Source organism: Salvelinus fontinalis, chromosome 23 (assembly GCF_029448725.1).
Source record: "Salvelinus fontinalis isolate EN_2023a chromosome 23, ASM2944872v1, whole genome shotgun sequence".
NCBI lineage: Eukaryota > Metazoa > Chordata > Actinopteri > Salmoniformes > Salmonidae > Salvelinus > Salvelinus fontinalis.
Genome location: NC_074687.1, coordinates 36,005,022 through 36,068,422, shown reverse-complemented (window position 1 = coordinate 36,068,422; position 63,401 = coordinate 36,005,022). Strand labels below are relative to the sequence as shown.

General features: G+C 42.4%; 1 protein-coding gene across 2 annotated transcripts; it reads right to left on the bottom strand.

Annotated features, from left to right (window-relative positions):
• Nucleotides 1–3,665: 3,665 nt before the first annotated feature.
• LOC129821205 (aryl hydrocarbon receptor-like) lies at nucleotides 3,666–57,324 on the bottom strand. 2 transcript variants are annotated; one of them, XM_055878580.1, is made up of 11 exons: nucleotides 56,760–57,324; nucleotides 50,280–50,467; nucleotides 18,573–18,673; nucleotides 17,799–17,888; nucleotides 14,060–14,180; nucleotides 13,730–13,869; nucleotides 10,524–10,726; nucleotides 10,168–10,277; nucleotides 8,313–8,454; nucleotides 6,308–8,222; nucleotides 3,666–6,086 (listed from the first exon to the last, which is right to left on the bottom strand). In XM_055878580.1, exons 1-11 carry the CDS (start codon nucleotides 56,816–56,818, stop codon nucleotides 5,976–5,978), a joined length of 3,180 nt encoding a protein of 1,059 aa, XP_055734555.1. In that variant the 5' UTR covers nucleotides 56,819–57,324; the 3' UTR covers nucleotides 3,666–5,975. The 2 variants fall into 2 exon arrangements, with proteins under 2 accessions (XP_055734555.1, XP_055734556.1); XM_055878581.1 differs by lacking the exon at nucleotides 56,760–57,324 and adding an exon at nucleotides 56,023–56,732.
• Between the last annotated feature and the right edge of the window lie 6,077 nt (nucleotides 57,325–63,401).

Sequence of the window (63,401 nt, the reverse complement as noted above, 5' to 3'; positions counted from 1 at the left end):
GGTAGACACTGGCTTTGTACAGATATATTTATAGATGACCTATGATGTATCTATAGAGTATGTAGAGATCTGGTAAATCTGGTGAGTATAAAGGTTCTAATAATTACATTTATGTGGACTATCTTTTAGCTTCCCAAGCTTCCCAAGGGAAATTAACTTCCAGCCTTCTGGTTGCACCGCTAGCCACAGTCCCAAGATACTTTACTCACTTGGAAGTGATTGTAATGCACTTACCTAGGCTGGGATCATTGCACTGTAATACATTCATAAGCAATGTACAACACCCTCATGAGCACTGCATTATAAACATTCATGAAGATCTTTTGAAAGTTATATAATGATTGCAAATGTGTTACCTTATAAAAGTGTTATAAAATCTCTGTCTGAGTGAGCGAACACCCAAATGAAGCGGAACAAGTGGGATTTCCAATGTATATAATGATTATGCCATTTAGCAGACACTTTTATACAAAGCGACTTACAGTCATGCGTGCATACATTTTACATATGGGTGGCCCCGGGAATCAAACCCACACTTTACAAGTGTCATGCTCTACCAACTAAGCTACAAACTTGAATTGTCAAAACCCACTGGAATTCGAGTAGAAAACTATTTCAAATAGTTGGTTCTCCTTTTAAATTGTGAGACTTGTCTCCATTGCACAATTGGTATTTTATTAGAAAAAATAACTTTATCTGTTAGATTTTACAATATTAATTCTGTTCTCCATTTAAGTGATAATGCACGAGAAAACAGTGAATCTAGGGTTATTGCCCAAGCCGGCTGGTTGTTCGTTTTATCAGTTCGGTTGCTAGAGACGCGATCCAGTCGTTCAGTATTTTTGTTCCTTATCTATGGACGCGAGCGACCCAGTCATTCGTTCTAAATGTTCCATTGCCATACTGGCTGGCAACGTTCTTATCCCTTGCTTACTAACTAGCCAACCACGACTCATTTACAGTCACGTCAGAAAGTGCAGCCAGAATAACAGCAAAGTAGCTGCATTTGCGTTTGTTTAATTGTTTTCTGCTGACATTTATTTGGATACATCCATAACAATGAGCAATTGATGCGCGATTTCGCTTGGCATAGAAAATGTGCTCACTTGTCAGGACACTGTTCAGAGGAGCTAGCCAACAACACAGTTTACACAATCACATCAAACTGAAGCTGGAAAGACGGAAAACTAGCTGCACTTCGTTTCGTTTGACCTTCTTTCAATTGACATTTCTTTGACATTATATCCCTAAAAATTATGACAGCTCATTCATGATTTCAACTGGTTGAGAATCGCTGCCTGTCCTTCTCCACCCGACTCCAGACAGTCAGATGGAACAGAGTAACGTTAAATAGGCATTTTAATCTCATTGATTTAGCTGGTGGCAATTTGTGGAATAGACACCGGCTGGAATGCGGTTTTAGCCAATCAGCATTCAGGATTAGACCAACCCGTTGAATAAATGCACACAATTTCAAATTTATGACTCTTTCTATAAGAAAGACAACACTTCACTAGATAAAGTCTAGCCTCCTGCAGTTCTTATTCCCAAATATTGTACAAAGCACGTGTTCTGTAACCATAGATTATCCCATATTCATAAACGGAGACATGCAACATGCTGAATCAGCAGGAGAGCATTTTGTTCAAGACATTAAGCCATTGAAAACCTTTAGAAATTCAGATGTGAAATCACGTCTTACATTTCCCCAAACCCAATGATATCCGCAGGGAATGCAGCTGCAGTAGAAAAATGATCACTTTCAAAACCACAACTCTTAAAAACGTTTTGAAATCTTTTTCTTTCTTTCTTGTACACTCTCCAAAACTAGCAAAATCCACTATAAAGAAAATAGAAAAAAAAGAGAGAATTCCTGATGAGGGGTTGTAAAACATAAAATAGCTTGCGTGCGAATATAATATTATTCACAGCTGATTGTAAGATTGGATTTCTCTGTTTTCCTTTGCCTTAATCCTGTCATTTAAGTAGAGCACTGGAGTTTTCTTTAGGGGTAGCTCGAGTTCCCTTCAAACAATCCATTTGCTCTGCTGGAGCAAATCAATCTTATATAATCAAATGTGGGACATTTATTTCTGTAGTTCTTGGGATACTTTGGTAAAAAATACTATAGCACATGTAACCCCGTGTATCCATGCACTGTGTATGTGTGATTGTTAACATACAGGAACCCTGTACTGTCTGTTCCTTTGAGTGCACATCTCTCAATGTACACAAGTAAATGAGAAGACAAATGAGAAGAAAACGCACAGTGAAACTTCTAATGTCCTAAAGTGACTCAGTGAATCAGGGGAGTCTGTTTGTGAACAATGCCCACTCTCTCTCTCTCTCTCTCTCTATGATTAATGACTCAGTAATAGCCAGAGTCTGCGCCAGGGCTTTTATGTGAGTTGTGCCTGCGGGCTGGGCTGGGCAGCATGGCCCTTGTAGGGTATGATTGACATTGCTGTGTGCCAACCTGTGGCTGCAGGGGCATGGAAACCTCATCAAACCCAGCCGTCTCTGTCTCTCTGATCTCTGCCTGCCACAGCGCAACAGCCCTGATCCCATCATTATAAAACCATACCAAGACTAATTCACTGATTGAGGATAGAAGTGGTTTCGGGGCAAGTTCAACTGATGCAGATCCAGAAAGAGGGATATTGGATGGGCAGGGTGGGCTTGAGAGGTGATAATGATGTCATAATGCAGGCCCAATGAGAATGGTGCAAAGAGGTATCATTTATTGGCAGATACAGTACTTGTCTGTGAGTGATTGAAGTTTGGCATTCATCAATAGGGCCAGGTTCTTTCATGTCTGTTTATGGTTGTAACAGATATTATCTAATTTAATTTGTTTTAATGTCAATGGTAACATTTGCTTAGATTTTTTTATTTATTCAGGAACACCTTCAGTTACAGTTGATTTAACATCAGTGTATTTAAAGCATTGGTGGTCTGTCTGTTTGTCAGAGCATTTAAGGAATCTGTTGGGCGCCACAGTTTGGGTCCTAACTTTCCTCTAGCTCAGTCTAGATTTGTTTTAGCTCTAAGCACAGGTCATCACTACGGCCACAATGTCCTAAACCCCGCCTATTTCTAAAATCTATCTTCTTAAAATTGTATTTTAAACTTAACCCTAACCTTAACTCTAACCATAGCCACACTGCTAACCTTATGCCTAACTCAAACCTTAAATTAAGACAAAAAAAAGCACATTTTTCTTTTCCTCAATTTGATACGATATAGGCAATTTTTGTGTCTGTACTATAGCGGCAGATAGCCTAGTGGGCCAGTAACTGGAAGGTCATTGGTTCAAATCCCAGAGACAGCTCGGTGGAAAAATCTGCCGTTCTGCCCTTGAGTAAGTAAGGCAGTTAACCCCCAACAACTGCTCCCTGGGCATTGATGACGTCGATAAAGGCAGCCCCCCGCACCTCTCTGATTCAGAGGGGTTAGGTAAGATTTTGGTTGAATGCATTCAATTGAGCGACTGACTAGGTATCCCCATTCCCTAGTGGAAATCCTAAACATGAGTCATGAGTCTTCTCATTGCTCTGTTTACATAGGCCAGTGAGATGATTGTTATTCAGTCAAAAGTGAAGAGATGCACCCTCCAGTGGCTAACAGGAGTATTTCACTTTAACAATGACCAAGTAACACAGTAGTAAGTTATTAGGAATATTTTTTATATTAAAATGAATTGTACAATTAAGAAACAAACAAGTAAGTTGGTAATTATCAATACATTGCATACACTATACGTGGCTAAATACAAGTGAACTACACAAAATGATATATTTCTGTGGAAATAAAGGCTTACATAGAGAATACATGTCTACCAGATGGTGTAAGGCCCCTAGACATAATAACAAAACATACAAATAAACGAACATACAACCAACAAATGCAAAAATGTAAATATTCATACTATATTGATGCTGAACTCTGCAACTGCCAGATGTTGAAGACTGTTGAAGAGTGCGCTTAAAGAATAGCTACATGGCTCAGGGCTAATATACAGTATACTGTATAGTATATCCTTCCCTTTCTTTTATATAAGCTTTGATACAAGAAACTTTATCAACATTTCAAGGCAGGCACTTTGAAGGCTTGTATATCAGCTGGTTAAAGCAACAAGAACAATTACTGAATACAATTTAAAAGCCAAAGCTAAATGGGAATATACCCAATACATAGAATAGCTCCCTTTACTATATGTACTTTCCTCTGCCTTACTGAGCTGAGAGAGCTGAAATAGTGAGAGCAGTTTAGCAGGAGAGGCCCTCTAGTTGGCCGGGTTTAGTTTCCTCCATATTCCTCTCATCTGTCTTGCACTTTCATATGAGCAGAATGAGGAAGTAGGTCAAGGGATATGAAAGGTGGGTGGCCATATTGATTTAGTCTCAGAGCCCTCTGAGGGAGACAAGAGATGAGTGATGACGCGAGACTTCAGTGTCAGGGGACATTTCAATTGGGAGGATCTGCCTTGTTTCTGTCAATCATCGACTGACATGGAGTTCCATTTGTTGAATATGCTGAGTCATCATGGCAGTTCGACTTCTAGTCCCATGTCTGCAGTAACTGTGGTTACTATACTAGTCCTTATAGGACTTCTACGTCTCCTGCGTCTCCTATAGATGCAGCATTAAGGCCCGCATTCCTCCACAGTTTGTATTATGACCATAAGAAGTTAGCGTATGGCTTAGTGAAGTTTAGATAATACCAAAATAAAACAAAAGCAAAGAAAAACAAAAAAAGGGTTTACTACTATTGATATAACATTAACAACATACTGCATCAGAGTATTGTCAAACTGTAATGACATTTGGATACCAATAGCATTACAAGGGGTATCATCTGAAAGCACATGCCTTGCATGGTTAGTCATACTGCCTACTCTGCAACCAATGCAGACATTTCGATGAAATACATAATCTTTTCCTCAGAATGTCTATAAGTACATTTACATTTTTGTAATTTAGCAGGCGCTCTTATCCAGAGCGACTTACAGTATTGAGTCCATACATTTTCATACATTATACACACTGGTCCCCCTTGGGAATCAAACCCACAACCCTGGCGTTGCAAGTGCCATGCTCTACCAACTGAGCTACACGGGACATTTGTACACTGCTTCATTCCCTCTCCAGAACAAGAAAACACACACGAACGCCTTTGCACACGCACACACGCTGTAAACATAGTCATATTCATCACAGTCATAAACACAAGTGCACTCACATTGTTTTACACAATATCTTTATATAAGAATATAGATTCAATTTCTGTATTTACACTCCATACAAAAACGTTTGTTAGGACTTTATTTTGTGTACAATATTAGTATTTTGTTTTGTTTTCCCATGAGTGAAAACTTGAATGGTGTCCTATCACCATCCGACTATAATGTAAGTGCACAAGAAACAAACGTTAAAAAAGAAATGAATACGGCTTGCTTCATTAGAATATCACTTTGGGAATTGGTCATGACCTTAAAAAGCCAAGTAATGCAAGCCAAATGCACTAGTGAGGATTCATACTTCATTCATATCATTGAAGGCAATTAAACAAACAAGTTGTGACAGAAACTGTTGTTACACAGTAATATAAACAAAGACAAGGCATCAGCAAACAAAACAGAAGACAATGCAAAAATACAAAGAAAACCAGTTCAATTTGAAGTTGCTGCTTTTTGTTCCATTGCTGACAGAAGTGACAAGGTGTAATTCAAGGAGTCCTTGTATTTACTGCAAACACTGATATGGGGAGATGGATGGTGTGTTTGACCACACATGATGAGGGGATGGCTTGTCTTCACAACACCCTCACTGAGACATCTCTTAAGGCAGAGGGTTGTCTATGAACGCGTACAGATGGAAGGATGAATAGACTCATGGAAGGATGAATAGATTCGTGGATGGCTTCCTCCTCTCTCTGTCCTCCATTTTTACCTCGTAAGGCAATGTGGCGCATGTTTAGAAGTTGCAATAGTTGGTTTGGTTGTGCTCTGTAAAGCACATGGATCCATTTACAAGGGGTGGTAAAGAGAATATTCCATTGGTGTCTATAACAGGGAGGCTTAGAATCTGTTGGGGAAAAAGTATGACAAAAGATAGAATCAGATGCCTGGCTTGTTTCATAAAGTTTCATATCATAAAGTAAAAATTATTAATATCAAGAAATTACTTCATAACTATTTAGGGCCTTGAGTTTTCCTATCTGCGTGAAAACCAGTTCATTTGGTAAGGAACAAATCACCGCTCCATCCATAACAGTAGCAGCAGAGGACGAGAGGGGGCTTAGTTACCTGTGTCTGTACGACTCCGCTGCATCCAGCCAGGTACTGCTGCATGGCCAGTAGGCCCTCAGGGGTGGTTATGTTGGCCACCAGAGGGCGAGACGGGGGGCTGGTGCGGGCGTTGTCCTGGATGACGGCTGACGTGCCCACCACCGGCTCACTGGGGCCCCACTGGAAGTAGCAAGAGCCCTGTGGAGGACTCTGGTCTTGGGGGTCCACCATCCTACTCTGGCATACAGACAACGTGGGGGCCAGCCTGGTGCCATCCACGTGGCTGTTTCCATTAGGGAGGGGGGGTGAGATGTTCTCAAACATGCAGCTACTGGATGGAGCAGGCTGGCCATTGGCCAATCCCCCCTGCTGGGTTTGGTGGTACAGTCTGTTGGGGTTCTGTGGCCAAAGGCCTGTGAGAGGGACTCTTTGGGTCTCTGTGGCTTGACTGTGACAGTCAGGGATGAATTTGTGTCCATTCTGCATTATTCCATTCTGTATTGTGCTGGCTGGGGGTGGCAACTGCTGCTGGTTCTGGGGCCACTGCCGAACTCTCTGGATTTTGAGTGACTGAAATGGTGCACTGTTTCCCTGAAGGCAAGCAGTCGGAAGGGGATTAGATAGATTGAGATTGCTAGATTCAATCTGGGGTGAAACAAAGGCATTACTGGGAATCATGGATGCCCAGCCATCCACCAGACTAGGTGCTACATGGTTGGACTGCGGAACCGAGATCTGCTGTGGTCCGTTTGGTGCCATTGTAGCTGGTAAGCCATTATGAGTGAAAAACTGTGGAGGTGACTGGTTAGAGTGGACTCGGCCAGTAATACCCTGAGGGCTTCCCATGTGGTTGTTTGGTGCCTGAGCACAGGATCCAGCCATGTTGGTGCCAAACGTAACAGCCCCGTTCTGGCCTGAGCTGTGTGGGATAGTGAGCTCGGGGAGCTCCAGAGAGGGGGTGAAGATGTGGTTGAGCTGTAGCTGCTGCAGGGTGGGGATGTTCCGGTCCATCTGAGGGATCTGGGGGCCAAAGTGGGAGAGCCTCTGGGTGCTGTTGAACACCTGGTGTGGTCCTGCCTGGTTCTGTCCTGCCAAATCATCTGGTCCATTGTCTGTTACCTGACCAATTTGACCGTTCACTTGGGAGCCATTATGGATAAAGCTGCGGCTGTCAAGCAACCCGGGCTTGCACTGTCCGACACCTGTAGGGCTGACCATTCCTGTGAATGGTCCATCCTGGTTGTTGTTGTTGTTAAACACCTCTGTGAACAGGTTTAGGTTAGGGTTGTTGTTGACCATATTGGAGCAGTTGGGCTGGTTACCGCTCTCCTGGCTGCTCTCCTTGAACAAGGCTTCCTCCACGTAAGAGAAGATGTCATTGGTCATGATGTCATCCAGCTCCGGGGAGGTATCCCCGCTCCCAGTCCCGTTGGATTCCTGGCTCAGCCTGAGGAGGGCACTCTCCCACTCCATCAGTTCGGCCGCGTCCACGTCCAGCCCCTGCAGCGCCTCACACAGGTCCCCATCTCGTGCCATCTTCTCCAGGGCGTCTATCATGTCCACCACCGCCCCCTTCTGCATCACCACACTGGGACCGTCACCATCATCATCCCCGTCGGGCCCCTGGGGCTCCATGCTACTCTGCCAGGAGTTACAGGCCACGTTGGTGAGCGCTCGGCTGTCCATGAATGCCTGGTCTATGGGTAGCTGAGGCTCCTGGGGCTGGGTGTAGACGGACTCGTCTTGCTTCAGTAAGGAGCCCAGCAGAGACTGGGGGTCCAGAGACTCCACCTTGCGGATTTTTGGGGAGTTGGTTTGGAACTCAGTTGCATCCAGAGTGGGGCCGGTCTCGTACAGCAGGGCCTCCCCGGTGGTGAAGCTGAAGGGCAGCTGCATCTTCCTCTGGCGTAAATGCTCCTCTCCCTCAGAATTACTGTATCATATGTATGAATGAATGAATATGCAATCATATATTTTGAGAAACAATAAAAAATGATGATACAGACAGATACTGATAACTCACAGCAAAGCTCTCTGGCGTGCGATGATGAAGTCAGGCCTTCCTCCTTTGTAGACAAGCCTGGCATTGGCCTGAACCCAGACCCAGCATCCGGTCTTCTGAAGTAGTCTGAATGTGGTCAGACCACTCTCTCCTGTCTTAATCACTGAGAGAAGAAGAGTCATAGCATTAGATAAATCTGCAAAAAAATATTGATCAAACGAATAAAGAGTTATTATACAGTTGAAGTCGGAAGTTTACATACAATTAGGTTGGAGTCATTAAAACTCATTTTTCAACCACTCCAAAATGTTGTTGTTAACAAACTATAGTTTTGGCAAATCTACTTTGTGCATGACACAAGTAATTTTTCCAACAATTGTTTACAGACAGATTATTTAAATTATAATTCACTGTATCACAATTCCAGTGGGTCAGAAGTTTACATACACTAAGTTGACTGTGCCTTTAAACAGCTTGGAAAATTCCAGACAATGATGTCATGGCATTAGAAGCTTCTGATTGACTAATTGACATCATTAGAGTCAATTGGTTGTGTACCTGTGGGTGTATTTCAAGGCCTACCTTCAAACCCATTGCCTCTTTGCTTGACATCATGGGCAAATCAAAATAAATCAGCCAAGACCTCAGAAAAATAATTGTAGACCTCCACAAGTCTGGTTCATCCTTGGCAGCAATTTCCAAACGCCTGAAGGTACCATGTCCATCTGTACAAACAATAGTACGCAAGCATAAACACCATGGGACCACGCAGCCGTCATACCGCTCAGGAAGGAGACTTTTTGGTGCGAAAAGTGCAAATAAAAAAAAAAGTGCAAATCAATCCCAGAACAACAGCAAAGGACCTTGTGAAGATGCTGGAGGAAACAGGTACAAAAGTATCTATATCCACAGTAAAACGAGTACTATATCGACATAACCTGAAAGGTTGCTCAGCAAGGAAGAAGCCACTGCTCCAAAACCGCCATAAAAAAAGCCAGACTACGGTCTGCAACTGTACTTTGGTACAAAGATTGTACTTTTTGGAGAAATGTCCTCTGGTCTGATGAAACAAAAATAGAACTGTTTGGCCATAATGACCATTGTTATGTTTAGAGGAAAAAGCGGGAGGCTTGCAAGTCGAAGAACACCATCCCAACCGTGAAGCACGGGGGTGGCAGCATCATGTTGTGGGGGTGCTTTGCTACAAGAGGGACTGGTGCACTTCCCAAAATAGATGGCATCATGAGGGAGGAAAATGTTGTAAATATATTGAAGCAACATCTCAAGACATCAGTCAGGAAGTTCAAGCTTGGTCGCAAATGGGTCTTCCAAATGGACATTGACCCCAAGCATACTTCCAAAGTTGTGGCAAAATGACTTAAGGACAACAAAGTCAAGGTATTGTAGTGGCCATCACAAAGCCCTGACCTCAATCCTATAGAAAATTTGTGGGCAGAACTGAAAAAGTTCTGAAAAAAGAATGTGCGAGCAAAGAAGCCTACAAACCTGACTATGTCAGGAGGAATGGGCCAAAATTCACCCAACTTATTGTGGGAAGCTTGTGGAAGGCTACCCAAAACGTTTGACCCAAGTTAAACAATTTAAAGGCAATGCTAAAAAATACTAATTGAGTGTATGTAAACTTCTGACCCACTGGGAATGTGATGAAAGAAATAAAAGCTGAAATGAATCATTCTCTCTACTATTATTCAAACATTTAATATTCTTAAAATATAGTATTGATCCTAACTGACCTAAGACAGGGAATTTTTACGAGGATTAAATGTCAGGAATTGTGAAAAACGAAGTGAAAATGTATTTGGCTAAGGTGTATGTAAACTTCCGACTCCAACTGTAAATGATGAAGAAAACCTACTTCTGACATGGTTGTCTGCGCAGTACATCATATCAGCTGCATGGATGAACTGATAACCAGAGCCTCTCATACACAACTCCATCTCTGAGTAGCCCAGGACAACCTTCCCCCTGTAGAGAGATGACAAGACAGGACACACCATATGAGCATTAGTGGAAAGTACAGCACATAACACATGTTCACCTGTGAAGTCATCCCTCAAACATTTTGAATGTATAAGTGAAATTGTGACAAGAAAAGTCATACATTTGATCAAGGCACAGGTTAAATACTACCATACGTCTTTCCTAAATGTAGGCCAAGGCTTCCAACTTTTTGGGACCCAGTGAGAATTAGTTTCAGGCTTGTAGAGTCACCTGGCATCAACACCCACGGGGGTGAAGTCCAGCTTGTGTTTGGTCTGGAAGAAGATTGTCTTAGATCTGATCTCCAAAATGGACGGGTTCTGGACTGGGGTGGCGATGGTGAAGAGGCCCAGGTTGGGCTGGCTGCGTGTCCCGTCATCCCCCAGCATGCTCTGGGCATGGAGGAACTTGAGACGCCCCTGGAAGTTCAGAGCCTGAATATGAGGAGAACAAAGGGATGTTAGATTCAGAAACTTGGCTAGTGACTGTATAAAAAGTTTAGCCAAACTTTGCCAAGATCCACCACTCACTTTATACTGTCATATTAATCAACGGTGCTTGTATGTGTTATTATTAGGGTAGCAAAGGGAGGGTATATTACTGGAAACTTTCAAAGCTTACCAGTAAACTACCAGAATTTTGGTAACTTTCAAGGATTTTATCACAAGACATCTAGTGGACCTTTTGGGTTCTTCAGATTATCACTAGTTTCTGTAAGTATGTCTGGCCCTCTCTATCTGGCCTTATCACATGTCAAATATATACAATTATTAAATAAGATTATTTACACAAAAAAATTGAATAACAAAGCTGGTAAACATTATCCTAAATATAAACCATCAACTTATAGTGAATAGCATTGGTGTTTTTAATATGAGGCTTTCAGCATGATATATCCTTCATCTTTTTTTTACAGAAGTATTTATTTATTTTACTACAGTACCAGTTTGGACACACATACTCATTCCAGGGTTTTTCTTAATTTATACTATTATTCTACATTGTGGAATTTTAAATTTGAGATTCTTCAAAGTAGCCACCCTTTGCCTTGACGACAGCTTTGCACACTCTTGGCATTCTATCAACCAGCTTCATGGGGTAGTCACATGGAATGCATTTCAGTTAACAGGTGTGCCTTGTTAAAAGTCAATTTGTGGAATTTCTTTCCTTCTTAACGCATTTGAGCCAATCAGTTGTGTTGTGACAAGGTAGGGGTGGTATACAGAAGATAACCCTATTTGGTAAAAGACCAAGTCCATATTATGGCAAGAACAGCTCAAATAAGCAAAGAGAAACGACAGTCCATCATTACTTTGAGACATGAAGGTCAGTTAATCCGGAACATTTCAAGAACTTTGAAAGTTTCTCCACGTGCAGTCGCAAAAACCATCAAGCGCTATGATGAAACTGGCTCTCATGAGGCCCGCCACAGGAAAGGAAGACCCAGAGTTACCTATGCTGCTCAACTGTTCAGAGGGGACTGCGTGACTCAGGCCTTTATGGTTGAATTGCTGCAAAGAAATCACTACTAAGGAACACCAATAACAAGAAGAGGCTTGCTTGGGCCAAGAAACACTAGCAATGGACATTAGACCAGTGAGATTTTTGGTTCAAACCGCCATGTCTTTGTGAAAAGCAGAGTGGGTGAACGGATGATCTCTGCATGTGTGGTTCCCACTGTGAAGCACAGAGGAGGTGATGTGATGGTGTGGGTGTGCTTTGCTGGTGATACTGTCTGTGATTTATTTAAAATTCAAGGCACACTTAACCAGCATGGCTACTACAGCATTCTGCAGCGATACGCCATGCCATCTGGTTTGTGCTTAGTGGGACTATCATTTGTTTTAAACAGGACAATGACCCAACACACTTCCAGGCTATGTAAGGGCTATTTGACCAAGAAGGAGAGTGATGGAGTCCTGCATCAGATGACCTGGCCTCCACAATCACCCGACCTCAACTCAATTGAGATGGTTTGGGATGAATTGGACCGCAGAGTGAAGGAAAAGCAGCCAACAAGTGCTCAGCATATGTGGGAACTCTGTCAAGACTGTTGGAAAAGCATTCCAGGTGAAGCTGGTTGAGAGAATGCCAAGAGTGTGCAAAGCTGTCAAGGCAAAGGGTGGCTGCTTTGAAGAATCAAAAATATAAAATATTTTGATTTGTTTAACACTTTTATGTTTACTACATGATTCCATATGTGTTATTTCATAGTTTTGATGTCTTCACTATTATTCTACAATGTACTGTATGTCAATATGTATATGTTTTCAATATTTGGTGAAAAAGTCAATAATTTTACGATTTGCAGAGATATTTGAAAATAATGCCATTGTCGATTATATACTTTTTTCATTAATTCGTCTATATTCTCTTAAACCATATGGTTTTCTACTAGAAACCCATGGACAATATGGACACAGATATCTTTTTTTTTTTACTATATATGAAAACATTTTTTATTTTACCTTTATTTAACTAGGCAAGTCAGTTGTCAAATTGTCAAAGACCCCAGCCACCCCAGTCATAGACTGCTCTCTCTACTATCGCATGGCAAGCGGTACCAGAGTGCCAAGTCTAGGACAAAAAGGCTTCTCAACAGTTTTTTACCCCAAGCTTTAAGACTCCTGAACATCTAATCAAATGGCTACCCGGACTATTTGCATTGTGTGCCCCCCCCCATCTCTCTTTTGCACTACTGCTACTCTCTGTTCATCATATATGCATAGTCACTTTAACCATATCTACATGTACATACTACCGCAATCAGCCTGACTAACCAGTGTCTGTATGTAGCCTCGCTACTGTATATAGCCTCGCTACTGTATATAGCCTGTCTTTTTACTGTTGTTTTATTTATTTCCTTATCTGTTGTTCATCTAATACCTTTTTTTCCACTATCTGTTAGAGCCTGTAAGTAATCATTTTACTGTAAGGTCTACACCTGTTGTATTCAGCACACGTGACAAATAAACTTTGATTTTATTTATGTTAGAAGTACTACTTTATGGAGATCTGCATATTTTTTTACCTTTATTTAACCAGGCAAGTAAGTTAACAACAAATTCTTATTTTCAATGAGGGCCTAGGAACAGTGGGTTAACTGCCTTGTTCAGGGGCAGAACGACAGATCTTTACCCTGTCAGCTCGGGAATTCGATCTAGCAACATTTCGGTTACTAGTCCGACGCTCTAACCACTAGGCTACCTGCCGCCCAAAGTTATTCAAAGTTATTCAAGTATAAATTACCAAAGTTACAATAGATTGCCATAGAGTTTCTGTTAATTACCAGAATTACTGAAGATTCTACTAACTTTGGTAAATTATCGGTAGCTTTGCACCCCTAGTTCTTATGACACAATAAAGTGTATGAAGTGCTTTCTGGTGACAATACAAAGTGGATGTTTTCTCTACAGCCCTATAGATGAGTGACTCACCAGGAAGCCAGAAGAGTTGTCCAGGAGGCAGCGGAAGCGACACACAAAGTTCCTCTCCAGGAAGGAGGAGTTCTCTGGGGGGAGCTGCTCAGGGTTATAGGTCACAATGTTCCTGGTGATGTCACTGCTGCTTGCCATGCCTGAACATAAAAACAGGGTGAAAGATCGTATAATGAGAGCTTATTATAAAAAACATTGGGCAAAACTTAACTTGAAATATACACACCTAGCTTGAACAGGCTCCCATTGACATCAATCGATGACTTACACAAAAATTCACTGAAAAAACTACCCAAACTGTCCACAAACCATTCCCTCCAGATCACTCACCGTCTCCTCCCTGCTCTGGGTCAAAGGGCTTGGGGTTGAGGGCAAAGTGAAGCTGTCGTCTGAACATTGCTCTGTCGTCTGTGTGGATCAGCTCAAACACACTCTGGTGGACCACATCTGACTACAGACAGACAAAGAGAGAGGGCAAACTCAATGATTGTACTCTATCAAAGTTAAAAGACAATTCCACCCCAAAACTATCTTTTGGTATTTGTTTAATTAGTCCATTGTTGATATAGTCCCAAAATGTTTTGCATGTCAGCAATCAAGTTTTCAATTTATATACCGATTGTATAAAACATTAGGAACACCTGCTGTTTCCTTGACATAGACTGACCAGGTGAATCCAGGTGAAAGCTATGATCCCTTGTTGATGTCACCTGTTATATCCACTTCAATCCGTGTAGATGAAGAGGAGGAGACGGGTTAAAGAAGGATTTTTAAGCCTTAAAACAATTGAGAAATGGATTGTGTACGTGTGCCATTCAGATGGGGAATGGGCAAGACAAAATACTTAAGTGCCTTAAAACATGGTATGGTAGTAGGTGCCAGGCATACCGGTGTGAGTGTGTCAAGAACTGCCACGCTGCTGGGTTTTTCATGCTCAACAGTTTCCTGTGTGTATCAAGAATGGTCCACCACCCAAAGAACATCCAGGCAACTTGACACAACTGTAGGAAGCATTGTAGTCAACATGGGCCAGCATCCCTGTGGAATGCTTTGGACACCTTGTACAGAAGAATTGAGGCTGTTCTGAGGGCTTAATGGGGTGCAACTCAATATTAGGAAGGTGTTCCTAATGTTTTGTATACTCAGTGTAAAACTTTCAAAATACAGAATTACAGCCGGTATGATGCTTCATTACGGCTTTATTTATGTATTTTGAAGGTTATATATCTTGAAAACTTGATTGCTGACATGCAAAACATTTTGGGACTATATCAACAATGGACTAATGAAACAAATACCAAAATATCGTTTTTTGGAGGGTTTTCCTTTAAGTGTAGTTCATGACTATGGCTGTAGCCTCGATTATTATGGTAGACACACAATAATAATGGTGTCTACAGGCCATATACAGGTCCCAGACCTGTTGTTTTTCAACTCTTAATGATCGGCTATGAAAAGCCAACTGAAAATTATTCATGATGATTATTTGACCATGCTTGTCACTTATGAACATTTTTGAACATCTTGGCATAGTTCTGTTATAATCTCCACCCGGCACAGCCAGAAGAGGACTGGCCACCCCTCATAGCCTGGTTCCTCTCTAGGTTTCTTCCTAGGTTTTGGCCTTTCTAGGGAGTTTTTCCTAGCCACCGTGCTTCTACACCTGCATTACTAGCTGTTTGGGGTTTTAGGCTGGGTTTCTGTACAGCACTTTGAGATATTAGCTGATGTACGAAGGGCTATATAAAATAAACTTGATTGATATCAGGGTTACTTAATGACATGTGTACTTTACAAGTAGTCTGGCCTCCACTGGAATGGACAACTAATTGGAGCATTTAGAAGGACCTAAAATAGGAAATGCAACTGTGCTGCCCACCACTGAGAAACTATAACGGCAATGTAATGGAGCTCAGCTTATGTCTGTTATTAAGCAAACAAACCCTGCAGCCACAAGACTAAAAGTGGGTCCTGGACACTGTTTGTTTCTGGTTTCATCGGATTCACTTATAATTTAGAATTCTGGCGCTCTCTTCAGAACAAGAGGAACAATGTGGTTTGTGGTCAAAGCCATAGTGGACTCTTGGAACCAACAGAGTAACATCACATTGTCAGATGGCACTGATCTACAGGTAATTGTCAAAATAAAGGAAACACCAACATAAAGTGTCTTAATACGGCGTTGGGCCACCACGAGCCGACAGAACGGGTTTAATCGGCCCTGGCATAGATTCTACAAGTGTCTGGAACTCTATTGGAGGTATGCAACATCATTCTTTTACAAGAAATTCCCTAATTTGTTTTATTTATGGTGGTAGAAAACGTGGTCTCAGGTGCCGTCCCAGAATCTCCCATAATTGTTCAATTGGTTTGAGATCTGGTGATCGACACACACACACACACACACACACACACACACACACACACACACACACACACACACACACACACACACACACACACACACACACACACACACACACACACACACACACACACACACACACACACACACACACACACACATCCTTTAAGCTCCCTATGCTCCTTTGAAACCCCTTTTTCAAACTCACTGAGATCTCTTCTTCTAGCCATGGTAGCCAAAATAATGGGCAACTGGGCATTTCTATACGTGAGCCTAAACATGATGGTATGTTTTAACTGCTTAATTAACTCACCTGTGTGGAAGCATCTGCTTTCAATATACTTTGTATCTCTCAATAGTCAAGTACTTCCTTGATTTTGAGAGTGACCTGTATTTTCCCTTGTTCAAATTTTATGAAACAATGCATTTCTACTGAAAACCAACGCGAAAGGCTTCGTGCGAACTGTAACTCTAAATATAATCCAACTACTATAAAGACTGTTTGTCTTCTAATTTGTGGCAGAAGTAAGAAGCTCTGTGCGTGTGTTTGTTGTGCTAAACTCCAACGGATTGTATTAAGACTGGCATCCCTCTCCGTGGGGCATCATAGTTACCTGTCAACACTGAATAGACTTTATACTATAGAACTGTAACGAAAGAGGGAATAACGCATAGCTATATTGGATGAGGAGGTCAATAACTGTCAAGCTAGTATGACTATTCAAGCAAACTATTTTCAGCGCACAACAGGATGCAGTCAAGCTGTCATAACTGTGGTTTATAAGAAAGCGTCATCTTTGATCTCTTTTTGTTTGAAAGACATCCCTGTCCTGTCTCTACTGTGTGTACAGTTCAGCTCAGTTGCAAGTTACCATAACATAGGCCATAGGGTTCGCCACATATGTTTGAAAATGTATGCCTCAGTACTGAGTTGTAAGTCTGTAATCTTACTATATGGATGCGGCAGCATTGACAAAGGATCAAAGAATTACCCCAGCTATACGTCACTTTCTTGTGGGCTTCGCGGAACAGTATAGATGCAGTAGCAATAATGACAGAAGGCATGGCTAACACAAAGCACATGTGCTACAATAGATCATATAGCTCAGTATGGAGTAGATGTAGACTAGTACATCCACAACAATGGGATTTCTCTTCGTCTGTAGAAAAGAATGTCATGATCATGGTTATATAGGGAATTCTCAAACTATCATTTCCAGGAGAAAGACAAAGCGCAACTGCAAATTTGCTACAAGACGCTTCCTTCAACACCTGCCTATTTTGGTTAGTTAACAGGTGGTTGAGTTGCACATTCGCTTTCCTTGATGATAAATGGAAATCTGGATTGTTACCAAGTTATGCAGTGGGCCGTAGCTCTCCAGCAAAGATGGTGCATTGCCTTGCTCACATTGATTAACAACAAATGTTGCCTTTGGTTCTCTGGCTCTTAGAAGATTAATTCTCAAAGGGATTCAACTATCCAGAGCAGAGCTTCAACAAAAGCCCACTTTATCCCCCTAATTCCTAAATGTAATCTGTTTCCTTCATTCAAATGTCTTGCCTTTGTATTTCAATCAATCTTCACGACAACCGACCATTATTTTTTACAAAGACAGAAAATGGTGAGGTTATGCAGTGATGAGGAGCAAGGTTTACATATGTGATGTTGCAGTTGTGTTATGCTACAGATGTTGGAGTTGTTACCTGATGGAAGCCCAGGTAGTCTTGGATAGTAGGAGAGGCATAGAACACATGTCCTTCAGCTGTGACCACCAGCACAAAGCCATTCAGAGCCTGCAAGAATAAAAATACAGTGTTAAAACAGTAACATACTCACTTATATACACACTCACACATACACAAACACGGAGCGCCCACGCATACACAAACAAACATGCACACAAGCACGCACGCACATACATACTGATAATCCTCTCACTTTCACTGTAGTCGAGCTACATCCACAAATACATCAATTAGAGCGTTTCATTGAAGAGGACATTTTGTTTATCTGGGGGTATTATAATCTGGCAACCTGTTTACTTGCTATCAGTTTGCCGACAACTGACTCTGATGCTCTGCCTTCACAGATCCCTCAGCATTGACTTTTTATCATAACAGCCTCCATTGTGAGAGAAGAAACCCAAACATGCCATTCATCGCTCGGTGTGAAAGTGTACCTGACATGTGAGCGTGAGTAAACAGTGTGCTATAGAACTAGAGAGTGTTCACTTTGTTTAGTGTAGTAAACCGTTACCAGGCCTTGGCATAAAGCACCAGGACAACCTATTTCACCTATCAGAACTTCGTGCTAAATGGGTGGTCCTGGATTATAACTGAATTATAACTGAATTAACAAACAAATAAACAATGTCTGGCTCTTGAACTTCGCGTCCGTCCGTCCGTCCGTCCGTCTGCCCGTCTGTCTGTGTGCATTGGTCCTGTGAAGTCAGTGGTCTGTACTGTACTGTATTGTACCTGGAGTAGTAGGTCCCCCTTGGAGAAGTTTGTGGCTTCCATCCCATTAATGTTCAGGCCATTCTCACTGGGAAACAGGACACTGTTTTTCTTCATGGTCGCTGCAGACAGAGAGGGGAGGAGAGGGATAGGGGGAGAGGAGGGCGGTAGAGGGGAGAAAAAACAAGCTCACATCAGCACGCTATCCTGAAAGCAATACGCACGGGAGTCTGGGGTTTCTGGGGAGTCTGGGGTTTCTGGGGAGTCTGGGGTTTCTGGGGAGTCTGGGGTTTCTGGGAGTCTGGGGTTTGGACTTTTGGCACTTTCATTTTTTCTTCATTTTTGTTCCCTCAGCCAAGTTCTCCAGTAGGGCTCATATGTTGGCGCTCAGTAAAACATACCAACTCCCTCTCTCACCACTCCTCCTTCACATCCCTGCCCATCTCTCTCTCCCACCTGTTTCCACTCTGGCTGCCACTCATTCTCTCCTCCCTCCCCCCCTCCCTCCCTCCCTCCCTCCCTCCCTCCCACCCACTACTGTATCCTCAATTCCCCCTTTCCGCTCTCTCTTTATTTCCCTCTTACTGCCCCAACTCCCTCTCTCCACTCCTCTCACCTGCTCTACTGGCTTCCTTCCCACTTTCACACCTTCTTCACTCATCTGCCAATCCCTCTCTTTAAGGTCACTCTCTCTTATGGCTTTATCTGTCCTTTACTGACTGTCCTCTGTCATTACCCATTAATCCACCACACCCCCTGTCTCTCCCCTGTCCTCTTCCTCTCCTTCTTTCTTTGACAGAAACACAGAGTTTGTCTCTAAGACACAATGCTTATGTGATTCTACCGGACACAATAATCAGTTTCTATGATTTATTTTCTCTCCTTGCAGGGTAGTTCTTCTTCTCATCCCTGTCCCTGTACCACAGCCAAACAGAGTGGGATTAGGTGACGCTGAGTGAAAACAACTGGCATGTGTACGATTACGTCATGAGAGATGGTTCAGCTCTCGCTCAATGGGTTTGAAGCCCTGCCATCGCCTAAATGAAAATCATGGTGCTGCGAGGAAATTCCATCAATCATGATCAGGACTGAACCTCAAATGTTTCTATTTTCCTCTGTACGACATATTGTTGGATGCCAGTTTGCACACATCTGTCGAAGTACCAGCAACATGGGCTATCCATGTTTAGTCTGTAACTCCTTGTAAAAAATATCCAGACTTTTTTGTTGAACAAGTCAACCTGCCATGTTTTCACTGGAGTGAAAAACAGATGGGCACCAGGTTTAAGGATGATGCCTTTCCTTGCAATATTAATTATGCACATTTCATAATAGGCTTTATGAACCGTGTAATATTGTTGCAAGACAAAAAAGCAAATGGTTTTATTGCAGCTTGCTTGTGGACATTATAGGCATACCATCCCATTTCAAAGAAAGGCCAACCTGATAGGTTCAATACTCCATATCATATCAGATCAAAGCATACCTCACTGAAATCAAAGAATTTGAATGAATCCAATTCCACGAAAATCCTTTTTTCATGATATAAATGGGACTGTGCTACCAACCAACTGCTCATATTTCTGGGGCTTCACAGTTATGTGGACTTGCTTCAGGGAAAACATGTAACCCTATACAAACAACTGCTATGATATGCAATTAAAATGAACAAGGACATCCAGTAATACATATAGAGAAGGTATTTGTCACGTTCCTGACCTGTTTTCTGTTTAGTTTTGTGTGTTAGTTGGTCAGGACGTGAGTTTGGGTGGGCATTCTATGTTGTCTGTTTCTATGTTGGTTTAGGGTTGCCTGGTATGGCTCTCAATTGGAGGCAGGTGTTTGGCGTTCCTCTAATTGAGAGTCATATTTAGGTAGGCGGTTCACAGTGTTTGTTTGTGGGTGGTTGTCTCCTGTGTCCGTGTCAATGTTTGCACCATACGGGACTGTATACGGTTTGTTTATTTCATGTAGTCTGTTCATTTCGTTCTTCACGTTGTATGTAAGTTCGTCGTTCAGGACTGTCTACTTTCGTTTTGTTATTTTTTTAGTTTATAGTGAAGTTCGTGTTTTCGTCTTGTCTTTAATAAATCATTATGTCTTCACAATCCGCTGCGCCTTGGTTCCCTCAATACTCCTCCTTTTCGGTTGAAGAGGAGGAGGATTATCGTTACAGAACCACCCACCAATCCAGAGCCAAGCAGCGGTTTAAACGGAGTAAGGGACAGCGCAAGAAGGAGGAATGGACTTGGGACGATGTATTGGACGGTAAAGGTTGCTACACATGGGAGGAGATCCTGGCTGGAAGGGATCGCCTCCCATGGGAACAGGTGGAGGCACTGAGGAGAGCAGAGGCTACTGGAGTGAAGAACCAAAGTTATGAGGGGACGCGTCTTGCACGGAAGCCCGAAAAGCCCGTGAGTAATTCCCAAAAATTTCTTGGGGGGGGGGGCTAAGGGGTTGTGGGCCAAGGGCAGGTAGGAGACCTGCGCCCACTTCCCAGGCTAACCGTGGAGAGCGGGAGTACGGGCAGACACCGTGTTACGCAGTAGAGCGCACGGTGTCTCCTGTACGTGTGCATAGCCCAGTGCGGGTTATTCCACCTCCCCGCACTGGTAGGGCTAGATTGGGCATTGAGCCAGGTGTCATGAGGCCGGCTCAACGCGTCTGGTCTCCAGTGCGTCTCCTCGGGCCGGCATACATGGCACCTGCCTTACGCATGGTTTCCCCGGTTCGCCTGCATAGCCCAGTGCGGGCTATTCCACCTCGCCGCACTGGCAGGGCGACCGGGAGCATTCAACCAGGTAAGGTTGGGCAGGCTCAATGCTCAAGAGAGCCAGTACGCCTGCACGGTCCGGTATTTCCGGCGCCACCTCCCCGCCCCAGCCTAGTACCTACAGTGCCTACATTACGCACTAGGCTACCAGTGCATTTCCAGAGCCCTGTTCCTCCTCCACGCACTCTCCCTGTAGTGCGTGCATCTAGCCCGGTGCCTCCAGTTCCGGCCCCACGCACTAAGCTACCAGTGCGTCTCCAGAGCCCTGTACACACTATATATTCTCCCCCTACTAATCCTGATGTGCTTGTCCTCAGCCCGGCGTCACCAGTGCCGGTACCACGCATCAGGGGTAGAGTAGGCTTTGAGGATACAGTGTGCCCTGTCCCTGCTCCCCGCACTAGTAGGAAGGTGCTTATCATTAGCACGGTGCCTCCAGTTCCGGCACCACGCACCAGGTCTACAGTGCGCCATATCCGGCCAGAGCCATCCGTCTCACCAGCGCCATCTGAGCCATCCGTCTCCCCAGCGCCATCTGAGCCATCCGTCTCCCCAGCGCCATCTGAGCCATCCGTCTCCCCAGCGCCATCTGAGCCATCCGTCTGCCAGGAGCCTGCAAAGCCGCCCGTCTGCCATGAGCCTGCAAAGCCGCCCGTCTGCCATGAGCCTGCAAAGCCGCCCGTCTGCCAGACAGGAGCCGCTAGAGCCATCAGCCAGACAGGAGCCGCTAGAGCCGTCAGCCAGACAGGATCTGCCAGAGCCGCCAACCAGACAGGATCTGCCAGAGCCGCCAACCAGACAGGATCTGCCAGAGCCGCCAACCAGACAGGATCTGCCAGAGCCGCCAACCAGACAGGATCTGCCAGAGCCGCCAGCGAGCCATGAGCAGCCAGAGCCGTCAGAGCGCCATGAGCAGCCAGAGCCGTCAAAGAGCCATGTGCAGCCAGAGCCGTCAGTGAGCCATGAGCAGCCAGAGCCGTCAGAGAGCCATGAGCAGCCAGAGCCGTCAGCCTGCCATGAGCGTCGTGAGCCGTCAGCCTGCCATGAGCGTCGAGAGCCGTCAGCCTGCCATGAGCGTCGAGAGCCGTCAGCCTGCCATGAGCGTCGAGAGCCGTCAGCCTGCCATGAGCGTCGAGAGCCGTCAGCCTGCCATGAGCGTCGAGAGCCGTCAGCCTGCCATGAGCGTCGAGAGCCGTCAGCCAGCCATGAGCATCGAGAGTCGTCAGTCAGCCATGAGCTGCCCTTCAGCCTGAAAAGGCTGGATACCCAGAACTGCCCATCAGTCCAGAGCTGTCTCTCTGTCCGGAGCTGCCTTTCAGTCCGGAGTTGCCCCTCTATCCTAATCTCCCTCTCTATCTTCATCTATCTCTATAGTCTTATCTATCCCTCTATCTTGATTTATCTCTCTGTCCTGGTGTTATCTTTATTTAATATATTATTAAGAGAATTGTGTGGGGGAAGAAAGAGGGTGGACATTCTTTGTGGGAGGAAGTTAGGATGGATTATGGTGGGGTGGGAACCGCGCCCGGAGCCTGAGCCACCACCGTGGTTAGATGCCCACCCAGACCCTCCCCTAGACTTTGTGCTGGTGCGTCCGGAGTTCGCACCTTGTGGGGGGGGTACTGTCACGTTCCTGACCTGTTTTCTGTTTAGTTTTGTGTGTTAGTTGGTCAGGACGTGAGTTTGGGTGGGCATTCTATGTTGTCTGTTTCTATGTTGGTTTAGGGTTGCCTGGTATGGCTCTCAATTGGAGGCAGGTGTTTGGCGTTCCTCTAATTGAGAGTCATATTTAGGTAGGCGGTTCACAGTGTTTGTTTGTGGGTGGTTGTCTCCTGTGTCCGTGTCAATGTTTGCACCATACGGGACTGTATACGGTTTGTTTATTTCATGTAGTCTGTTCATTTCGTTCTTCACGTTGTATGTAAGTTCGTCGTTCAGGACTGTCTACTTTCGTTTTGTTATTTTTTTAGTTTATAGTGAAGTTCGTGTTTTCGTCTTGTCTTTAATAAATCATTATGTCTTCACAATCCGCTGCGCCTTGGTTCCCTCAATACTCCTCCTTTTCGGTTGAAGAGGAGGAGGATTATCGTTACAGTATTCCTAAGATTGCCAAACAGATATGGCTTTCATAACTTTCATAACTGTCCCATTTTAATGACAACTAAATATTTACATAGAAGCTAGCATTTGTAATGATTATAGTTGTGTATACTCGCTCTCTGTGAAAGGGTTCTTCTTTAGACAACATGAGCGACAACCAGTCAAACCATGCATTCCTCTGAGAGATGATTTAAAGAAACACATCTGTCGTAAAAACAAAGAAGTTTCCAAACAGGACAAATAATAACACATTATATACAATATTTTGCAAGGGGTTAAATATGTGTAAAAACTATAGTATGCAGATTTGTTTATGTGAGAATGAGAATGGTTTGATACGTGTGGATGTGTGTGACTGACTGTGTGTGGTAAATCGCTTTTAGGCTCCTGGATTACGATTCCCTGGCTTTCCCTACCTGGGAAGACTTTCAGAAGAAAGAGTACTAAACAGCCCAAATGACACCATTTGTTTTGTTTTAAAAATACATTAAGGGTTTCTTAACATGATCAGTGTTCTGGCTGCAGAGTGACATTTCATCCGCAGTGGAAAAGCCTGAAAAGAAAAGCTTTCCACTGTAGTGAAATGTTGGAAGCGCTTCTAGCAATAGGAAAATCAAAAGCTACTCCACCTGTGGATATTGGGAGGTATCGTATAATCCAAGTCAAATATGTGACAAATAAAACGTTAATGTCTTTGTTATTACGTAGAACACAAACTTTTATAGACAAATGTCTCGGATCACTTTTTTAAAACCTGTCTAAGACTTTCTATGCTGTCTCTACAACTCTCTCACATAGTATTTTAGGAGTCTCACAGACTCTAGCAGTGTGTATCTGTGGGTACACGTCAACAAACATTCTAGGGTCTTGTCCGTACTATACAGAGTGCACCCCTCTTAAATCTGTGATCACCCTTCATTTAAGCAACGGACCGACGAGGTTGATTGACCGGGGATGTTGTGAAATGGGAGTGACAAGACGCCACTGGTCTGTACCTGAAACACTGTGTGATATTCCCAAGAGCGCTACAAAGCCTGTTAAGACAACCACTTCCAGTCAAGGGATTACAAAAAGCGACTTTTGGCACGGCCTCAGTTATAAAAGGAAGGCTGAGATCCCACTGCTTATGTTGTTAATGGCACATACAACGCCCGGGGCGAGAAGCAGCAGGGAGTCTGTAACTTTGTTATTACTGCACAGCATTTCTAGGGAGCGAAAGAGCGAGAGACAGTGTGTGCCAAGCTCGCCTTCTGGCATTCAGCTTGTCTGTTTGTTTTGGCTGTGCCGGGCCTGTGCCCCCTTTGCCAATGTGAGTGAAGTGCCACATCAGCAAGTTGAAAAGCTCCCAGAAAGTTGGTAGACCACTGAAACTGGACTCATTGTTCACAACCTCATTTATCTCAACATCCACCCCCTTCCCCCACTAGGGGGCTTCACTTGGCAACATATACACACGCTAGCAAAATTGACCCATCTCAATAGCTTTCCTTATTTTTCCTAAAAACGCCCAATCTACATGACGCACACTCATACACACACACACACACACACACACACACACACACACACACACACACACACACACACATTACACACACACAGCTCAGTCCACCTGAGCCCACCCAATCTATGAGTTCAAAGAGTAAAACCCCACAGCTGAATGGAGCTTTTGTTTCCCCCTGGTGTCTGAGTGGCATGCATCATCAGTCGATGAGCAGGTTCTGACCTGCAAAACAGCTTCAGAGAGAGAGAGAGAGATGGGGAGAGAGTAGAGAGAGGGAGAAAGAGTGATGTGTGTTATAGTAATGTACAGTGTGTTCATGTGCTGTACAGTCTGACTGAATGAGCATAGGAGTTACCATAGGACAAGAGCACGTGACGGTTTACTACACTGACGGTTTCCTATTGGGGGAAGCATATTAAACCTTGTTTGTTTTTCTTTGATGTGGTTTTTCCAGCATTAGGCCTGCAGTGTTCTTCTGTAATCAGTAGATTTACTGATGTCTTTGGACTTGTTCTATACTCTCTTAGTTGACTCAATAGATAACAAAACCAGTTTAATCTGGTTTAATGGTACAAAAAGAGAGAGAAAAAAACGACAAAATGCATGGGACTGTCTGGGACATACAGTTCAATTATGTTCATTATTTGTGGCTGAAGGACTGACAGGCAGGGATGCTCCTCAACCAGAGGATGTCTGTACATCCCTTTCCCCCTGACCCTCCTGACACCACTGTGTCTGGTTCACTGGTGAGCTAGCCTTGCCCGATTGGGTCTGCTGGGTCGTGGGACCCCCTCAGCCCTCTCCGTCTCAGCCTCAGGAACTCCACTGACCTCCCCAGTCTGGCAGCCAAGTGGTGGGCCAGGACTCAGGAGCAGCACAGGAGAGCAGTAACCGTACAGTACTGCGCAATGCACCGCCACACATAACAGTGCAATAAACTCTAGAAGTTAACAATGGAAAAAATAAGAAGAAAGAACACAATGCACTGGGAAAGAAAAGCAGACTCAAAACACACAGAGCGCTGCTGAGGGCTCACTTACTCACGCAAACAGTGAGGAGGGCAAAAAAAATAAAAAGGATGTGTTGGCTCGTCCAGATTCTGGCTTGGATTGGCCTGCCTTGCACTGTGTGTTTTGGAGAGTATGCATGTCTATTTGTGAGAGAGGCGGCAGGGCTACACAGTAGGTAGAGGCAGTGTGTTTGTCATTAGGTCTGAAATTTAGTCTGTTTTCATTTGTTTGGTCGTTTGATGCACAGCTTCATTTGCCTGGGAGATTGTTCAGAGACTTGAGCCTGAGCAGCGTTCATTATGTGTGTGTCCTTGTTAATGTCTGTTTCTAGATGGACATGACTTTATGTGAGCATGTTAGCATTCACTTACGTGTGTGTTGTACTGTATGTGTGTATGTTTGTGTGCTGTGTGAGCACTTTCCAAGAGGAGGCAGGCAGGGGGGTGTGTGCTCAGGGGGCCCCTCATGCGTGACTAGAGTGGACGGATGGGCTGGGGAGAGGCCACATCCTGGGATTTTCCTGCGGCAGCTGCTCAGATAAGGGAAACGCTCTTGTCGGTATTGCTTACAAAAGCCCTAGGGGCCCATGCCGGAGGATGTGTGTGTGTGTGTGTGTGTGTGTGTGTGTGTGTGTGTGTGTGTGTGTGTGTGTGTGTGTGTGTGTGTGTGTGTGTGTGTGTGTGTGTGTGTGTGTGTGTGTGTGTGTGTGTGTGTGTGTGTGTGTGTTTGTGCAGGCTGCTAGATCAGTCCTGCAGCTTTCAATGAGAAAACCTGTCTTTTGGCACAGACCCAAGGTTTAACACAATCAAAACCCAACACTGCCAGATAGTCTCCTGGACTGTTTTTGCAAGCGCCATTTTGTGTGGTCTCACACGAACACTGCAAAGGAGTTTGGCGGTCATCCAGATCCTCACAACCCCTACAATGTTTTCTCTGTAATTTTATTTTTCAGTTCAGCAAAGTCATGACAAATAGATGTAAAAGACGACATACTGTTTTCATGCTGTGAAAGACATGCACCGAGTACTGCTATCACTCTTGTCCTTCACACAGTCAGCTACGTATGCAAATACCTTCCCATAATACCTGCATTGTCTTTTAGGAAAACAGATTAGCCATGAAATAAAATACATATTTGCATCAATGTGCTAATAAAATCCACAGCTTTATCAAAGGGCCCTGAATGGGCCTACATACAACCAATGTGCCACCACCCATATGAAAGCACACATGATTTGTTGATTGTTCTAAAAGCCTGTCTAGTGAAAAGCCTATTTAGAGTCCATGTCATTACAGCATGTGTTGACCTAGCATCCACCTTCATCCACTGCCCCTGCCATTGGTTGATCCCTGTTATCATACTCTATCATGTATAAATCCAGGTGATTCACATTAAATAACAGTAAGCACATACATGATTAAGTTAATGGTTTGGCAGCAGCTAATGGTTTGGCACACAACCCTACTGTAGAATAGAAAACAAATCAATCTCCCTTACTGCCCTCCAAGTGTTACTAAACTTGCAGCAGATGTTTGATAACGATTTCTGATATCTTCATCCACCCAGTGCTGTTTAGCTAGACTGAAGAGAAGGACATTTTGACCCTTTTAAACCATGGCGGATTTTCCATGAAAGTGTTTTTCAAGATGCCTGGCTATGAAACCCGCCACCGCTCTGACAGGGCCTTAACCACCAGCCCACTGTGGCCTCCTCTGTCTGTTACAACCACCATTATAGGATTCTATAACCGTGAACATGAGCTTCACTCCAGGCAAGATTTCCTTGTCATTCAGAGTAAGAGGAACTGGTATAGCCCTTCAAGAACTTGATATCTTCTCAGCTGTATATAATTAGCTGACATTCAAATAAAAAAAGAGGGGGAGGTATTACAGCTGGTTCGGCTATTTAGGAGAGATCTGCCTGCAGTATGTTATGTACAGTACATGAAAGACGTGACTTGATGGCCCACTATAACTTATCATGTGCAATGTTGTGCTTAGTAGTCCCTGAAGAATATACTGTATGCATACTTAAATCTGGACACTGACTTCCCTAGTTAAGAAAAGGTTAAATAAAAAAATGTAATACAAAATCTGGACACTGAGATAAGACAGTAGATTTATGAAAGAAAGACTGTGCTAGCCAGAAAGAGAGGCTGAGTACGAGCTCTAAAAAGTGAAAGACTGAAAGGAATGCAGTTGAAGGGACTGGGACTGACAGAGAGTTTATAAAAGGCAGATTGTGCAAGAAAGAGAATGAATGAGTATAAATGAAACTGCACAACGCTGTCATAGAGAGAGAGGGGCTGGGAGAAGCACAGTGCCAGAAAGAGAGGGAGAGAAATGAAAGCATGCCAGCTATGCATAGGGGAATATTATCTTGATTTGAAAACATTTAGTTCCAGCAGATCCAGTACACAGATCTCTGTTCTCACGCAGATGTGAAGGAAGTGGCAGGCAGGGACATCAAGCACCCCAAACATCTGAGCGGGAACAAAGTACGTGAAGACAGCTGGTAGGTGGTCCGGAGGGGGGCCTGGAGAATTTTGCATCTTTTTAACACCTGAAACGGCTTTTTCCTGCAATCTAGAGCCATAATCATTATGCTTAATTCTATCTAAAGAAATATGTCTATTTTTCAGCATATCTATACTTACTGTACCTCTTGAGTTGTCTGTATCCTCCTGATTGGTGGTTATTTTTTTAAAGAAACAAAATATACTTCTCTGCATTAAATTCTGATTAAAGATTGAAAGGAATGCAAGTCTTATTCAATACATTTAGTTATTGCTTGCTTTTCTAAAGTCTACCAACCTTGCCAGCAGGCATGCCAGCTAAAATAGTTAGACAAGCTAGCTACATTAACTTGATTGATAGCCTGAAAAGGCTTCTTGGTAGCTAGTTATGAGGTTGGGATATTGGGAACCTATCTGGGCTGGCTAAAGCCAACTTCATACAATTGCAAAGTGGCTAGTAGTATTACAGAGAAAAAACGAAACCCATTTCTATATTTTTTAAACAGGACAAATCTGTGGGGGCACATGCCGCTATGGGCATGAAGCCTGTGGGGGTGGGGCTAATGACACAGCGAGAGCCAATGGGGTGAGCTAGCTGCCCTATAGGGCCAACCCTCTGTCACTCACTTGATTAATGTTCCTGTTACTTCCATGACTGGAGGGAAAGGCATCATCGTCTGCCTTTTCTTGTCATAGTACAGTGCCATGAGCTGTTCTCTCCCTTACCGTCGGGCACACGGTATCGGAGGATGACCAACAGGCTCAGAGACCGTTTCTATCTGCAAGCCATCAGACTGCTGAACACTTGAACTGGACTGACCACCTGCTCTGATTCGCCGCACCTTAGCACATCACAACTGCTGCTACCAGACTCTTATTATACTGCTCAATTTATACATTTGCACCCCATCCCCCCTTCCCCAATACACGTGTATATATTTTTCTATAAATTGTGCCTTCCTGTATTATACTTACAATATGTTTATACTATTCTACTGCCATTTACTTTACATTTAAAAAAATGTCTTGTTGTTGTTGTATTGTCAAGAAGGAAACTACAAGTAAGCATTTCTTTAGACGATGTATACCATGCGTATCCCACACATACGACTAATAGAACTTGAAACTTGAGGTGTAGTTGAGGTACTTGAGATTGATAAAATGTCTTTGCTATAAGGCAAAATTTAGAATTGGTTATCAAGTTAGAATTGGTCATCGTCTGAAGAATTGTTGTCAGTTAATTTTCATAACTCACGACTGCATGGCAAGGCACGACTCCAACACCATCATTAAGTTTGCAGACGGCACAACAGTGGTAGGCCTGATCATCGACAACGATGAGACAGCCTATAGGGAGGAGGTCAGAGACCTGGCCGGGTGGTGCCAGATAACAACCTATAACAACCTATCCCTCAACGTAACCAAGACTAAGGAGATGTTTGTGGACTACAGGAAAAGGAGGACCGAGCACGCCCCCATTCTCATCGACGGGGCTGTAGTGGAGAAGGTTGAGAGCTTCAAGTTTCTTGGTGTCCACATCAACAACAAACTAGAATGGTCCAAACACACCAAGACAGTCGTGAAGAGGGCACGACAACGCCTATTCCCCCTCAGGAGACTGAAAAGATTTGGCATGGGTCCTGAGATCCTCAAAAGGTTCTACAGCTGCAACATTGAGAGCATCCTGACTGGTTGCATCACTGCCTGGTACGGCAATTGCTCGGCCTCTGACCGCAAGGCACTACAGAGGGTAGTGCGTACGGCCCAGTACATCACTGGGGCTAAGCTGCCTACCATCCAGGACCTCTACACCAGGCGGTGTCAGAGGAAGGCCCTAAAAATTGTCAAAGACCCCAGACACCCCAGTCATAGACTGTTCTTTCTACTACCGCATGGCAAGCAGTACCGGAGTGCCAAGTCTAGGACTATTTGCATTGTGTGCCCCCCCAACCCCTCTTTTACGCTACTGCTACTCTCTGTTCATCATATATTCATAGTCACTTTAACCATATCTACATGTACATACTACCTCAATAAGTCTGACTAACCAGTGTCTGTATGTAGCCTCGCTACTTTTATGACCTCGCTACTTTTATAGCCTCGCTACTGTATGTAGCCTGTCTTTTTACTCTTGTTTTATTTATTTACTTACCTATTGTCACCTAATACCTTTTTTGCACTATTGGTTAGAGCCTGTAAGTAAGCATTTCACTGTAAGGTCTATCTATACCTGTTGTATTCGGCGCACGTGACAAATAAACTTTTATTTTATTTATGTTAGAAGTACTACTTTATGGAGAACTGGAGAACTCAATATAAGAGACGCATTGAACAATTTGAGTTCTTCTCCTTGTGTGTTAAAAAATGATGGGGGCACTCAGGGGGGCACAATCTAGGATAGGAATCTTCCTCCTTGGCAAAAGTGAATATGATCTGGCAACCCAAACTAACTCTGTGCCTGGTGTGCTCTCGATATCACACTGCCATACTGATCCTTATCTCCTTGTATGCAGTTGATCAAAGCTGGGAGAAAGAGCTCATTGTGCCGAAACTTACGGGAATAGTTTGAAGACAAAAAAGAACACGTTGAAATTGGCCCATATCTCCCGTCTAAATTTAGCCTCTCAGATCAGATAGTGTTTGGTTGGGATGGTAGTGAGTAACAGCGGAGGGGATTAGGCTATGTCTGATAGAGTGTGAGTGGTAATGGTGGTTTATATTCCTTCAGTGACCTGCCCTTTCAGAGAAGAGAACAGAGTCAAAGAGAGACATGTTAGGTTGTTGCATGACCTCCTTGGCACACCGACAGCCATATCAGACAAAATAGAACTACTCTCCCAAAACAGGCCGCTTCTTCTAGATGTTTATGTCATACTTGTTTGCATTAGACATGTTTTGTTTTCTTCTGAATTCTTTGCTGTTCTAGAGGAAGGGGGGAATGGTGTCGATATTTCACAATTCTTCAATACTTTGAGAGAGATATGAATCATAGAAAGACTAATGCATCCTCCATTTTTATCATTGCCTGAGAATTCTCTATAAAGCTCTGAAATGGTTCATCGTCTGTTGATTATAGTTCTAAATAAACAGAGTGGTCCTCTGTGGGAGTTGTTAAATGTCAGCCTATAAACCATGGTAGCAGGCCAGCCTGAAGGAAGCCAACAACAACACAAAGGCAGACAATGAGAGGGTGAGAGAGCACAACAGCAGTGGATCTACTAAACATTTGACCACCACCTTCCTACTTCAGGTCAACCTTCCAACATAAGATGAGAAATCATAATCTATGCCCGTATATAACATAAGTTACCCAGGCTATATTTGAATCAAATTAGATTTTTTTGTCAGCTGCAAAAAGGTTGGCATTTAGAAGGACCAATCTTTATTCATGTGTCCTGAGCAGAATGGTGTGCAGGTTCTAACGCCTAACGTTCTTATGATCCAAAATAAGGCAGAAAATGGGAGCATCGTGTCGACAGTGGGACCCAGATCATAAGCCTTACACAAAATTTGGTTAGTAGAAATGAAAACATCATTAAAACGACTTCCCAGTGGTCGTTTGTATTCTCACGCTATACTGAAAGGCAAGCCATAGAGTGAGAGCCAACAGGCAATTGTTCAATGAAAATAAAACCTGTCACTTCATTAAAATGGTCTTTCCTGGAGATGTTGATATTGGGTTGACAGGTGAATTACACTGGGGTTTAAAGAGAGTTTTACCCAGAACAGCTTGTCCTTCAAGAAAATAGACTGATGTTCAGTTAATCATGATTCAATAAAAAAACAACAAGACTTCTCCAATACAAATGCTCTTGCCTCTCCCAAGTAGAAGGCTTTTAGAAGTTTTTACCCCATTCTCAAATGATTGTGTTTTTGACGAGTGTTCCTGTTGTTTTGATACACTTTGACCTTGCTTGGGTTGGTCGGTTTGTGTCAATCTGGGTGCTTTGTGGACATTCCTAAGACATAGAAATGAACAGCGAGCGATTTGACATCAATAAAGCAGCTATAATGGCAAACAGACATACTGAGGATTTTTTCAATTAACTTGAAAAGACGCTCCATTATTTGCTTTTTTACAATGACACACAATGTGCCGCCAGGAGAATGTCCTACGACTGTTCCAAAATATCTAGCGTTACCTCATAAAGTCTCGATACAAAGCCAAGACACACGTACAATATGTCGTTTTCAAATCAGTTTGGGCCATATCAGCCATTTAAAAAGGAATTTGAAAAGGAAAAACAAAGACACACATCAAGCTTTCATAAACGGCTCTTTAAATGGAACTAACATCCATCAAATATATTTTGTTCTGCCATTTCTCTCCCAAACCGTTTACAGGATCTTTATCAGGTCCTAAACCTGCCCCCACTTGAGCTCTACCAGTGTTTGTTTTGACTGGGGGGAGCAGTACAGAGTAGACCTAGCTGGCTGATACTATCTGATTGTTGCCCAGGCAAAGACCCTCTGAAACCATGCAGTGGACTTGTTTTTGTGCTTCTATATCTGTTGTGCTTCTATTTGCCAATGGCATGAGGATCAACACATTTGCTCAATCTGAGAATGAAGAAAAATGCTCCTGCGAAAATATATATATATATTTTTTGGTGTATTATATAATTGTGTGCAATGTTTTCAACAGAAAACTTACGATGGAAACGGCTGGATCCTTTCCCTAGTGTTCTACACTACCGGTCAATAGTTTTAGAACACCTACTCATTCAAGGGTTTTTCTTTACTTTTTACTATTTTCTACATTGTAGAATAATAGTGAAGACATCAAAACGATTAAATAACACATACAGAATCATGTAGTAACCAAAAAAGTGTTAAACAAATCAAAATATATTTTATATTTGAGATTCTTCAAATAGCCATTTGCCTTGATGACCGCTTTGCACACTCTTGGCATTCTCTCAACCAGCTTCACCTGGAACACATTTTTCCAACAGTCTTGAAGGAGTTCCCACATATACTGAGCACTTGTTGGCTGCTTTTCCTTCACTCTGCGGTCCGACTCATCTCAAACCATCTCAATTTGGTTCAGGTCGGGGGATTGTGGATGCCAGGTCATCTGATGCAGCACTTCATCACTCTCCTTCTTGGTGAAATAGCCCTTACACAGCCTGGAGGTGTGTTGGGTCATTGTCCTGTTGAAAAACAAATGATAGTCCCACCAAGCCCAAACCAGATGGGATGACTTATTGCTGCAGAATGCTGTGGTAGCCATGCTGGTTAAGTGTGCCTTGAATCTATACATATCACAGACAGTGTCACCAGCAAAGCACCCCCACAGCATAGCACCTCCTCCTCCATGCTTTACGGTGGGAAATACATATGCAGATATCATCCATTCACCCACACCACATCTCACAAAGACATGGCGGTTGGAACCAAAAATCTCCAATTTGAACTCCAGACAAAAGGACAGATTTCCACCGGTCTACTGTCCATTGCTCGTGTTTCTTGGCCCAAGCAAGTCTCTTCTTCTTATTGGTGTCCTTTAGTAGTGGTTTCTTTGCAGAAATTCGACCATGAAAGCCTGATTCACACAATCTCCTCTGAACAGTTGATGTTGAGATGTGTCTGTTACTTGAACTCTGAAGCATTTATTTGGGCTGCAATTTCTGAGGCTGGTAACTCTAATGAACTTATCCTCTGCAGCAGAGGTAACTCTGGGTCTTCCATTCCTGTGGCGGTCCTCATAAGAGCCAGTTTCATCATAGCGCTTGATGGTTTTTGCGACTGCACCTTAAGAAACTTTCAAAATTCTTGAAATGTTCCGTATTGACTGACCTTCATGTCTTAAAGTAATGATGGACTGTCATTTCTCTTTGCTTTTTTGACCTGTCCTTGCCATAATATGGACTTTAACCAAATGTGTCTATCTTCTGTATACCCCACCAACCTTGTCACAACACAACTGATTGGCTCAAACACATTAAGGAAAGAAATTCCACAAATTAACTTTTAAGAAGGCAAACCTGTTATTTGAAATGCATTCCAGGTGACACCTCATGAAGCTGGTTGAGAGAATGGCAAGAGTGTGCCAAGCTGTCATATGCCCTCTCAAATATAAAATATATTTTGATTTGTTTAACACTTTTTTGGTTATTACATTATTCCATATGTGTTATTTCATAGTTTTGATGTATTCGCTATTGTTCTGCAATGTAGAAAATAGTAAAAATAAAGAAAAACCCTTGAATGAGTAGGTGTTCTAAAACTTTTGACCGGTAGTGTAGGTACATACTATACTATTCTGTGAGATTTTCAACTTCACTACATAACACAGTCTCTGGGAATTCAACCCGGCCGACGGAAACAGAGACAATGAACGACATCACAATGAATATCAAAGCTCTTTGAATACTTTACAGTGTGGACCATGAGACAATGCAATGTGTGATGATGCAATCTGCTATCGCCAAGTGTACAAATGACCCACTTTCCGGCGTCTATTGTTCCATCATATCAAATAAAGAATGAAAAACGACAACAATGTAACTGAGGCCCTTTAAGCACCGATTCAAAGTCGCACAGCCCAGTTTTTAAAAGACCATGCCACGCAAGGCTAGAGTTGGCATGGACTCTGTGCTCTTTAAACTTGTTGACTGGTTGGGCCTGAGACAAGTGTGCAAGGTTTCAGGTGCTGCATGTCCATAACATGTGGATTCCAAAGGAGTAGGGTCAAAGGGTGAGGGGTTACATTGGCATGTATTGTATGCCCATAAAAATGCCACTAATAGCAGTATACAAATGATGCTGCATTGGGCCGGTGCCACTATGTGTCTGTTCCTCCAGCACATGATAATAATGGGAAAGTAGCCTCACAGTGTCAGGGGAAAAACCTGCTCATTGAACAAATTGTTAGGCTTCAAATGAAGATTTTGATTTTGTCTAGTCTAAGTCATTTTGACTAAAATATCATCAAGTCTTAGTCAAATTTTTGTAATTTGAATAATGATTTAGTCTAGTTATATTCAAAATGACAAAAACAGTGAGACATTTTAGTCAACTAAATTCCCTTTCAAAGTCTCCCAGAACCTGCCATTGATGCTGCCACCAGCATGCTTCACCGTAGGGATGGGGCCAGCTTTCCTCCAGACATGACGCTTAGCCTTCAGGCCAAAGAGTTCAACCTTGGTTTCATCAGACCAGAGAATCTTGTTTCTCATGATCTGATTGTCCATTATGTGCCTTTTGGCAAATTCCAAGCGGGCTGTCATGTACCTTTTACTGAGGAGTGGTTTCCGTCTGGCCACTCTACCATAAAGGCCTGATTGGTGGAGTGCTGCAGAGATGGTTGTCCTTCTGGAAGGTTCTCCCATATTCACAGAGGAACTCTGGACCTCTGTCAGAGTGACCATCGGGTTCTTGGTCACCTCCCTGACCAAGGCCCTTCTCCCCCGATTGCTCAGTTTGGCCGAGCCGGCAGCCAGTTCTATGAAGAGTCTTGGTGGTTCCAAACTTCTTCTATTTACGCATGATGGAGGCCAAAGTGTTCTTGGGGACCGTCAATGCTGCAGAATTGTTTGGTACCCTTCCCCAAATCTATGCTTCAACACAATCCCGTCTCAGCGATCTATAGACAATTCCTTCGACCTCATGGCTTGTTTTTTGCTCTGACATGCACTGTCAACTGTGGGACCTTATATAGACAGGTGTGTGCCTTTCCAAATCATGTCCAATCAATTGAATTTACCACAGGTGGACTCCAATCAAGTTGTAGAAACATCTCAAGGATGACCAATGGAAACAGGATGCCCCTGAGCTCAATTTTGAGTCTCATAGCAAAGGGTCTGAATATTTATGTAAATAAGTTATTTAAGTTTTTTTTTTTTATACATTTGCAAAAATGTATAAAAACCTGTTTTTGCTTTGTCATTGTGGGGTATTGTGTGAAGATTGATGAGGATTTAAAAAAACAAAAATGTTAAAATAAGGCTGTAACGTAACAAAATGTGGAACAAGTCTAGGGGTCTGAATAATTTGCAAATGCTCTGTAAATCACTGACTTCCATGTGCACAAACATACATAGCCTTGTCCTATCAACATATTTTTCTGCATAACATCCAATTATCTTCCCAACAACAGAAATATGACAAACATTAGGAACACCTGCTTTTTCCATGACATAAACTGACCTGGTGAATCCAGGTGAAAGCTATGATCCCTTAACGATGTCACCTGTTAAATCCACTTCAATCAGTGTAGATGAACCAACTTGATACAACTGAGAGAATCATTGGAGTCAACATGAGCCAGCATCCCTGTGGAACACTTGTAGAGTCCATGCCCCGAAGAATTGAGGCTGTTCTGAGGGCAAAAGGGGTGCAACTCAATATTAGGAAGGTGTTCCTAATGTTTTGTACAATCAGTGTATATAAGAAAATATAAGAATTATCTGGCCATGTAAATTCCTACTTAGCAATTAGTAAAAACCTACATAGCAATTAACCGTGGCAAGGTGACTGGGAATATGGCCGAATACAAACAGTGTAGTTATTTCCTCTGTAAGTCAATCAAACAGGCAAAACGTCAATACAGAGACAAAGCGGAGTCGCAATTCATGAGACGTATGTGGCAGGGTCTACAGACAACCACAGAATACAAAGGGAAAACCAGCCACGTTGTGGACACCAACGTCTTGCTTCCGGACAAGCTAAACACCTTCTTCGCCTGCTTTGAGGATAAATGTGAGGACAGACGCTGGGAGACGAGAAGCAAGTACAGGGAGTGAATATTTAATAAATAACAGACATGAAACTAAACACGGACAGCGTCTGGACAGGGGAAACATAACGACATTAATGCTGACACGGGGATCAAACTGAGAAATAGACAGATAAAGAGGGAGCAATCAATAAAGTGATGGAGTCCAGGTGAGTCCAATGAAGTGCTGATGCGCGTAACGATGGTGACAGGTGTGCGTAATGATGGGCAGCCTGGCGCCCTGGAGCGCCAGAGAGGGGGAGGGGAGCAGGCGTGACAATAACAAAGTGCCACTGACGCGGCCCGCCACCAAGGGCTGTGGGCCCTCCTTCTCCGTGGCCGACGTGCGTAAGACATTTAAGCGTATTAACCCTCGCAGGGCTGCGACGACATCCCTAGCCTGCCCAGACGGCATCCCTAGCCGTGTTCTCAGAGCGTGCACATACCAGCTATTTACGGAGATATTCAATCTCTCCCTATCCCAATCTGCTGTCCCCACTTGCTTCAAGATGTACAACATTATTCCTGTACCCAAGAAAGCAAAGGTAACTGAATTAAATGACCATTAAATGAGTAACACACTTCTGTCATCATGAAGTGCTTCGAGAGGCTAGTTAAAGATCATATCACCTTACCTGACACCCTAGACCGACTTCAATTTGCTTACTGCCCCATTAGATCCACAGACGATGCAATCGCCATCGCACTGCACACCGTCCTATTCCATCTGAACAAAAAGAATACCTATGTGAGAATGCTGTTCATTGACTACAGCTCAGCATTCAAATCAAATCAAGTTTATTTATAAATCCCTTCTTACATCAGCTGATGTCACAAAGTGCTGTACAGAAACCCAGCCTAAAACCTCAAACAGCAAGCAATGTAGGTGTAGAAACACGTGGCTAGGAAAAGCTCCCTAGAAAGGACAGATCCTAGGAAGAAACCTAAAGAGGAACCAGGCTATGAGGGGTGGCCAGTCCTCTTCCAGTACCCTCCAAGCTCATTAAGTTCGGGGCCCTGGGTCTGAATCCCGCCCTGTGCAACTGGGTCCTGGACTTCCTGACGGGCCACCTCCAGGTGGTGAAGGTAGGAAACAACACCTCCACTTCGCTGATCCTCAACACAACAAGGGTTCGCCTTCAACTCAATCATCAGTTTTGCAGACGACACAACAATAGGAGGCCTGATTACCAACAATGACGACACGGGAAACAGGTGAGGGCCCTGGGAGAGTGGTGCCAGGAAAATAACCTCTCACTCAACGTCAACAAAACAAAGGAGCTGATCGTGGACTTCAGGAAATAGCAGAGGGAGCACGCCCCAATCCACATCGACGGGATCGCAGTAGAGAAGGTTAAAATCTTCAAGCGCCTCGGCATACACATTACCAACGATCTGAAATGATCCACCCACACAGACAGTCTGGTGAAGAAAGCGCAACAGCGCCTTTTCAACCTCGAGGCTGAAGAAATTTGCCTTGGCTCCTAAAATCCTCACAAACTTTTACAGATACACAATTGAGAGCATCCTGTCGGGCTGTATCACCGCCTGGTACAGCAACTGCACCGCCCGCAACCGCAGGGCTATCCAGAGGGTGCTGCGGTCTGCCAAACGCATCACTGGGGGCAAATCAACCACCCGAGCCACGGCTTGTTCACCCTGCTATCATCCAGAAGGCAAGATCAGTACAGATGCATCAAAGCTGGGACCGAGAGCCTAAAAAACAGCTTCTATCTCAAGGCCATCAGACTGTTAAATAGCCATCACTAGCCGGCTTCCACCCAGTTACGTAACCTTGCACCTTAGAGGGTGCTGCCCTATATACATAGACATGGAATCACAGGACACTTTAATAATGGAACGGTAGTCACTGTAATAATGTTTAGATAATGTTTACATACTGCTTTACTCATCTCATATGTATATACTGTATTCTATTCCAATCATATGATATCAAATGTTATTGGTCACATACACATGGTTAGCAGATGTTAATGCGAGTGTAGCAAATTGCTTGTGCTTGTAGTTCCAACAGTGCAGTAATATCTAAAAAGTAGTCTAAAAATTCCCCAAAACTACCTAATATACACAAATCTAAAGGGTTGGAATAAGAATATGTACATATAAATATATGGATGAGCGATGGCCGAGCGACATAGGCAAGGTGCAATAGATGATATAAGGTACAGCATATACATCTGAGGTGAGTAATGTAAGATATGTTAACATTATAAAAGTGGCATTGTTTAAAGTGACTAGTGATCCATTTATTAAAGTGGCCAGTGATTTGAGTATCTATGTAGGCAGCAGCCTCTCTGAGTTAGTGATTGCTGTTTATCAGTCTGATGGCCTTGAGATAGAAGCTGTTTTTCTGTCTCTTGGTCCCAGCTTTGATGCACCTGTACTGACATCGCCTTCTGGATGGTAATGGGGTGAACAGGCAGTGGCTCCGGTGGTTGTTGTCCTTATTCTACTGTATTTTAGTCAATGCCACTCCGACATTGCTCAATCAAATTTTTATATATTTCTTAAATATTTAACTTTTAGATTCAGGTGTATTGTTGTGAGCTGTTAGATACTACTGCACTGTTGGAGCTAGGAACACAAGCATTTTGCTACACCTGCAATAACTTCAGATAAATATGTGTATGTGACCAATACAATTTGATTTGATATGATTTAGATAATGCACATTACATACAAAACAGAAACACACAAACAGAGAGAGAGAGAGAGAGAGAGAGAGAGAGTAGCACAATCACAAGATGGTGCCGCAAAGTAGTATGGCTTGTACCTTGGTCACTCGCATAATATCCATTGTTATCAACACTCCACAGACGCCACAGTGCACGTAGTGGAGTCACTAAACCTCAAGTCCAAATCGAGTCCCAAGTCCCCTGTGCTCGAGTCCAAGTCCAAGTCCGATTCAACAATGGTCGAGTCACGAGTTGAGTACGAATCCCTATGGCTGAAGTCCAAGTGTCAGTGCTTGAGTCCTGGTCCAAGTGCTGAAGTCTGAGTCACTGGGTCCACTTTGACTCAAAATAAAGCTATTTACACAGACAGATATATCGTAATGGCAAGAGGAATTTTGTCAATAAATTGTTTGCTGTCCCTTTTCATTTCTTTCTGTGCCACCAAATGTTTGCATATAGGCTAATGGTAATGTTACCAGGGCCATGTTCAGTTGCAAAACGTTCTTGAACGTTGCAGATAGAAGTTCAGAGAGGCATTTTAGTTCTACATAGCATATTTCTATCTGAACGTTCCAATATGTTGCATCCTGTTGAACGCGCCTCAGGTTGTTAGCAATAGCTAGCTAATGAGGTAACATGACTGAACAAGGTGTAGCCTAAACAAATGGTTTATGGTCCGGTCCGCAAGTAGCCTAGTTTTAGAACGTCCTGCAATATGCTTTATGTATGTAAAATGTGGCCCGCAAAATGCATGATAGAAAGAAAAGAACGTAACGCTGATATTATAGGTCATATCTTTTGAACAGTAAGGGCTAGAATCAAGCAATCTTCTCTGAGAAAAAAGGGAGACTTGGCTACATTGGCTACAGAACATGGCTATGAAATGCAGTGCGGAAAGTGGGAGGGTTGAACCAGACTACAAATTCAAAGACAGACAACTTTCTATACTCAACAGAGAGAAAAACATAGCTAGAATGTTGTATTAAAATTAAAATCAATGCAGCTATCGTATTTAATTTTGTAAAGCAGCTTGTGTTTCTTAACCAGGCAAAGGGTATCTAAAGCAAAGGGAAGCATAGGAGTCCCCTGCACAATCTGTATAATCAGAGGCAGAGCGGAGACTGTCTGACCACACTCATCGCTTGCTCCCCTGCAGCTCATGAGCTGATGTAGGCTGTGTGTGTTGGGTGTGGCATGTCCTTCCTACTGCTGAACAGAACTGCGCTGAGCTGCTGTGCTGCTAATATTAATTGTGCTTATCACTGAAAAGCTCTCAATCTCTCCAAAACTCTTGTCCAGTACACTTAGTTGTCAGATTTAGATAATTTTGTCTCGTCTTCTTTTAGTCAACTGAAATCAAAAATATTTTTTTTTGCAGCGTCTTTTGAGTCAGTTATATTCTCATCAATTGCCACTGAAAAATGTTTGACAAATATTTTAGTCACTATGTTTGTTGACGAAATGAACACTGACACACACAATTTACACATACTGTCACACCCTGATCTGTTTCACCCGTCTTTGTGCTTGTCTCCACCCCCCTCCAGGTGTTGCCCATTTTCCCCATTATCCCCAGGGCATTTATACCTGTGTTCTCTGTTTGTCTGTTGCCAGTTCGTCTAGCGTGCTTTCCCATCTTCCTATTTCTTAAGTTCTGTTTCCTAGTTTTCTCGGTTCTGACTATTCTGCCAGGCCTATCTCTGAGCCTGCCTGCTGTCCTGTACCTGCCTGACTCTGACCTGATCACGAACCCCTGCCTGTCCTCGACCTGTCCTTTGCCTGCCTCGTGTTCACAATAAATCATCTGAGAACTGTACTATCCGCCTCCTGTGTCTGCATTTGGATCATATCCTGAGCCGTGATACATACAGATAACTGCCGAAATAAAGAAACACTTGAGTAAATGAGGGATACAAAGTAGAAATATAGAATATATTATAGAAATATAGAATATAGAAAGCAGGTGCTTCCACACAGGTGTGGCTCCTGAGTTAATTAAGCAATTTACATCCGATCATGTTTAGGGTCATGTATAAAAATGCCCAGTTGCCCATTATTTTAAATATCATGGGTACTGTAGAAGAAGAGATCTCTGTGACTTTGAAAGAGGTGTCACAGAGGAGCATAGTGGGCCTCTTGAGCTTTATGGCAGAATGTAGATTTCCGTCTAAATAAACATTCCCAAAAGAAATAATTTTTCATGAGATGGCCATTACAATAATTAGTAATGCTGCATAGTTCTTGAAAGGTCCGGAACTTTTTGTTAAAAATAGTTATAAATTGCTGAGGTGTACTCATTTTGATGACACAAGCTCGAGTACATAGTACAAATATAATGAAAATATATTCAACAACTGTGGGTGAATAGGGCTTGAAATGACTGAAATGCTTTCTAAATATAGTAACAATCAAATTATAAATGACTAACTATAATATTTCACCTTTCTTCTAACTATAGAATAAATATGATCATATTTAGTGACAGTACAAATTTGGCCCCATTTCCTATAACTGACGACAGAGCATTTTCTGCCAAGCATCCTCTGAGCAACGCAGAGATACCATTCTAATGTCTGCAGACTCGTTATAACTTCAGTTTTATGCAAAGGGTGATTTCGTCCCTCTGTGACCAAGGGAAAGTGGTCGTGTTTCAATTCTACAAAATGATGTTGAAAGCTCAAAATCCTGCTGAGAGTATCACAGTGAGATGAAACCACAATTGCTGGATTTGCTCTGTCGCTCAGAGGTAGAGAAAATGTATTTTTTTCTGGATAGGCCAGAAAACCACTGAAGTCCCCTAAATAGGGTAGGATGTGTGTGGTGTGTGTGTGTCTCAGTCACCAGATCTCAACGCAATCTGTGGCGGTGCATGAGACAGCGTTTTCCACCATCATACATTTTCTTTTTTCAATTTGAATTTCTTGTGGACGAATGGTGTCGCATCCCTGCAATAGAGTTCCAGGCACTTGTAAAATCTCTGCCAAGGCACATTGAAGCGGTTCTGGCAGGTTGTGGTAGCCCAACGCCTTATTAAGACAATTTATGATGGTGTTTGTTTCCTTTATTTTGGCAGTTACCGTAATTTCCGGACTATAAGCCGCTACTTTTTTCCCACGCTATGAACCTTGCGCTTTATACAATGACGCGGCTAATTTATGGATTTTTCCCGCTTTCACAAATTCATGCCGCCAAAATACTGAGCACCGTCACATAATGTGACGTAAATCGAGCGCGCTCAAACTTTCCATCATTCTGATTACGGTAGTCATTTTGTCACCCTCATCATGGCAAAGACACGGAGAAATGCATATGATGCAGCTTTCAATTTGAAGGCGATCGATCTGGCTGTTGGAAAAGGAAATAGTGCTGCTGCACGGGAGCCTTAATGAGTCGATGATAAGACGTTGGAAACAGCAGCGTGAGAAACTGACTTAGTGCAAAAAGACAACAAAAGTTTTCAGAGGAAAGAAAAGCAGATGGCCCGAACTAGAAAATGAGGCTTGGATGAGTTTGCCTCCGGATGAAAGTGAGGAGAGCGCAATGAAAACGATCCAACATCGGATGAAGCAATTCTGAGGCTATTCAACTCCGACACCAAAGGAGATGACTTCAGTGGTTTCAGTGCACAGGAGGAAGATAGTGACCAAGGACTTTCTTGGTAGGCTATTGTTTACTGCTATTTAAAAAAAAAAATGTTACAAGCCTGTTTCGTTAAAGCCTATTTATTTTTGTTACAAGCCGTGTTTCGTTAAAGCCTATTTATTTTTGTTACAAGCCGTGTTTCGTTTAAAGGCTGTGTAAAGTTCATTTGTTTCAATGTACCGGTAGGCACCTGCGGCTTATAGACACGTGCGGCTTATTTATGTACAAAATAAATAAAAAAAATTAATTCAGTGGGTGCGGCTTATTTTCAGGTGCGCTTAATAGTCCAGCAATTACGGTACCTGTATATTAGGACCGTATCTATTAAACTTCCTTTAAGCCAAGTGAAAGCCCAGTCTAACTGAAAGTTCAGAAACAGTATGATGTTTGTTCCTCCACTCCCACTTTGGGACAGGGATGTTTTTCCTGTTGAAAACGGACTCCCAGGAGGGAGGATAGAGGAGGAGGAGTGCGCCGGGCCCGGGGGAGAGGGGAAGCTATGTAACATCTCACTGAACTTTCTGAACCTTGACCTCTTACTTTGAGTGCAGAGAGGAGAGAGGAGGGGAAGGGAGCTGTCTCATTATTAAAATTTTGCCTCTCTTCTTTTCCAAATTGTAAAAAATAGAGCCACTTAGGCATTGAGCATCAAAGAAGTGTACAGAAACCAACTGTGTATGAAGCATGTATAGCTATCATCCATTGTGTATTAAAAATACCTCCTACAAGTATCTAAAAAAAGGCAGTGCAGCTTTTCTACTCACTACCAGCTGTCTGCGTGATTTAGAGGTGCCAGCAATATGCCAGAGGAACAACACACCAGAGAGAGAGAGAGAGAGAGAGAGAGAGAGAGAGAGAGAGAGAGATTACACAGATCTACAAAGTATTTGAAAACAAATCCAATTTTGATAAGCTCTCTACTGGGTGAAATACCACAGTGTGCCATCACAGCAGCAAGATGTGTGACCTCTTGCCACAAGAAAAGGTCAACCAGTGAAGAACAAACACCATTGTAAAATACAACCCGTATTTATGTTTATTTATTTTCCCTTTTGTATTTTAACTATTTGCACATTGTTACAACACTGTATATAGATATAATATGACATTTGAAATGTCTTTATTATTTTGGAACTGTGTATAATGTTTACTGCCAATTTGTATTGTTTATTTTGTTTATTTCAGAGACCAGAATCATCCTTCATAGCTGTCACGCCCTGACCTTAGATCCTTGTTTATGTCTCTATTTTGGTTTGGTCAGGGCGTGAGTTGGGGTGGGCATTCTATGTTTTGTGTTCTATGTTTTCTATTTCTGTGTGTTTGGCCGGTTGTGGTTCTCAAACAGAGGCAGCTGTCTATCGTTGTCTCTGATTGAGATCCCCTACTTAGGTAGCCTTTTTCCACCTGTGTTTTGTGGGTAGTTGTTTTCTGTCTTTGTGTCTGTACCAGACAGAACTGTTTTGTGTTGTTAAATTTTCGTTTATCACTTTGTTATTTTTGTCATAGTGTTCACTTCTCATTAAAATGCATGAACACTTACCACGCTGCGTTTCGGTCTCCTCCCTTAGACGATCGTTACAATAGCTTACCTGTGTAATTAAACATGAATGGAACACAGTTTATGAATCACCGGGTCACGCGCTTACCCCACGCAAAGGTGACATAAGAACTTCTCTATGAGAGGGAGTATAAATCATATCTCGCGTGGGAGAGAAAGGGGTGAGAGGGCGCAATGACGTATGAGGAGGAGTCAACTCTCTTTAGGAACGTCATCACCTCTGGTTTGCGATGAGCAGAGCTATAATTCATCTTTCAACACTTTCAAACCTATCCATTTTTTAAATCAGCAAGTCTTGCACTGTACACAGACCAGGGACTTTCCAGAGCTAAATAGAGTGTGAGAAGAGAGGGATACACTTTAAATAACTAGTTCTAACAGCTCATAAATCTATGGGATGTGAGCTTGTCAATGCCTAGCCCACTACAGGACCTCATGTTGGCGCCTATGCCGGTAGAGGTTGAGTTAATGAGGATTCACTGAGAATGTGAATAAAGAGGTCATTGGTTTTCTAAAGCTTAAACTGCCCATCGACACTCACCAATGGCCAGGGTTATGGTTCTGGCCAGGGTTGAGAGTGTAAGAAAACATGGAGACTGAGAGGATATGGTGGCTGTGCCAGAGGCGCCAAAATAACTGACTCAGCAATTCCTCTGCCAACACTCCGGCTTTGATGTCTGTTAACCCTCAATGGCTGCCACGTTGAGGTTGTTGGAGTTGGTGTTTTAATGATGAGGCATCTTATGAGTCACTGGACATTGCTCTGCGTCATATAGAACCAAACATTTGGTATGTGACTGTCCCGATCCCAGTCACTCATTGTTAGGTAATATGGGCCAGTGGCCTACGCTTATGTAAATTCCACCTCTGCTATGCTCAAAACTCGATTTATCGATATGATTAAGTGGCAGCCTGTGATGTTTTATGTAGTATTCATAACATTTTTTATTGTATAATATGTTGAGTGATTTGGGGATGTGATTCCACGGGGGAGGGGGGGGGGTGTAACGTAACGACTGTTGAGGATGTGCTCTTTCCATTCTATCAGATTCCTAGCATGCCATGCATTCTTAAGTAGCTTTCTCTCGCCAATGTGCCGAGAGCAGTGAAACATACCTGTCTGTTTCAGGACTCTTTCCTATCGATTATCATCACCACAACAACACAAGGTAAAAAGAGTTAAAGATTTGATGATCCGAAATTCCAAGAAAGAGTTAGAGAGATGGACCACGAAGACATGGTTCCTTTTCCCAGATACAGTACTGGCTCAAGACAGATGCTGATTGTAGTATTTAGCTATAATTTATGTCTTTTTTTAAATTTTGCCTCAGGAATTATGTTATCTGTGGCCTGTTTATGTAAGTATTTGTATTGCCACGCTCCCTATCATAGCCATGACGTAACAGAGAGATTCACTGATGTATGGTATTGAAACTATACAGCATAATAAAATAACATCCCATTATGTCGTCTACCAAGTGCATTACTGGCAACACGTTTGTTGTGTCTGCTTCGAAAGTAAAAATGGCCCCAAAGGCTTCAAACATTTAGGTGACCCAGGTTAGACAAACAGTGACGGGGGCAGGCCTGGGCACATTTCTACAGATGCAACAACATCTTGATTTATTCATGTCCGCGCTCTGTGGCTGTCCTGCTGCCAACCCACTAGGGGAGCGCAGACTTTCAACAGTACATAAAAATAGTCACGGAACAAGGAAACACAAGATAGCTCTTTCAGATGTGTTTACAAATGGCCCTTGTTCAGGGAAATTAGCTGGAATCAGGGCCTATCGTGCCAGAGTAGGATTGTTGTGATTCTGGGAGCCAAAGGAAGGCATAGTACTGCTGTGTATGCTGTGTTGGAGATTCTAGTTAAATTGTTGTCACGTTGTTATGTCCTGAGTCTGCTGATGCTCTGCTAAATGCTGCAGTCAACCACACAACATTTCCTCTAGCTTTACCTCCACAAGAGTCTTGAGTTTCTTACGGTATCTTTGTATTGTCCTTGGGTTATTTTTACACTGACAGAATGTACACAACACCATTTATTCACTCTGTCCTTAAAACTACTTTGTAATACGTAGACTGAACTGATCTTGAATGACATATAAGTTCTTAATTGTCTGTTTGCAGTGCTTGACTTGGGATGGAAGAAGTGCAGGAGCTGTCTTTTTCCAAGTGAGACCATAAGATTATGTTCACCGAAATTCACAAATGACATTATGCTATAGAGACCTCTGATTATTCACTGTTAACAGTTTACACATTTTCAATCACTTATTAATCAAATTTTCATGACTATTATTATAACCTACATGAAAAAGTAAGCCTTGTTGACACTACAAACGCTGCTGTGTCTGATCCCATGTAGACCTACCACCTCCTGCTGTTGTGCCCTTGATCAAGGCACTTAGCCCCCCACATACAGTTGAAGTCGGAAGTTTACATACACTTAGGTTTGAGTTATTAAAACTCGTTTTTCAACCACTCCGCAAATGTATTGTTAACAAACTATAGTTTTGGCAAGTCGGTTAGGACATCTACTGTGTGCATGACGCAAGTCATTTTTCCAACAATTGTTTACAGAGAGATAATTTCACTTATAATTCACTGTATCACAATTCCAGTGGGTCAGAAGTTTACACACACTAAGTTGACTGTGCCTTTAAACAGCTTGGAAAATACCTGAAAATGATGTTATGGCTTTAAAAGCTTCTGATAGGCTAAGTGACATAATTTCAGTCAATTGGAGGTGTACCTGTGGATATATTTCAAGGCCTACCTTCAAACTCAGTGCCTCTTTGCTTGAAATCAAGGGAAAATTTAAATTATTCAGCCAAGACCTCAGAAAAATAATTGTAGACCTCCACAAGTCTGGTTAATCCTTTGGAGCAATTTCCAAATGCCTGAACGTACCATGTTCATCTGTACAAACAATAGTACGCAATTATAAACACCATGGGACCACGCAGCCGTCATACCGCTCAGGAAGGAGACACGTTCTCTTTCCTAGAGATGAACGTACTTTGGTGTGAAAAGTGCAAATCAATCCCAGAACAACAGCAAAGGACCTTGTGAAGATGCAGGAGGAAACAGGTACAAATATATCCACAGTATATCAACATAATCTGAAAGGCCGCTCAGCAAGGAAGAAGCCACTGCTCCAAAACGCCATAAAAAAGCCAGACTACGGTTTGCAATTGCACATGGGGACAAAGATTGTACTTTTTGGAGAAATGTCCTCTGGTCTGATGAAACAAAAATAGAACTGTTTGGCCATAATGACCATCTTTATGTTTGGAGGAAAAAGGGAGAGGCTTGCAAGCTGAAGAACACCATCCCAACCGTGAAGCACGGGGATGGCAGCATCATGTTGTGGGGGTGCTTTGCTGCAGGAGGGACTGGTGCACTTCACAAAATAGATGTCTTCATGAGGAAGGAAAATTATATGGATATATTGAAGCAACATCTCAAGACATCAGTCAGGAAGTTAATGCTTGGTCGCAAATGGGTCTTCCAAATAGACAATGACCCCAAGCATACTTCCAAAGTTGTGGAAAATGGCTTAAGGACAACAAAGTCAAGGTACCGGAGTGGCCATCACAAAGCCCTGACCTCAATCCTATAGATAATTTGGGAGCTGAACTTCAAAAGTGTGTGCGAGCACAAACCTGACTACAGTTACACCACCTCTGTCAGGAGGAATGGGCCAAAATTCACCCAATTTATTGTGGGAAGCTTGTGGAAGGCTTCCTGCAACGTTTGACCCAAGTGAAACAATTTAAAGGCAATGCTACCAAATACTAATTTAGTGTATGTAAACGTCTGACCCACTGGGAATGTGATAAAAGAAATAAAAGCTGAAATAAATAATTTGCTCTACTATTATTCTGACATTTTCCATTCTTAAAATAAAGTGGTGATCCTAACTGACCTAAGACAAATGCTTACGAGGATTAAATGTCAGGAATTCTGAAAAACTGAGTTTAAATGTATTTGGCTACGGTGTATTTAAACTTCCGACTTCAACTGTAGAACTGCACTGTTGGTCACATGTTGTCAACATGTGGTCAAACCTCCATATGGAGAGCTCCTAGGTGTGCAGGCTTGGCTTTTTCAACATTACAATCAAATACTTTTGTCTTTATAAAATGATTCCCTCATTCAATAAATCAGGGATCAAATGGATAAGGTAGACTACTTCAAGAACCATATCTTACTAGGCATGTTTATATATAAAGCTCAAATATTCATGTTTCGGGGGAGATCTATGCACAGCAAGTTATTTGTCAATTAGGCTATTTTTACGTTGTGACAGTTACATGGCTACTGTTTAATAGAGGGGAATCCCAGCTTTCCAATGGTGCAGATTTATTTAGGCTCTACAGTGCCAGTGGAAAGGCAACAACAAAATGAATGCTTAGTTAGCTATAGTTAACTAGCGACATAACTGCTACAAGTTATGTTTTGAATTGGTGATCTAGTTAGTCTGTCTGTCATTATTTTATACCTGCTGCTGTAGATCTTAAATAAATACAAGAATTTCGCTACACCCGCAATAACATCTGTTAAACATGTTTATGTGACAAATAAAATGTAATTTGATTTGAAATGTTGCGCTCGCTCTCCTCGGGCAATGGCCTACTCTCACTGGCAAGTGGCACTGGCACACACGCAGCACCACAGAGATGCACTGAAGGGTCATTTCTATAATGGCTGATATGTCGTTTTTTAAATTGATCATATTTAAAAGTGTGCCTTCATGAATTACATGAACAACAATTATGAAACTAATTTCCATGGATTTTGATTACCTTAGAAACCATAATTTGACAACTTGGAACAGCGCATAATGTCATTCAGACTGGCACAATTTTAATCTGGTTCAATCTCAAACAGCCACTGTCACTCACAGATTCACAGACTAGCTGAAAATAACTTGAACAAAGCGGAATCAGGAAATTAATGCCTACTCTCCATTGCTATTCAATGAAGATCCCGCCTTTATTCCACTTTGATCAACCTTTTTTTGCCTCGGTGTGTCACTCTGGGCCAGCGATAGGCTATTTTGCTTTTATAGTGGAGCCGGTACGCAATTCCCCAAAAATGTGAAGTGCCGGTATGGCGTTCCGGACAGCTCCGGCCCAAGTCAAGCAATGTTTGTTTGATTCATTTGGTACTTGACTGGCACTTGAGCTGACACTCACCTTTGAAGAAGCTCTTGACCTTCAGGTACCCAACGCTGAGGCGGAGCACAGAGAGTTTGTCCAGGCGAGAGCACACATCCTCTGAGAATGGTAGGAGGCCCGTCAGCCTGTCCAGCTCCCCGTTCAGCCGATCCCGGTGGCGTTTGGAAGGGTTCGACTTGACCACTTCTGGAGCAGGGGTTTTCTTGCTGAGGGGCAAAGAGACATGATCACTGTGATTAGTTTGTTGTAAAATGCACTGTACTTCATAATGGCCAGTGTACACATGAAACTTTAGACTTTAGCTTACCTAAAATATGTGTCTATGACATATGTTATTGTAGCTAAATGTCATAAGCTTTAAATGCCTGGCAAGTGACATCCACTAAAACAGCTTCCTGTGATGAAATAAGAAGCATGAAGCATTTAACAATGGAAACATTTCGTAACACTGTAATAAGCAGAGGGGAACAGGAACTTTCAAAATGAAATGAACCAAGACTGACTCACTTCAGTCATCCTTGCCTGCAGGCCCTGTCAGGGCATGGCATCCTCTGAGTTGGGGGTACGATAGGGATCTACAGTTCGTAAACAATTTGTTATTTTTTAACAACTTCCATTTTTTCCCCCAAGTGACTCTTTCATTTTAGTTGTTAATTTGACCTGCTGCTGGCCGTAATGAGTCCTACAGCAGGATTAACACGAGCTCCCCCAGCTCAGCGGCTCCGGAGACGTGCTCCTACCAACAACTGTCTATCACGTGCACACAGAAAATAGTTCATGCTGCAGGCCGCATAGAGAAGGAAAAGGCATATATATATAACTCATAACTGATTACATGGTGCAAAAAACGAATGCAAATAATTGATTATTGTTTGTTATCGATGGACACAGCTTTCTACCAAAACATACACAGGCTGCCTCTGCTCAACACTCGAACTTGAGAACGAACTAATCATTTGGGGGGCTTCTGGAGTTCGCAAAACGATTTTGTTGTGTTAATCTCACTCGCGCAGTTAAGTATTTGCATTACGCCAAGAGTCGTTCACAATCTAGTCCGCAATTAGAACTTGTTTCAAAGGTGTCAAGAAATAATCTTATTTGTATGACTAGCAATCAGAAATGTACATTGTTTGAAGCACACTTTCACAATTCTCAGTCACAAACGACAACTCCAATAAGACCCCTATGTCGAACTAGAGGCTTGTAGAATCATGATTATTTCACATTTGTAGGGTCCTGCGTGCTCTGGGCATTACTGAATCAAATAAACAAATTCATGTTTTTTTGACTGAATGAGTTGAAAAGTCGGTAAAAACAGCCAAACTTCCCATCACAGGTGTATGACACACTAATAAAAACATGAACAGTATCGAAACCCAGTGAGCAATAGTGGTGCGTCGCTTACAGTATTGAAACCCACTGAGCAATGTGGTATGCCACTCTTGCCCGAACGCAGGAAAGACGATGCAACTCATAAACGTGACTAATAAACATAGTGAAGCACACTGTTTTATAATGTGAGTCATCATGCATCATTAGCCTACTGAGATAGGAGTCAGACGAGACAATCGCAGCGCCTGAGGCCAGAGGGATGGCCTGCTTTAAGTAGAAAAGCATTGAACACCCTATGGTGCAGCTGCTGGCATGCACTACACAAATATCACTCCTCTACAGTTTATCCAAGAATAAACGTCCTGCAATGCAAAAAAGCCTATATAGTGGAAAAATAACAATTAACAAAGATGGACAGTTGTTAATGTCTACAAACGTTCACATCTATTTAATAATCCCAATGCAACCTTAAGGCCTTAAATTAGATTTCTTTCCTAATTTCCACTGTGTCAAAACAGAGTATTTTTGGCCACATCAGAGGCTACTCATGGTATTTGTTTGTTTTGTTGAGCTCATGTCCTATTTCACTTCAGGAGCAACTGTGTGATGAAGTCTTTGGACCACCATTGTTGACCACCACACATGTCATAAATTGCAAATCAGACACACATGCTCAGGCTCACGCCAAGCATGCTGGGACTGGAAGAGAGGGAGGGAGATGACACATACCCTAAACCCAAACCATGGGAGTCAGGAGGCTACAACTCCCCTCACACCTGCTGGAGCAAAAGTGGATGACTTCAGTGCACCATTAAACGTTTTCAAATGTGGGTTAAGGGTTGGGGGAATGGCAGCTGCTATTTATCTCAAGGGCTTTGTTCAAACAGTGCCTGTAAGACATACTGTAACAGTAAGACAATGAATTATCAGGGGACAAAAGCATATTCACACCAACTGGAGAAAAACCATGATAAGTGGGCTATATAAGGTTTTAATCCATTTCAATACAACAGTCCAACTCAACACAAGACCCAAACTAGTGTAGGCTAGTGAACAGCAGGAGATACCAGCTGCTGGTCAGGTTCAACAACCACACATCTCCCATCCTCCCAAATTCAAGGGTTCCACCTTCCTCACAGAGCTGTTTCTGACATACTTTGTGTGACTTTCCCATTACAGAAACGGCCGATGATCATAGGTAGTTTTTTTCCCTATTCCCTATTGAATTGCCTGCAGGGAATACAGCCATAATTCAATTCCCGGCCTTAGACCCAAGCAATACCTAACCAGAAATAGAGCAAGACTGACCTCACTTTTCAAAAACGCCTGCGGAGACAAAAGCCAGTATTCAGACCCATTTTTTCCACCTTCGGTTGCAGTGCATCATGGGACTCCAGACACAGACATCAGGGCAGTCATTGTTAAGAGTTAGAGCGAACTAGGTTTACCTCATCTCTCTCTTCCTCTCTCATGGATAGCCTATTTAAGGTGCAAAAAGACATGGCTGAACCCAAAGACCCTTCACTCTGATTCAAAGGGATTCATGTTGCACAGAGTACGTTGTAATGCAATCGGCATGCTGTTGTCTGCTCAAAGTGGGTGGTTTGGGGATCATGAAAGTATTTTGAACAGGCCGAGAATACATCCAAAAATGTGTAGGATACACCCACAACTACAATCATGCAATCAGATCTAACAACTTTGAAATCATGGACTTATTCAGCCACATGGTGGACTGGAGTGGACACTCACTCAAACAGCACACGATATTTAGCATAAGCGGCCACTGAAACACTCTAATGAAGGATAGCTCACTACACTACAGAAACACTGAAGGAAACGCTACACACAGAGAGCTACTTTATTTCACAATATCCACTCGCCGACATCTTCCTTCCTTTTATCTGTTCCTGAGGTGCTCTGAACATTCCTTCCACCTAAGCTCTGTTAGTTGCGGATGAAAATGGATTGATCTGTTTCATCCGCTACGGCTCCACACCCACGTACCGTATGGACACCCCACTTCAAGTTGCCCTGTAGCTAGGAAAGGAAGGAAACTGGAAACTGAGTGAGTCCCCCTCGCCACAAACCCCCAGGGAGCTGCAATCTGATCAGCCGATCCCTACCACTAGAAAGACTGAGGGCTGCTGCCTATACGAAAAAGAAAGACTGGCTATGAAGGCTGGTATCACCATGGTATTACCAATCAATCAATCAATCAAGTTCATTTTAGATAGCCCTTCGTACATCAGCTAATATCTCGAAGTGCTGTACAGAAACCCAGCCTAAAACCCCAAACAGCTAGTAATGCAGGTGTAGAAGCACCTTGTTACTCTGTTCAAAGAAACTGTCTCTTGTCTCGAACTAAAACCCATTCCCCAGATCAGGCGGGGCAACATAAAAGAGACAGTGCAGCATTTATTAATCCTTTTTTAAGGTTGAAAGTAGAGTGTTTTTTTTCTCCACATAAACATCAGTAGCACACTCAGGTACATTATTAATCTATAAGTTTGTTAAAATATGTCTTTGGTCTGACATGTAGGCTGCAGTTAGAACTAACAGGTCCTAGTGAATTTCTGTTGTGGCCTAAGTTCAGCTGAGAAAAGTGACTTGATGTATACAGTTGAGGCTGTTGTGGAGGCCTCCCTGTAGATATGAGACAACCATAGAACAATAAGCCACTATGCTGTTGTGTAGAAGATTTGTTTTGGCTTTCTGCCTCACCTCTATCAGCTAGACTGTGTGTACACACACACACACACACACCTACCTTTCCCCCATTGTTAGCTAGTAGAGACATACTAATCCCCCTACCTCGCTGTTGGCCAACAATAATGTTGACACCAGCGGAACATGGTAAGCACTCTCATAATAAGCTTTTTGTCGCATTCTGAAACAGATTAACAACTGTAACACCATACAAATCATTGGAAATCTACTTATGAACAGTGTGTTCTGCCACAAAATTAAACATTCAACAATACATTTTATCTGAATCATCTGTAACTCTCTCACACTCACACTCAGACACAAACACACACATGCTACTTAAGCTACCATGCAAACACAGAAACACACACACACAACACACACCTTCCCACAATCTTTCCCACAAAGACTTTAATGACCTTAAGGAAATAATTAAGTCATATTGTCACACAGTGGGCTCTGGGAGTAATCACAACCTGATGTAGAAATGTCTCAGATATACTGTATATGTTAAACACTTTACATCAGGTAGGCAACTTAACTATGCAAATACAATAGTACTAATGTGTAAGTTGTCCATGTACTTTTCAATTGTACATGTTAGAGGCCTAACAGAACAATCTGTAATTTATATTGAAAGAATAGTTACAGTTACTAAAAATATAATATTGGATATATTTACTGTAATGCACTTATTTGGTCTAACATGATTAGGCCTATAACCACTTGTAGAATGCTTTAACTTACTGAAAACACGTGGGCAGAAACGTATGAAAGCATGCAGTAGGCCTATGAGCAAAGGCGAGAGAAAAAAAAAGACAAAAAATGAGAGATTCAGATGGACAGAACCCTTTTGGAATGCTACTATGCAGTGACCACAGTTTTTTTTTACAGTCAGTCTCATGGTGCCTTTGTGCTGCACAACCCAGATGGCTGTCCAGGAAACCTTAGGCCTCTCTGAACAGCCCCACATCTTCATAAAGACAGAGACATACGTCTACACAGGCACAGGTCTAAAGTTACTTATTTTTGATGTGGGATTTATACTGGGAAAAGTCTATTTGAAAAAACTGTATATGATTTCACTAACATGGAGAACATAGACGTTTAACTGACACATGCCCACAAGCACACACAGCTGTAACACATTCCATCAAATCTCAAGGTTGTTTATGGTGAACACCAATTTTGTCTGGTTGTTTGACAAATCCTACATGTCATGCCTAAAGAAAATGCATTTAGAATAAATAAAAATAACTGCATGAAGATGGTAATGAACTAATATTAACCTGGTTAAATCAACGTTTTAACATTTTATTTTTAGGATATATTATAGTAAGCAAATACTTATCTAGGTGTTATAAATTATTCATGCATGTGAAACATTCCCAATACTTTATTGAAATCATTCAAAAAAAGAAGTGGAAACAGTGGAAAAGTCATGTCATAGCATACTCACTAGTAGCCTACAACAAATACAAACATATTGCACCGCTTTAGTTTTCCATGAAGGAAAATATTATTGTCCCCCAGCCAAGCTATTAGTAAATCTTACTTAGTCGCGAAAAACTGCATTATAAAACATACGTTTCTTTTGTAACTGGGTTGTGTAATAACAGTGCGTGTCAAAAAACATGCTTAAGTGAAAAAAGTAGAAAAGAAGCAGAAAAGTGTTTTCGCATAATGAGAAGAAACCGTATATCAGATTACAATAACATACTTCAGGCCAGCGATCATCCCGCGCACCCCGCCCTCCTTTAAGCATCGCGTGAGAGCGCAGCCGACTCTCAAACTTGATTGTGATTAATGCAAGAGTTCTATTTCCATGCCAGACCAAAACTATACACGATGAGAGATTCTTAAGGTGACCCGGTGAGAACTAAATGGAGGCACAATAACTTCTGGTCAGGCACAAATTTACAGCAACACATCAACCCAACACACATGCACTATTACTAGCTTTGCGTGCGTAAACGTGAGACTTTGTCCACTGTCTGTGTAGAAAGAAAGCCAGTTACCCCAAAAGAAAGAGTAGAAAACTAGCAATAGACCAACACTAATAACCATTTATGAAGAAAATAATCCAACAGCACGAAGTGAATGATTATATTTAGCTGCATGGATAAATAGCCAATGTAAAGCCTAAACATATTAATTATATCTCACCTATTGAATACGCTATTGAATTGGCTGTTACTGAAATGACATCGAACGAGAGTTAAATAACTCACTTGACATTATAATGTATGTAATGCACACATTGTATGTGCATTAGCATATTCGTGAGAAATTGCATTATAAAATGTCAATATATTTGGTATATATGGTCGGGAAAAGACATGTAGCAAATGTTAGAATCATGCACGATTCTGTAGACTATCTAGCTCATGCTAGAACTAAATCGAACTTCCCAAAATATTTATTGTCTGGTCAAACAGGTTTAAATGACATCCTTACGTTTTCTGAACGGGCTTCTTCCGCTTTTTGACAGCATAGACTCCAGCGTTACTCAACATGGTGACGCTTCTGCTGTAAATCGGCTATAAAATGTTTAAAAACAGCAACAAAATAACATTCACTGTCTTCCTCACAGACAGTTCTCAAATAACAAGGGAAGTTAATATCCAGACATAAGTGAATCCCTTCAAAGATAATTTGTTCTTAACTGACTTGCCTAGTTAAACAAAGGTAAAATAAAAAAAAACATTTTAAAATAGAGGTCTCTTTGTAACGCAGATCTCCCGCAACGCGACGTAGACAGACCCAGGCGGTCAAAGTCGACCGTGTTAGAAGCGCGGTGAAAATCCAGAAGTGTTTGGGGGATTAAGCAAATTTAGAAAGATTCCCCTAAATGAATAGCCTAATATGTGCGTGATCCTGTTCTATTTCCGTGAGAAGTCCAGTCTCTCCAGACCCCCAAACAAACAATAAAATACTTATTCTAAAGGGGTAGATTTTGCCGTAGACCAACCCAAACCTTTAAACAGCTTCGGAGCTGCTCTTTTACAGCAGGTACAATTGGCCTATCGTTTTTGGCATGGGGCGTTGTCAGGAAATCATACACCGACAGTCAGAGCACTTTTAAGGTGGACCAGAATAGAAGTGGTGAACCGAGAGCAGTAGAAACAGCGCAAATAGCTCCCTACGTTTGTCGCGTGCATTAAATCGATTATAAACACATTCCTTTTCATTTGGAAGTCATGTGCAGTAGAATCAGTTAAACATTTACATTTGTAAGTAATGTTATTAAGTAATTTTAGTAACTACAGAGTTAAAACAACTTTCGATATGACATGCGCAAATAATATGATCATGTAGGCCAATGCTTGTCCTCAAACATGCTGACCACACAAAATACATTTACACATACATGTTATTCAATCATTTCACACACACTGCTCAAGTCAGGGAGCATCTGGGTAGCCAGGCACTAAAATTGAATTTGGTTCTATTTGTGATGCTTGATGTGCTGCAAGTCCCGCCTCTCCCATCTCACTTTTTTTTTAGGAGCATATACCCAATTTTACGGTATTTTACTGTGTGTCATTACACAGTACTTGCTTTGATACCATATTTATATTACAGTCGGTGTACTGTCATGTGAAATAGAGAATTTTACTTGCCACCGAGCTGACTGTGAGCTTCTGTCAAATTCACAGTAACGTTTTTACAGTGTACTGTATGCAGGTGCGCCAACTCAACATCATTATGGGTGACACATTTGACCAGGGGGAACCATAGCTTAGCTGGTAGAGTTCTTACTTTATTTTGGATGGATCCGTGCCTGCATTAGTGAAAGAAAAGTAATAGTTGTTTAATTGTACAATATCATGGTAATAATAAAGTAATAACCTACTAATTTAATGTCAATACATTTATTTCTGACAATGATGGGCTGACATTTGCAGCACGGTTTCAAGCATCAAGTTGGCGCAAGCCTCACTTATTTCATGACAAAAGCCTGGAGAGTGAGAGAGATTGATAAAAAGTTAAACTTAGCCCCATGCAGAGCTCTGGTGGCTGTCTATATGTTGTAGAGCATATAGACCAAAGAACACAGCCCATATCTCCACACATCACCACACCTCAGTGACAGTCAGAAGCCGTGCGTGTGGCACCCAGAGACAGCGTTTCACACTCCCAGCACTCCCTGTGGCCCTCTGTAAACAGCATGTTTATCTAGAAAACCCTGTGACACTTCCTCATAGCAAGCATCTGTCACCATGTTCCCATCCTGTGCCCGAAGTATGCCAGTAATTCAGACAGGGAACATTCTCCTCCCTCTCCATCAGTGAAAGTAAGCTACCATTGCCTTTCACAAATAAAACAAACCAAAGCCTTTCACAAACAAACATTGCTCAACATCCGCAGCATGATCTCATACAGATGTAGGATCTTAATTTGATCATCCTGTTGCAGGAGAACTTTCCTGCAATGCAGAACATTTAAAAATGTGAGGTTTAAAACTGCTTCTGAAGTTCATCATTCCCAGGAAAAAATTTCCAGACTTTATTTTCCAGTAAGAAAAATGTATCAACCCCTACAAAGATGTCCATTAATTATAATCCACATAATAATTAACATTACCTGATGTAGTAAAGTGGCTCAAATTAAGATCTTACATACGTACACTCATGATCTACTACTGTGGGCCATGATTGAGAGGTGCTGTAGGTGTATGTATGGAGTATCTGCCATGTCTCTATCATTGGGAGAGGATACATTCTGCCCTAGGGCCATGTAAATCACTTCCCTAACAACCAAACAAATAGTAAAGGAAGAGAAAAAAAAGGTTGAGTATTTGTGGACGTGGTAAACTTTGCGACGTTCCAAGCGTGACCTGCTTTTCAAGTCTGGCTTCTCTATTACCTGTACAGGCCCATTACCTGTTACCTGTAACCAACCACACATTCATACACTCGCTGTAAGCTATCATTACAGAACATCAAAGGGCGGTGGGAAATGACTGTATTAAACACAACCGTGAGAGTTGTAGCATAAACGAGGGAGTGTGTTTGTGTGTGCCTTTGTCAAATTGTATTTTTCCAACATTTCATCTTTTGTTAAACTCCTGTTGCCATAACGCTGCAGGCAGGCCAACCTAGCTCTGTGCTCTGCTTTACAGTGAGCTAGCTAGCCAGCCAGCCAGCCTGCCTCTAATTTCAGCAGCAGTCCAGTGGTAATGATAGTTTTGCTCGTGCAGAAGAATAAAAATTCAGACAAAGTGCTATTCAGACTGTGGGAGCTGAGGAACATGGTTGCTGTCCTTGCCACATAATTCTGACCATGGTAGTGGAGAGGCCTATCATGCAGCTGTTCCCATGGGATTCATTTATTATGTGCCTTTGTTTATGTGGCCACGGTGCATTCCTGGGTGACAGTCACCGGTGAAGGGCAATAGACGCCGTGGCAAGATGTCTTTCTAGATAGATTTGGTCTGAAGGAGAAACTACATAGTTGACTGGCTGAGTTTGTGTGGACATGCAAACAGCCTCACTCACTATCTTTTATTGTCCTGCCGTTTTTAGCTGCAACAGATAACACTGTTCTCTGTTGTTGTTACTGACAATATTTTTAAAGTACTGTATATCTGACAGATATATTATCCATACTATTTTTAAGCACAGCAATGTTAAGTTCTGTATCTCTTAGACAAAATGTGAGGCTACTTATCAAGGTTTATTTATGTTTTAGTTGGTAGCTTGTTTTTTTATACGAGCACAGGCTTCAAACACATGCATCACACCCAGGATTAATAAACCTGTTCCTCCAATAGCATACTGGTTTGAGTCTCATTAAAGCCTACAACTGGTATTTAATAGTAAAGGAAATGCAGGAATGCACCAGAATGCATGACTTAAAGGGGAAAGTTGGGTACGTTTAGGTTTATATTCAGCATTACTCTGTCAAGGGAAATATAGTATAATCTCTAACAAAGCTATCTACATTCAGTGCATTCGGAAAGTATTCAGACCCCTTGACTTTTTCCAAATTTTGTTACATTACAGCCTTATTCTAAAATGGATGAAATCGTTTTTTTCTCTCATCAATCTACACACAAACTGAAATATAAAATTTACATAAGTATTCAGACCCTTTACTCAGTACTTTGTTGTGCTTAGGGTCGTTGCCCTGTTGGAAGGTGAACCTTAGCCCCAGTCTGAGGTCCTGAGCGATCTGGAGTTGGTTTTCATTCCCTCAATCATGACTAGTCTACCAGTCCCTGCTGCTGAAAAACGTCCCCAGAGCATTATGTTGCCACCACCATGCTTCACCGTAGGGAGGGTGACAGGTTTCCTCCAGATGTGACGGTTGGCATTCAGGCCAAATAGTTAAATCGTGGTTTCATCAGACCAGAGAATCTTGTTTCTCGTGGTCTGAGAGTCATTTAGGGGCCTTTTGGTAAGCTCCAAGCGGGCTGTCATAGGCCTTTTACTGAGGAGTGGCTTCCGTCTGGCCACTCTACCATAAAGGCCTGACTGGTGGAGTGCTGCAGAGATGGTTGTACTTCTGGAAGTTTTCTCCCATCTCCACAAAGGAACTCTGAAGCTCTGTCAGAGTGACCATCCTCTTGGTCACCTCCCTGACCAAGGCCATTCACCCCCATTTCTCAGTTTGGCAATGCAACCAGCTCTAGGAAGAGTCTTGGTGGTTCCAAATTTCTTGCATTTAAGAATGATGGAGGCTACTCTGTTCTTGGGGACCTTCAATGCTGCAGATATTTTTTGGTACCCTTCCCGAGATCTGTGCCTCGACACAATCCTGTCACGGAGCGCTACGGACAGTTCCTTCGACCTCATGGCTTGGTTTTTGCTCTGACATGCACTGCCAACTGTGGGACCTTATATAGACAGGTGTGTGCCTTTCCAAATCATGTCCAATCAATTGAATTTACCACAGGTGGACTTCAATCAAGTTGAAGAAACATCTCAAGGATGATCAATAGAAACAAGATGCAAAGGGTCTGAATACTTATGTAAATAAGGTATTTCTGTTTTTTATTTTTAATACATTTGCAAAAAAACCTGTTCACTTTGTCATTATGGGGTATTGTGTGTAGATTGATGAGGAAAACAATTAATTTAATCAATTTTAGAAAAAGGCTGTCACGTAACAAAACGTGGAAAAGGAGAAGGGGTCTGAATACATTCCGAATGCACTGTATATTTCAAGATGTTGTGTATGCCGGAAATAATCAGAAGTAATGTAAACATTACAGTTTTGAAAACAAAGCCTGTCCAATAAAAGTGGTCTCTTGGCACAACTTACCCCGGGTATGGGGTAAGTTAAGCTGCCTACAAATATTTGTACTGAATGAAATATTACCACTACCTATTAAAACATGTTTATCTTTACTTACCAAACACAATTCAACAGAATCACAATCGCTTTTTTGTCTTTTAATCATTTTAAGCATCTTTTAACACAGGCTTGAAGGGATACTTTGGGATATTGGCAGTTAAGCCCTTTATCTACTTCCCAAGAGTTAGATGAACCCATGGATAAAAAATATGTCTCTGCATCCAGTAGGAAGGAAGTTAGTAGTTTTGCGAGCCAATGCTAACTAGCTCTAGTGCAATGACTGTAATTCTATGGTATCTACTATCATGCTAGCATTTACCATAGACTTCCAATCATTGCGCTAACGCTAGTTAGTAACTTCCTTCAAACTGCACGCAGACACATAAAAATGGTGTCCACGCGTTTATCTGACTTTTTGGAAGTATCCATTGCCAAAATCCTGACGTGTTCCTTTAACACCTAACAAACACTTTGTACTTTTTTTAAAAACACTTTTAAAATAGGCTAGGACAAGTTGTTACCTTATATCCCAGCGGTAATGTCTTGCATTTCACCTGGGAAGAAAACAATAACATTTTCTCAACTTTCCATTGGCTCAACCATTGCTAAACTTAGCCCATAGCCATTGGCTCAACTTTCCCGGAGGAAAACATTTAGACTATATTAGCCCACACAGCTACAAGGATATTTCATACTAGGTTTAGGACCCCATAATGAAGTTTATAGCAACCCCTGATATATATACTAATCTTAAAATTATCTACTTTGGTTCAGATACAAGCATCATGAAACTTCTAACACAAAAAAATAATTTGCCTTTGTGAAAAGAAGTTTTTTGGATCTAACTTGCTTCTTCCTTCACAGACTCCATGAAATGATGATCTATTTGGTCAAATTATACATTTTGTTCATGATTTCCTAGAAACAAGGGTGGCTCAACTTACCCCTTTGGCTCAACTTACCCCACTCTCGGCAGCAGCTACTCTTCCTGGGCTCCAAACAGGAATAGAATAATTACATCACAACAAAACAACAGCCTACATAAACAATTAAACAATACATCATACAAGACATGATTACATTATTACTCTATTATTACAAATTTACAATCTAACACTTACAATACTACAATATGTGTTTGTGGAGTGTGTGTGTGTTAGAGTGTGCGTGTCTGTGCGTGCGTGTGTCTTCACAGTTGTGCCGTGAGGTTTTGTTTTATCATTTTTTTTTCAATCTGATTTTATTGCTCTTTTGAGTTACTTGATGTGGAAGAGAGTTCTATGTAGTCATGGCTCTATGTAGTACTGTCCGTTTTCTCAGAGTCTGTTCTGGACCTAGGGACGGTGAAGTGACAACTGGTGGCATGTCTTGTGGGGTATGTATGAGCTATGTGTCAACTGTTTGAACGGACAGCTTGGTGCTTTCAACACAAAGTGATGGAGTCAATCGCTCCGCTACTTTGAGGCAGGAAAGATTGACATTCATGTCGTTGATATTAGCCTTCTGTGTATATTTATGGGCCAGAATGTGTTGCTTTGTTCTGGGCCAACTGCCTATGTCCTTCTTTGTGGTGCTTGACCATATAACTGGGCAGTAGTCCAGGTGTGATAAAACTAGTGTCTGTAAAACTTGTCTTGTTGATTGTGATGTCAAGAAAGCAGAGAAGCGCTTTATCACAGACAGACCTCTCTTCATTTTAGCTATCTTAGATCCATGGCACGAAGCCTCCAGTGAGGATCCATGGCACGAAACCTCCAGTGAGGAGTTATGGCACGAGGCCTCCAGCGTCGCCCTCCA

Bases quoted from the DNA above. Each gene is read 5' to 3' on its own strand.
- LOC129821205 (XM_055878580.1), bottom strand. From the start codon at position 56,818: ATGTTGAGTAACGCTGGAGTCTATGCTGTCAAAAAGCGGAAGAAGCCC. The intron at 50,468-56,759 runs GTAAGGATGTCA...TTTGCCCCTCAG, and splicing joins AAGAAGCCCGTTCAGAAAAC to CAAGAAAACCCCTGCTCCAG. The intron at 8,455-10,167 runs GTAGGTTTTCTT...TTCTTCTCTCAG, and splicing joins CGCAGACAACCATGTCAGAA to TGATTAAGACAGGAGAGAGT.